Genomic DNA, 58962 nt, shown 5'->3' on the forward strand with positions numbered 1-58962 from the left:
TCCTTCAGAAGAACACGAGCCGTTGTTGGTAGCGAAACCGTTTGTAGCACTCGAGGAATCGTGCACATAGAAGTGCCACGGATGCTTCGCACTCGAAAAATTGTCTGTCTCAGATGGGGAGATACATGCTTCGTCGTGTACAGAAGCTCCCTAATGTTAACAGTCCTGCACTCAAATTCTGAAGCCGTCTACTACCATCAACAATCGCGATTCGCGAAGGCAGATGCAAATGGAATTAATAGAGTGGTTTTCGGGCCAGACGAGTAACGCCAGAAACCAGGCCCATGAAACTGCTGCATACGTCAAGATGGGCTGCAAATGGGCTCTGTGTGAGGCATATGACGCCTCTAGGAATAAGTTCACTTATGGTCCCTCTATTTGTCGTCCAGTCCGATTTTCGTCCCTTGACCACAAAACCGGGTACAACCCGTCCCCCAACATACGAAAACCGGACAAAAAAGGTCCCTCGGGGATTTTGATAGTGGTATTGGCTGACATGGCGCCTAAGTGGCTAATTTGACCCAGTTTTCATCTGACATGGCACTGACGTGATGCTTACGTGACAATTCGATCAAAAAAAAATAAAGTCTATGGGACCCACATGTCACTTTCACACACAAAATAATAAAAAAAATGGTGGGACCCACATGGGCCCCACATGTCATACTCACCCCTCATCTTCTTCCTTCTCCCTCTCCATCTCCCCTCTCTCCATCTCTCTCTCCATCTCTCTCCAACCTCCAGGTGCCATGGCCCACGGAGTCACGGGGAGGTCCGGCGGTGGCGGCCGGCGACGCGACAGCCGCCCGCCCCGACGAGCTCCACGTACTGCCCCCCCCCCCCCCCCCCCCCCCCCCCCCCCCCCCCCCCGCGATCGGCGTTGTTGTTGGGATGGAAGTTGCGCATGGCGGCCTTGTACACCGAAGTCAGCCTTCCACTTGAGGAGCACGCCGTCCTCGATGCCGAGCTCGCCGGTGGGCAGCTCGATGTGGAGGCGGTGCAGACCTCAGACGGCGAGTAGTGTGAGACGTCCACGGCGGCAGGAGTGGATGGCGTCGAAGTCGGCGCCGTCCATGCTCGCCAGCCTCATCGCCGGGATCCCCAGCTTCTCGTGGAGGTACGCCATGCCTCGCACCACGCCGACGGCGATCCTCATCCTCGCCGGCCAATCCAGCACCACCCTGTCCGGGCGCTGGTCACCTTAACCAACAAACAAACACATCGTAATTAGCAAACTATAATCGAGATTAGTAGTTGATTAAGAACTACTAGTATTTGCTGTCATTATTATTACCGTGGAGGACGTAGAGGAGGCTGCCACGTGGCATGAACTCGGAGACGATGAGCTTTTCTTCCCTGCGATAATGGTAGCCGACGGGGGAGAGGACGTTGGGGTGGCGGAGGTCGCCGAGCATCTGGATGTGCTCCTCGAACTCGACGCGGTTCATGTCGCGCATCCGCTTCACGCCGACGGTGACGCCGTTGAGCATGGCGGCCTTGTACGCCGACCCGAGCTCCCCACCCTCGCGCCCTTCCATCCCAACAGCAACGCCGATTGCGAGGGGGGGGGGGGGGGGGGGGGCGAGTAGGTGGAGCTCGTCAGGGCGGGCGGCCGCCACCGCCAGACCTCCCCGTGAACCCGTGGGCCACGGCGCTTGGAGGCTAGAGAGAGGAGGGGAGACAGATGGAGAGGGAGGAAGAAGATGAGGAGGGGGGGGGGGGGGAGTAGGTGGAGCTCGTCGGGGCGGGCGGCCGCCACTGCCGGACCTCCCCGTGACCCCGTGGGCCACGGCGCTTGGAGGCTGGAGAGAGGAGGGGAGACAGATGGAGAGGGAGGAAGAAGATGAGGAGGTGAGTATGACATGTGGGGCCCACGTGGGTCCCACAATTTTTTATTATTTTGTCTGTGAAGATGAAATGTGGGTCCCACATGCTTTATTATTTTTCCAGATCGAATTGTCACGTAAGCGCCACGTCAGTGCCATGTCAGATGAAGACCGGGTCAAATTAGCCACGTAGGCGCCACGTCAGCCAAAACTGCTATCAAAACCGCCGAGAGACCTCGTTTGCCAGGTTTTCGTAAGTTGGGGGACGGATCGTACCTGGTTTTGTGGTTAAGGGATGAAAATCGGACTGGACGACAAATAGAGGGACCCAAAGTGAATTTATTCCGACGCGTCTACTAGATGAGTGAAACCAATTTAAAAGCGCTCCATCGGCCAAAGAGGAGCCGAGATGGTGGTCTTGGACGCTATCTAGACTGCACACAAGCTTATGAGCCCATCCTCCACAACAAGCATGCTATGGTCATCGACCTTGAGGCCAACAACAGGGGAAGAAGCTGCCCGAGCAGAACGCTATTTTTGGGAGCGGCGGCTTGTGGCCAGATCATGCCATGTGGCCGTGAGCTAGCCAACGATGATGATGGCTAAGGGCGAGCCACTTCCATCTTGCCACAAACGAGACGACGACTCCCTCACCTCCTTCCTTTATGCCCCTCTCCCACCCATCTGTCCTCCTCTCCTTTGTTGCTGTGGCTCCCTTCGTGCTAGCCACCCACCACGTTGTTAGCCTTCCCTTCCTATGGATGGGCTGGCGAGCTCAAGCTCGTCAGGACAAATAGGCTCCCACTCGAGCGCCACCTTCGTGATCGCACAGTCTACGATTGATTCCAGTCTCGATACCCCTCAACCAAGATCCCTTCCGTTACTGTCAGTCACCGGCACACACTCCCTCATCGGCTCTGTCCCCCTATGGAAGTTGAAAGGGAGAACAGGGTGAGAGTGAGGGAGAGAGTGGGGTAGAGAGGAAAAGAGTAAAGACAGAGAGAGAGCTGACTAATATGTGGGCCTAATACTTTTTATTGTTTTTTCTAACTGGCATGTGGGACCTGTTAAGTTTTTTTTGTTGTTTTATTTTTCTTCTAAAGCCATGTAGTCATCACGTAGGATAAAACCACCATCTAAAATAGTCAAGGGACTCAAATTGCACTAAATTTAGAAGTTGAGGGTGCTATATATCTGATTACGGTTAAGGGCTGTGAAAAAACTCGATCTCTCTTGACGGGGTCTAAAGTGAACTTTTTTCCATTTTAATAACCTTTGCTTTGCCTCTCTGGGCTATGGCATCTGCTCCACTTCATCCAGGCCCACTTTAACTAAACGAGAAGAGGCCAAAGCTTAAAGCTGTACTTGCAGTATCACGAACAGTCATGAGCTATGATATCGTCCCGTATCATGGCGTCTGCCAAGTGCCAACCATGAACTGTCTGCCCTTTGGCACTACTGGGGGCTCAGCTTTCCATACGTGCCATCTGGCGGTGCCAAGTGCCCATCCACTGCCAAAGACCGTGACCCGGCGAAGTGGCGAACACCAAAAGCCACCGGATGATTACCCGCGCAGCTGTACGTCCACGCACGCGCACCGCGCACCATCCGCTAATTGCCGGTGATCAGCTCGCAGGCGGCGCGGCACGGCATGTGCGCGTGGTCGACTGCTCGGTTCACCGCAAAGCTAATCACGCACGCGTTAAGTTGCTGCGCCCAACTGAAGTCGCCGAGAGCGAGAGGTGACTGACGACGCGCGCGGGGCGCGAGAGATCGATCGAGGTGAAGCGTCGGGCGCGCGAGGTGCCGAGAGACAGTAGTCACCGGCCGATCGAGGTGAGGCGTCGGCGCGCGTCGGCAGCGCCTGCACGGGAAAACGAGCCGAAAACGGCACGGCGTACGTACGACGGTGCGCAGTCGTAGTACAGCGCAGCTGGCAGCCGACGGGAGGGGCGGTCATATGTCACGCGCTCGCGGCACTTGGTGAGTGGGACTGAAAAGCTCGCCGTTGTGTTATTCCGGAGGCCCATGCCTAATAGGTTGTTTTCTCCGGTGGAACGTAACTTTCTGCGTTGAACTTGTTCGTGGGTAGTTCTAATGGCGATCGATCGCCCTACCGATCTGGTAGCGATCGGTAGCCCCCCCTCCTCCCCCTCCCTCCCTTCACTTGGTTTCCTTTTTTGGCACCGCATTACTTTTCTATTTTAGTAAATTTATACGCCTAAAGTTTATACATCTCAAGTTTACACATCTAAAGTTTAGAGATCAAAAATTTATAAGTCAAAAGTTTATATATCCGATTCAAATTTGAATTTGAATTCAAATATTTTTTTATATATAGTATTTCTATACATCTAAAGTTTATACACCTAAAGTTTATAAGTCAAAAGTTTATATATCCGATTCAAATTTGAATTTGAATTCAAATTTTTTCATATATAGTATTTCTATACATCTAAAGTTTATACACATAAAGTTTATAGACCTAAAGTTTATATACCCGATTCAAATTTGAAGTCGGGTATATAAACTTTTGATTTATAAACTTTGGGTGTATAAACTTTAGATGTATAGAAATACTATAAAAAATATTTGAACTTGAATTGAAATTTGAATTGGATATATAAACTTTTGATTTATAAACTTTGGGTCTATAAACTTTAGGCGTATAAACTTTAGGTGTATAAATTTACTAAAATAGAAAAGTAATGCGGTGCCAAAAAAGGAAACATGGAGGGAGGGAGGGGGGAGGGGTGGTGATCGCTACCCCCTCGCGGTAGCGATCGATCGTGCATTAGTGTTTCCGCTTGTTCGTCCACAGCCTGAGGGGGAGAGGCAGCGATGGTCCGATGTGCACTCAATCGCATCTTTTCAAACCAATAAATATAAATGGATTATTCTGGCCGATTTTGCTCTTAGAGCAAGTTTAATAGTATAGCCCACTACTAGCTCCAATTCATCTATAGTCAATCTAATATCCAATTCATACAATAGTTGCTTACTATACTATTAGTATATGATCCTACCTGTCATACATACATCGCGTTTTGGAGTCCGTGCTGCAGCTGACTACAGATCTGTAGCCCGCTACTCTTCTCTCTCTTCCTTTATCTCTTTAAAATATGTTTATAGCTAGCTGGCTTATGGCCTGCTATTGTACCTGCTCTGCTCTTAGATAACCTCACAATGTACACGGCTATGCGTTGGATTTTACAACCTCATTTCACATTATAAAATATTTTGATACCTTCATTCCTCATTAGATTTGCTAACATCGGTACAAATTTGATAAATATATGAAGGATATACATGGATACATGCATAAATCTATTGAAATCAAAACATCTTATATTATGAAATAGAGAAAATACTATAATGTTTTTACGGTAAAATATCTGTGCAATCACGATGTACAGCGACGTGATCCACTCATCGTAGAGTTATCAGGACGTGTACCGGTTGTGTGCTCAATTATCGTCTTAAGGCTAATCATGTGCCATACTTCTGGAGTACAGTGCAATCCAGCATGCTCTGGTACCACCTCCACTAGGTCCTTTTGTATATCTTGGAATTTTTTGCATTCACAGCAAGACTTAGGCCGAGTTTAGTTTTAAACTTTTTTTCATCACATCAAAACTTTCATACACATATAAACTTTCAACTTTTCCGTCACATCGTTCTAATTTTAACAAAACTTCTAATTTTAGCGTTAACTAAACACACCCCTAGTTGTGGTCCAATATATTGCATCACATTTGCTTGGTCATCGAACGGAAGCTTGCAGTGTACACTGCATTGCCATATGGCCACGCATGCTCACATGGATTAGAGGAAGAACTGGCGGTCAACTTGATTCCCACATGTTATTATTCATCACCGTTCTGAATCGACAACGATTAATTACCTGTTCACGTCGATCACAGACGGGAAACGAAGATATTTTTTTGGTATTCAAAGCTGCAATGATCACTCTAAATTAATGGAACCATGTGAAGAATTTGGATCAAGGATTTAAGGTGATGCTGAATATTTATGTACTATAGATATGAGACGAAAGACTCGAAATTTTCCAGATAAATAAAAAGACCTGGGTCGCTGTCCATTTTGGAATATCTCTCTGAATAAGACTCCTAGCTTAGATCCAGATCGAGAATGGTTTCATCCACACGTATGTGCCTTATCAAAGCTTTCAAACGTGCTGCAATACAAAGGGTATCCTTCACATCCACTACAGTAGCACGCACCTGTATGATTTATTGATTTGGATTTATTTGACCCACGGCCAACCAGATCAGATAACTTGGAAGCTCTTAGTCCATGGTGAATACACAGTATCCACTACAGATTCGATTTTCCCATGCGATCAAAATCGAATTTTGTAAGCGGGTGGGTGGCTAGCCCGTGCCAAAGTGTCGTCTACGAAAATCAAATTTTTGTATGTGGATAGAGAAACCACATGTGAAAATTTTAATTTTCGCATGTGGGTGCTTAAGCCGTCCACGTGCGAAAAGGAAAAATCGCAAAAAAAATTCCAAAAATCGAAAACCTACTTCGAAACCCTGACCCTAGAATCCTCTTATCGTCGTCACCCTTGTCCTCTTGTCGCCGCCGTCGTTGTCCTCGTCCTCATCCTCCCGACCGTCACCGCTACCGTCGTCGCCATCCTCCTCGTCCTCCCATCATTGTCGCCGCCATTGTCATTGTCGTCCTTTTCCTCCTATCATCACCGTTGGCGGATCCGCACGGGCACGCGGGGGGGGGGGGGGGGGGAGCAGTGGCCGGATCCGCCCCTACCATCGTCGCCGCCGGTAGAATCCTTCTCGCCCTAGCCCGCTTATGTCGCCTTGCCCACCGCCGTTCTCACCCTCGCTCGAGCCCACCGCCACCACTGAAGCCCGAGAGCTCCGCTAAAGCCCAAGCCCGCCACTGTCGTGAGGGAGTGTGGATGGGAGAGAGTGGGGAGAGGAGTAAGAGAGTTGGAGAGGGAGGGTGAGGAGTGGTGAGAGAGAGGGAGTGTGAGGAGTGGACGAGAGAGGATTTAGTGGGAGAGGGAGAGGAGGGGAGGAAACAAGAGTGATGAAAAAAAGAGGAGTATTTTCGCATACGGTCCTGTTAATATAAAATATGCTTATTTTCGTATGCGGTTCTTGCACTGTGCACGGAGATCGATTTTTGCTGACGGGATCAGTTTTATGATCCGCCTGCAATATAAAGGGGTTCTTATCTAGAAAAATCAATTATGTAGTAGTGATCCTCTGCATATAAAACTCAATTCTTAGGATCAACCACTGTAAACTACAAACACATGATCTGGAACCTTGGGCATCGAGAAAATGTAAGTTTTTCATCTAGTTGATAGTGTAAAACAGAGTATGGCCATCAGATCGCCTGGTAACGAGGGACTAGCTGCACAACCTACTATACCCGCTATGCCAACACTCGCAAGAAATTTCACATCACCTCATCATCGATTGCATATACACAAGAAGAATTTAGACTTTAGTAGCAGCAAGCGTCAGAGTTGTTCAACTGCGCCAGCATGGTCGAAACTAAAGAGCCATCATATACTAATCATCATTCTTTACTCGTACACCAGATAATTAACACCGGTGACTTTTTTAAAGAGAATATTTAACAGGGATGACTTTTCCTCAAAGCAACATTTGGAAAATGTTATACTCCAGTATAAATAAGAAGTCGCAAGTAAAACAATCAAAGTAATCATCATCATCATCATCATCTTGGAAACGCTCCAAGAAAACAAATCAAATAGATAAGCTTAAAAAACTACAAATATTCGGACACTCTTTTTATGTGCGGTCTGGGAATTGGCGTAGCGCCGTCCTTGAATTGCACAGCCCCAAATGGCCAGATCCACGCATGTTTTGTTCATCGATTAAACACGACCAAGTGGAAGGACACCGACGACCTGGGCTCACACGGCGTGTGGACGCATGATCTCTAATTCCCCATCTCCCAATCGTGATGCACGCCACTACAGTACCACACCTACGCTGACACAAATCGACATATCTTAATTAGCGATTAGTCTTCTACCACTAGCACTAATATAAGAGCAAGCTAACTACTAACTCCAATACATCTATAGCCAATCTAATATCTTATTCATACAATAGTTACATACTACAGTATTAATATCTAGTCCCACCTATCATAAACACACTGCGTCTTGGAGTCCGTACTACAGCTGGCTATAAATCTGTAGCCCGCTGCTTTTCTCTCTCCTTATTTATCTCCTTAAAATATGTTTGCAGCTGACTTATAGCCTGCTATTGTACCTGCTCTAAGAGCTTCATCGTTTATTCATATTCTCTAGTAAGAGCAAGTTTAATAGTATAGCCAATTACTAGCTCCAAATCATCTATAGTCAATGTAATAGCTAATTCATACAATAATTACTTATTATACTATTAATATCTGGTCCTACCTGTCATACATACATTACGTCTTAGAGTCCGTGTTGCAGCTGTTCTTCTCTTTCTTTTTTTATCTCTTTAAAATATGTTTATAGCTGGCTTATAGCCTGCTATTGTACATGCTCTAAGTCCTTTTAACTTAGTAGGAAATAAAAATTAATTTATAAATAAAACTTTTATATATCGATTAGTTCGTAGCGACTTAAAAACTAAAGCTAAAAGGTTATGTTAAAAATATCTTAAAATTAACTTAAAAATCAAATTCTAAATTTTATGTTTAATTTTTTGTTTTGGCTTATTAGACTAACCGATCGGGCTCTAAGGGTTTTTTTAAGTGTAATGCCATCTCAAAAGGGGAAGATGAAATACCCGATCGAGCAATCGCGCCTAGTTGTCCAATCGGCCTGCTTCTCCCGGCATCCTGGCAACCAAACCTTTAATTTAACAACTCGATAGCAAACCGGCGGAGTAACGACGTTGCCCCCGTGTACCAAACGCGTGTGTGGATTAGAACAGATTCTTTTTTAAGACCTATTATTAAGAGGATAGGTTAAGCACATCCCTGTCCCCGTGTACCAAACACGTGAGGGTACGTTCTCTTGTGCTGAATAGCTAAATGATTTACGATAGTTATGGGCGTACATACAAATTAACTAAATATTAAATATTGTAAAGTTGAAAGTTAGATTTAGAACAAAATTATATGTGCATTAATGTATAGAAAGTTTTTTTAAAAGAAAATCGTGCCGTTAAGTATTCTAATTCCATTCTATTCGGGAAAAAAGAACACATCATGGGACGATGTTGGTGATTGGTGAAGGCTTGAGCGGCATACACACATGAAGCTGTGATACTTTTTATGTTCACCCTTTCATAATCGTACTAACCTCTATAAAAAAACACTTTATTTCACGCTATTCACTTGAGCAAAAACTATTTATTTATTTATTTTTAAGACAGAGGTAGTATCATTTATTACAGGTGCATATGTAGTACTTAGCCAATTTTACCCTGGTGCATCGTATATCAACAAAAATTGCCTCTTGAACTCTACTATTTTTATATGTAGTTGACGTTGATCCATTGAGATAATGCGGTGATGTATGATCGTTAAGGGAGAATTCGGAAAAAAGAACATCAGGGCAATGCCTTATATGGGGAGGAAAGCATGGTGAAAATTTGCTAAATATTGTGAAAAGATGAATGAGAGGGTCTACACAACCGTTATTCTCAAATACCATCCTTTTTATATTATGTAGTTGGCATTGAAGTAATATTCATCTTATCATCATCTATCAACTTTGAGCGCTCACATCATTTTTTAATTATTTCTTTAAAAAATGTGATATCTTTCTAAAATGATACCATATTATCAAAGTGCGTTATATTCTAAATATAAGCATGAAACCTTCGTTTATATAAGCCTATGATTAAATGTAACGCATACATTGCTAGCTATGTTATTTATATATTTAATTCGATAAACTTAGAGGCTACTCCTTGATCTAATTAGCACGCACTACTATATCTCACCTATGCATGATTTGAGATCTAATCCTTGATCTGTCCTTCCTACGACCTTCTTCTTTGGAATAAAATATTTCTAGAAAAAAAAAATTATCTGTCCTTCTCCTATGGCCTTCTTATTTGGAATAAAATATTTCTAGAGAATTTCACAAAGGAAATTCAATAGAAGTTCTGCCAAAGCCATATGGGTTTCAAAGGAGAGAGCCTTCCCGTCTCCTTTTTTTCCTTCCATCCAAAAAATTCCAAATGGAGTAGTAGTTCACATTTTTACACCGTCGTCTTCGCAAATTTAATACTACTATACGAAGGAGGAGGAAGCTCTCGCGCCGCGGTCGCTTTCCTTCCCCTAAATTAAATCCCGTGCGACGCGTAGAGACCTCCTCCTCCGCTTTCTCCTCCAAAGCCCAAGCTAATCCTCCTCCTCTTCCTCGTCGCCGGCGAGAGCTCTTCGTCTTCTCCAACTCGACCGGAAGCAAGCGCGCTTCCGATCCGCCATGGTGCTCTCCCACGGCGTGTCGGGCTCCGATGAGTCCGTCCACTCCACGTTCGCCTCCCGCTACGTCCGCACCTCCCTCCCCAGGCACGCACGCTCGCCTCTGTCTCGAGCGCCATTGGCGCCGATCGATTCGGTGATTGATTGGGAGTTCTAATTTTGGATCCGGGCGGGGCTTGCAGGTTCCGGATGCCGGAGCAGTCGATCCCCAAGGAGGCGGCGTACCAGATCATCAACGACGAGCTGATGCTGGACGGCAACCCGCGGCTGAACCTCGCGTCGTTCGTCACCACGTGGATGGAGCCCGAGTGCGACAAGCTCATCCAGGCCTCCGTCAACAAGAACTACGTCGACATGGACGAGTACCCCGTCACCACCGAGCTCCAGGTACTCCTCCCCCCCACCTTGCTTTTCCGCCGCCGCGGCCGCCACCCCCCTCCCTCCTCATCCCGTTCGTCGTTTCGCGTTCGTTATTACGCCGCAAATTCAGGGATCACTGCGGTTATTAATCCCTCTCGTTTTACCCTGAGATTTATCCCAAAATTTTGATCCAAACTTATTTTTGGTTTGATTTGATTTGGGTTTGGGTGGCGGCGTAGGGTAGCTGCTGGGTTTTGATCAGCTCGTTCCAATGGGTGCAACCGGCCAACCCAGTTTGTGGCCGTCCGTTTCGACAAGTAGTCGCGGTGGATTTCTAATCCTCCCACTTGGCCGCTGATCTGGTCTAGAGATTAGAAAACTAGCTACTTAGAAAAATGGAGTACAAACAGCTCGATTGTCCGCGTGTGCCAAGGGCCATCAGCCCATCACATACTCACATGCGCCTTCGCCCATTGGCTCTCTCTTGACTACAATAATATGGATCCTTGTTTACCTTCTCTCAGACTGTACGTTTCTGCTTTTCCGTTTTTAAAACGAAAGTTGCCAAGAACTCGGGGAATCGTAACTCATATGCAGCCATTTTTCGCCAGTATTTAGGCTGTGTTTCTTCCCATGAGTTTTCAACTCATGGAAACTCATCTCCCCGTTTGATACGGGTTTCAAAAAAGTTTATATAAGAAAATTGTTTTAAAAAATCATATTAATTAATTATTCAAGTTTTTTATTACTAATATTTAATTAATCACGTGTTAATTTACTCCTCCGTTAGAGGGGAGGGGTTCTCAACCCCTCCAAAAGAACATGTACACAGCCTTAGCATGGATAGGTCGAGATGTTAAAGAATCCCTTTGTAATGCTTTTTTTTTTACCAAGTTACATGAAAAATAAAATAACTTTAAATTTTAATAATCCTATAGAATTCCTGCATCCGGCACAACCAACATGTTCGTCATTAAGCAAACAGTTTCGTTTGCCTGTGTTTTATAAGGGTGAGCGATAAATTAAGCGATACACAGTAGACTTTTTGATTGCTTTGGAGTGTTTGTAACCGTAGTCGTAACGGCAAGAACAAGTAGGTCCCTTTGAAGCAACTATATATGACCCGATTGCCAGGGCCAAAAATGATGTGACAGAAATGAAAAACCCATTCCCAGCGTGTCTGTCACCTTGACGCGTACTCACTACTGACATAAAAACAACGATTAGTGTCTCTTTCAGTAGTTAATTAGGACAGAAATTGATTCACCGATTAAAGAAAAACAGTACTCGTACATGTTCGAGGATCCCTCGTTCCTAGGAGGAGAATCGAATTTGGTCGGTCCTGGACAAATGTCACGTGGTGACTCTTGGTTTCTGAGTGGATTGGAAACATAAAACATAAAACTCAGTTTCTAATTGGACTAATTAGATCTGACACTACCTTATATTTAGATTTGTAGTATTACTTGGTGTCTAATCATGTATTTGCTATATTTTGAGGTGAAATAAACACATTGCCAGTATTTTCATATGAGTTTTTGGTCATTTCAATCTGCTGACCTGTCAAGAAAAAAAATGTTTTTCTTCTAAATTTTATCCTTCAAAATGGAACATATTCTATGAATTTTCCGCCCTCCAAGTGAGAAGATAATAATTGTAGTAATTAAGCCAATGTCCGGTGATTACGTCTTATGTGTGGACAGATGCAAAATTTTCGCTGCCGACGTACTCTCTGTGTCCACCAATAATTCCTTGACAATATGTCCCCTGTCCTCTCATTTTCTTTGAGGCTAACGGGCGGGTGATCAACCCGCCCCTCCCTCTGTACTCCTCTCCCTTCTTTCCTATCATCGTAAAATAAAAAAACCCACAAAATTAGTAAAAAAATTAGAAAAAAAATCTAATACTTTTATACATGTGCATAAACTTTATACCATAAACTTTACACACATAAACTTTATGTATAGAAATATTTTATATATACAAATATTTGAATCCGAATTTAAATTTGAATTGGGTATATAAACTTTTGACTTATAAACATTCGCTCTACAAACTTTAGGTGGATAAACTTTAGATGTGTAAACTTTAGGTGTATAAACTTTTGACTTATAAACATTCGCTTTACAAACTTTAGGTGGATAAACTATAGATATGTAAACTTTAGTTGTATAAACTTATTAGAAGAGAAAAAGAAAAAAAAAACGATGGCTGGCAGCGATTGATCGCTCATTAGGAAAACCGTGGGATATTGTCTATTGTCAAGGCCTAGTGGGATTTGCCTTTCTCTGTCCACTAAGCAGCCCCGTAGAAGAAGGGTAACGGAACGAGGCGGTCGTCGGTTTTCTGACGGAATTCATGTGCTAACGACCAACCAAATGTCAAGCCATAACAAGCTGTGGAATGGGGATGGAAACAATGAGTTCAAGTTGTATTCTGGGTCCATAATAATTGTCCTTTTGCGATATTGTGTCACGTAGCTGCTCTTAGCCATGTGAGGGGTTAGGTCGTGATGTATTCTGAAAATGTTTCTTTTCATGGTAAACCAGAAGAAAGTCGAGAACTAATTTCGTTACATGGTGGGGGTACATGATAAAGCTGTTATCTTGCGCTCCAATAATATACACACGCACGTAAGAGCCACGTAAACCATTCATGTCCTTTTCCCCTGTTTATTTTAGTCACAGATTTTCCGAGGATGAAAAAAGAAACTGTACTAGTTTCAGTTTTGTTGATTCAAGATCACTGTTTAACTTTCAAGTAACCGAAATCTCTTCAAATTTCAATGGTGGGGTTATAAGTTAAAACGGTCTGAGAGAGTGTGCTGAAGGACGGAACAACCTGGCCAGTACTAATCACTTGGTCTGTAGTACTCCATCGGTTGGCATGAGCCCTCTAATAGATATTGCATCTGTTTTGTTATATGGTTCTATCGGATGACCGAGAGTTGATTATACCCCGTAACAGTTTATTACTACCTCCATTTCACAATGTAAGACTTTCTAGCATTACCCATATTCATTTAGATGTTAAATGAATCTAGACTTATGTATGTGTTTAGATTCATTAACATCTATATGTATGTCGGCAATGCTAGAAAGTCTTACATTGTGAAACGGAGGGAGTAGTAACTTAAAAATTAACTAGCTGGGTGGTCGGCGCAATTGCGCGGCTAGCACCCAAACAAAATCATATATATTTTTAGTATGATTTTACTTAAAATGTATTAAATAGCTATTTCATTGTCTTAAGACTTTGAAAGATCAAACCCTATCTCCTCGTGTTTCTAATTATATAGTTTTAAAAGTCACACCAATTTCTATCCTTTATGTCATCTCCTTCTTTATTTGCTTGCTCAATCTACCACTATTTCTATTTATTCTTCTTGGAATCTTTAAAAATTGGATTTTATAGTTTTTAAAGTTTATTGTCACGTTGGATTTCATTTTTATAATTTCTAGATGTCCCGTCAAATGTTGCCATTATACTCCTCTACGGCCCGTCCACTGTCTCTTCTCTTTATTGCCATTGAGATTTTAAAAATCGAACATAATTATCGTTTGGTTTCATTTTTACTTTCTAGAAGTCCCGCCAAACCGTCAGTGGCTTTGCCATTGTACTCCTCTACGGCTCGCCCGCTGCCTCCCTTCTTTATTGTGTTGAGATTTTAAAATCGAACATGATTATCATTGTTTTTTTTACTTTTCAGAAGTTTCGATCCTTTAAAAATTGGACTTGTAGTTTCATTTTTAATAATTTTAAAAAGTCCCATCAAACGATGCCACTATGCCCCTCTATAGCCCGTCCGCCGCCTACTCTTTATTGTCATTGTGATTCTAAAAATCGAACATCACGATATCGTGGGAATTCATTTTTTATTTTTCATTTGGTGTTTTATTAACAATTTTTATACGTCGTATCAACCGCCACCACTCTACTCATTTATAGGTCTGTTACTTAATTTGTCTCGTCATGTGTTTTAGATGGTCTTTTCTTTCAATAATCTTTATTTTTTATCAAAAAATTTAGTCCTAATTGAAATATTATTTTTCTTTTTCTAATTTCATAATTTTTTAAAAAATTTTAGTTAATACCGTATTGTGTTCTTTTAATGTTTTTATTTTTTATTTTCAATTTCAGTTGTTTCAAAATTGTATTCCTACTTGAACTCTCTTTTTTTTTTCTAATTTTGGATATTATTTTATTTTTATTCTAAATTTTAATTAATCTCGTACTGCGTTCTTATATGGATTTTTCTTTCAGTATTGCTTATTTCTAATTCCGAATTTCAGCAAATTTTAAATTGTATTCCTACTTGAACTCTTCTTTTATTTTCTTTTGCTAATTTCGGATTTATTTATTTTTATTCCAAATTTTAATAATCTCGTATTGGGTTCTTATATGGACTCTTCTTTTAATATTCTTTTTTTTTAATTCCGAATTTCAGTTATTTTTAAATTGTATTCCTACTTGGACTCTCATTTCCTTTTCTAATTTTGGTTTTTATTTTGAAATTTTATTAATCTCGTATTGGGTTCTTATATGAAAACTTCTTTCTATATTGCTTATTTTTAATTCCGAATTTCAGCTATTTTTAAATCGTATTTCTACTTGGGCTCTCCTTTCCTTTTCTAATTTTGGATTTTATTTTATTTTTATTTCAAATTTTGATTAATCTCGTATTGGCTTCTTATACGGAAACTTCTTTCAATATTTCTTATTTTTAATTCCAATTTCAGCTATTTTTAAATTGTACTTCTACTTGGACTCTTCTTTTTTTTTTCTTTATCTCCGATTAATGTGGGAATTTCTAGCTCCCACAGCGAACGTGATGCCTCCTTTCAAAGCTGTTTTAATAATATAACAGATAGATAGATAGATAGATTGTGGGTAAAATCTTTTATATATGTGTGTCTAGTGTCCTAAGCAATTTATAAGCCAATGATAACAAAATTACGTTGTGAAAATAAATCAACTTTAAAATTAAGTTAGGAAATTTAAATGTTGGAGCATTCGCGTATATTGTTTGTCCACAGCTTTTCTAATTTTCACTACTCACTACGGTATAATAATGGAAATTAAGAATCCAAAACGTGCATATTACTATCCATTTTTTGTTATAAGGTGCCTTGATTTTTTTCTAGTTAAATTTTGTTAGCGACTAGTGAAGTCAACTTGCACTATGTTGGAACATATCTTTTTTTTTAGCAATTATATATATAGATTTTTCTCTAGACGTGGTTGGGAGCGCATATACGTCAAATATCATTCCACATTTCTTCAAGAGTGATCAAACTTCACAAAGATTGACAACAGCAATTTTAAGTCATAAAATAAAACAGAATGAAAACAATATTGAACATGGTTATGACAACAGTAACATTTCCTCTTATATGGCATCATTATGCTAGTTTCATTAACATCTTCTCCACATTTAGTCAAACTGTCAGAGTATTTATGGCTCAAAATTTGAATTTGAGTGAGTGAATTACGTTGTAGCAAAATGTGTTTATTGATGTAAATTCGTAAACCATTGCTATAACTGCATAGCTGGTGCTTCTTCTCAACTTTCAACTGAATTTGCTGTGTGCAGAACCGATGTGTGAACATGATTGCACACCTCTTCAATGCTCCTCTAGGGGACTCTGAAACGGCCGTCGGAGTCGGCACTGTCGGCTCGTCTGAGGCCATCATGCTCGCCGGTTTGGCCTTCAAGAGGAGGTGGCAGAACAAGATGAAGGCAGCCGGCAAGCCATGCGACAAGCCTAACATTGTCACCGGCGCCAATGTCCAAGTAAGCAGATGGCCATCTCCATTACCACTCTTGTTAACGAGCACGCGTAATTAACCCACATTTGAAATGCAGGTTTGCTGGGAGAAGTTCGCGCGATACTTCGAGGTTGAGCTCAAGGAAGTGAAGCTGAGTGACGGCTACTACGTCATGGACCCAGCTAAGGCCGTGGATATGGTCGACGAGAACACCATCTGCGTCGCGGCGATCCTCGGGTCGACGCTGAACGGGGAGTTCGAGGACGTGAAGCTGCTCAACGATCTGCTCACCAAGAAGAACGCTGAAACAGGGTAACGAATCAAACAGTTCATTTCTTCCAATCCTCTGCACAAAGCCACAAAGTACTTATATGCCCCAATGCACATTGAAAACTGAAAAGTGTTTGCTGCATAGTAAAAAGCTAATGCAGAGTTGCTGCTGGATTGATTTGAATGTGCAGCTGGGACACGCCGATCCACGTGGACGCGGCGAGCGGCGGGTTCATCGCGCCGTTCCTGTACCCGGAGCTGGAGTGGGACTTCCGGCTGCCGCTGGTGAAGAGCATCAACGTGAGCGGGCACAAGTACGGCCTCGTCTACGCCGGGATCGGGTGGTGCATCTGGAGGAGCAAGGAGGATCTGCCTGAGGAGCTCATCTTCCACATCAACTACCTCGGCGCCGACCAGCCCACCTTCACCCTCAACTTCTCCAAGGGTAAAAATCTCCTCTCTTTGTTTTGACAGTTTTACGGTTTCTTGAATCTTGATGGCTATGTCAGTTCGGTTCATCTGGTTACATGCATGATGCACGCACACAATAACAGAATGGCACAATCTTTTTTCCAGGTTCCAGCCAGGTCATTGCACAGTATTACCAACTAATCCGCCTAGGCTTTGAGGTGAGAAAAATGCTATTTCTTAGTACTCTCTCCGTTTCAGGTTATAAGACGTTTTGCTTTTGGTCGAAGTCAAACTACTTTAAATTCAACTAAGTTTATAGACAAATAAAGTAATACTTATAATATCAAATTAGTTTCATTAAATCAATAATTGAATAAATTTTCATAATATATTTGTCTTGGTTAAAAATATCACCACTTTTTTCTATAAAATTAGTTAAACTAAGATTAATTTGACTTTGACCAAAGTCACAACATCTTATAACCTAAAACGGAGGGAGTAGCTTTTATCACTCTTACACAATCACAATTAACTTGTACTCCTATGTGATTAATACATATAATTTGATCACGTGATATTTGCAGGGGTACAAGAACATCATGGAGAACTGCCAGGAGAACGCGATGGTGCTGAAGCAGGGGCTGGAGAAGACGGGGCGGTTCAACATCGTGTCCAAGGACAACGGCGTGCCGCTGGTGGCCTTCTCCCTCAAGGACAGCGCCCGGCACAACGAGTTCGAGATCTCCGACTTCCTCCGCCGCTTCGGCTGGATCGTGCCGGCCTACACCATGCCCCCCGACGCGCAGCACGTCACCGTGCTCCGCGTCGTCATCCGCGAGGACTTCAGCCGCACGCTCGCCGAGCGCCTCGTGCTCGACGTCGAGAAGGTGCTGCACGAGCTCGACGCGCTCCCCGCCCGCGTCGTCGCCAACGGCGGCGACGCCGCCGCCGCGTCGGCGAGCGAGAGGGAGATGGAGAAGCAGCGCGAGGTGATCTCCCTCTGGAAGAGGGCCGTGCTGGCCAAGAAGAAGACCAACGGCGTCTGCTAAAGCAAGTCAGCTGCGCAGCGGGGATCGTATACTATTATTATGGTCCACTTCGTAATTGCGACTTCTTAATTTTTACCGTGTCGATCGGTTTACCGTCTCAAGTCTGCTCTCATCCGATTTTCGGATTGATGCTGCTCAATTATGTACCAAGTTAATTAATTCTTAGAGGACGGAATAGTTCCGACTCAATACGAAGCATTGCCTGTATAAGTCGAACACGGGATCATGCATTTTACGTTGGGTGTGTAGCAGTGAATTGATCAGTGATGCTCCATCTCTACTCTGAACGTGCTACCTCCATTCCAAAAAAGAAAAAAAAAACTTTTATGAACGAATTTGTGTATGAAAATTACCATCTCCGTCTCGTAATATAATAAATTTTGGTTTTAGATTGCGTAAAGTAAATCTCTTATATGATGATGATGATATGAAGGTAGTACACATTTTTCTGAGACTGGACGGTAGACTGTCTGGTACTGGGAGAGAAGACACCAACAACCAAGGGAGAACGAGACGTTCCTGGCACGGCGTGGGTTCGCATTTGGACTGGAATTCTGTCATCGTAAGGCCCATCAGTCATCAGTAGTCCATCTTAGGCCCCCTGTAATTTTTCTGATTCATTTTTAGAAACAAATGCACCGGATTTACTTGAAAAAAAAAAACTGACCAAGTACACTCGACCGTCCAAAACTGATAGGACGGCTCAGATTGCTCACTACACCATACATACAACTCCCTGCAACCAACGTTTGCGATGGTGTCAAAATCCTGGTGATGTTTCTTGATCATCTTCTTACGACAATTGCACAACCATGAAAAGAAAGAGTGTTCATTGAGCGGTAAGCATTGAGAATGCCCGCCGATAGCTCTAAGCGCAACCCACCACAGTTGCCGCGACTCCGGACGTGCGACCAAGAGATTATCAATCGTCTCTTCGCATTGATCCCAAAGAACACATCGATCCGGGTATGACAAACCACGACTCCGAAGGCGGTTCACTGTCTAACAACGGTTAAGGGCGACCAACCAAAGGAAGTAGCGACAACGAGGGGGCGCCAAAGATTGCAAAATTGGCTTGTGCTGGAGACGAGTTCTTCAAAAAAAAAAAAGAGAACACGATAAGCTGAGCGGGAAGAGTATTCTCCTGAGGTCTCCCACCGCCAAGATAGAGAGTCCGGTTCTTCGGAAAGCTGCACTGACCGAAGGCAATCCCAAAGCTTGAAATACTCCAGGATCGCTTGAATACCCAACACCGAACTGATGTCCCGGATCCATCTTCTGTCAGTCAATGCCTCGGCCACCGTGCGACGATTCCGAAGACGAGCAGGGATGGCTGCATAGACAGCCGGCGCCAGCGACTGAATTATTTTTTTAATCTTAATCTTTGCTAAATAATCTAGTTCAATAATTATATTGGGAAAATGAAGTAACTTATAAGAGTGGCAAATAGTTAAATTCCCCTATCATATGTTCCACTTGACATTTCGATTTTTTTAAAATCTGAGATTTCGAAATTGATTATATCACTATGGAGTATGGAGTATGGGCATTTCATATTTTCATTTCGGAAGGGAGATTTCGAAAAAAGAAAAACACTACAGTGGCTGCGCACCCGCCGCATCCGAGCCTCTGCACGCCGCATCCTCTCCGCCGATGAGGACACCGGCCCGGAGCCCCACCTGGCCACCACCACTCGCCACCTTCGCCGCCTCAACTGCCGGCCGTCCAGTCCTCGGGGATGCGGCAGTGCGTGTGGCGGCCCGGTGGCTGTGCTATGGCGGCCAAAATCGAAATCAACCGCCGGATTTCCTGCGCTCCACCGCACGGCGGCCTGACGGTGGCTGCTCATCCTTCGCGCCGAGCTATTCCGCCGCCGGTGAGTTCTCCATGAAGCTTTGCTGACCTCTATTCGGAATACGAATCCGTGCGATCCAGTCTGATTCAGAGTGGATTAGCGCGCAGACACGAGTTTCCCGGGAACAAGTCTGATTCAGAGTCGGATTTCTCTTTTCAGGGCAACAAATTCCGGTGGTGTCCGTGTCCGTTTCAGTTTGCGTTGGCTAACTTCAGGTATATGAAGGTATACCTTGTGCCTCTCACTTCATCAAATGTTCCAACTCTGCAAGTTTTCAAGCAGACGACGAATTTCACCTTTCAAGTGGGGATCGATCTGTTCCAATGGCGGCCTGTAGCATAGCCAGGATTATAAACTTAGGGGATCTAGCAAAATGTCCCAAAAATTTGTGCAGCCTACTCTTCAGAGTTGTGTCCAAGATCCTAGCCCTTTCTCCCAGTTTACTGAAGGAAGTGGAAAAAGATGATGGTGATCAGCCATCAATGACAGAGAGTGTCATGGCAAATTTACCAGAGCTGCATCAGGACATCTTAATGGAGATATTTGCCCTCCTGGAGATCCCTGACCTCGTGCGCGCAGGGTCGGTTTGTAACTCCTGGCGCTCCGCCTACAATGGACTGCGCAGCCTAGGTATCTATAAATTGTCCCAGACACCGTGCCTGCTCTACACCTCTGAATCTGCTGGCGATAGCGTCGTGTCTCTCTACAGTCTTGTCGAGAAGAGGGAGTACAAGATTACTCTACCAGAGCCACCCGTGCGTAGTAGGTTTCTGATCGGGTCCTCACTGGGCTGTCTGGTTACTGTTGATGACGTATCCGAGATGCACCTGGTCAATCCGATTACAGGGGAACAAATAGCTCTCCCTTCTGTTATCACAATCGAGCATGTGAATCCCATCTTCAATGAGTCCGGTGCTATCCACATGTATGAGTACTCATGGTACAGTGCATCGAAGGTTTATCATTCCGAGCCATCAATTTTCTCCCTTGACGAGCTACGAGAATACCTTCTTGTTAAGGCTTTTGTGTTTTCTGATACATCCACAGAAAATTACCTCGTGGTACTAATTCACAATCCGCGTTGGCAACTTTCGTTTGCAAGGGTTGGGGATGATAAGTGGACCTGGCTTCCACCACACACTCACTATGCTGACTGCATCTACAAGGATGGCATATTGTATGCAGTGAATAAAGTGGGAGAAATCCATGCATTCGATCTCAGTGGCCCTGTGGTCACAATGAAGACGATAATTGAAATGGTGCCAGGATATGCTTGTGATAAGATGTACATTGTGGAAGCTCCATGGCGTGATCTTCTTCAAGTTTGGAGGTCATATGAGTACATTGAGGGGGATTACGAGGCTGACTTGCATGATGCTGACCCTGCAATATCTGTGGTGAATACTGGGGAAATTAAAATATTTAGTGTTGACACTGTGGAAAAAAAGCGTGTGGAGATCAAAAACCTGGATGGTCACGTGCTATTTCTTGGGCATAACCAATCACTTTGTCTCAGCATGGAAGAATATCCAAATCTCAAGGAAAATTATACATATTTTACTGATGACAACGATCTTTCGTTATTTGGACGCAAGAATAATCGTCGTGATATTGGATTATTTGATTTGAAACATAACAGCAGGGAGGAACTTGTGTCTCCTCAGCTTTGGTCCAACTTTCCTGCTCCTGTATGGATTACACCTAGTTTCACAAAGTTGAACTTTGCCAAGAAGAAGCACCTTTAAGGCTAGTTTTTTGTTTATGGATATTATAGTAGTGTATGTTTCTTCTTGTTCTGTGCAATTTATATGTAAAATTATGATTATGTTTCTTCTTGTTCTGTGCAATTTATATGTAAAATTATGATTGGAGAACTAAAGTGTGAATGGGAAGGTTAAGTTGCTCCATATTTGTTTTGTACCAACCTTTATTATGTTTATTTAAAATTTTGCTATCTCAAGGTCTAAACAACAGGTCTTGTGTGATAGCCACTTCAGGGGAATTAGTGAAATATACAGGGCTAATGTGACCAATGTTAACTTGGAAAATGGCAAAGCTGTAAGTACTGAGTCTAAATTAACTTAACTCTGAGACTCTTGAATGCAAAATTGGCAGGATGACTGGGTAATTTGGAGAAGCCTTGTGGAAGCATATTTTAAGTATCCTGGAGGACATCTTGTACTTCATATTTTCACAACTACAGGGATAGAAGATTGAGAGGTATGAACCGTGCTCTATCTTCCATCTAATTTTATTTTGAAGCATGACTAATTATCCTTACAATGTTTGCAAGTATTATAAAGTGTTTCTGCTCTTTCTTAACATTTTCTTATTTATGTTTCTTCTTCCAATGATTTTGGAGTTCTCTTTTTCTAGTAAATTGAATATATTTGGGGCCATGGATGCCACAAAGTAAAAATATAGAGTTCTCAGATTGCACATGTAACGAATGTTTATTCATTTGTTCTGAGTTCTGACAATCTAAACTCACTACATTTCCCTGCAGGTATGACACAGAAGCCATGTACTTTGATGAGCATGTGAGAACCGCTAAATATTCACACATACATTCCAACAAAGGTCCTGCAAATATTTCGTCAGAAAAATGTAAATGGACTGTTTTATTTGTCATTTGATCAACTGGTCTCATAAATCTTAGGTTTTGCAGGACACATATCCTACTTTCAAGAAAATGTTTGAACACCTGCATCATGTGGTTCTGAACAAATTTAAAAACTATCTAGAACAATCATTAAGGAGCGGTGAGGGATTTGCAGCATCAGCTCGTTATTGTCCGCAATCATCAATGGCGAAATTCGATGCTGGATCAAGGTAAACAAACCACGGCCAAGATATATTGGGACTAAACTATTTTGCCATTTGTCAAACGTGACATGCATGCTGACCTGCTTTCTGCTGTTATTTTTTATCCTGCAAATCCAATTCTGCAAAAGCCAAATCTCCAAAGTCTTGTGCTCATTTGATAGTTTTATTGACAATGCATGTCTAAACCATACGTCGACTAGTATTATGAGCCTTTGCTTCTTGATCTTGTCTGCCAACCATACTGTGTATGTTTTTCAAATATTATATGCTTATCGATAGTTTATGCATTCAGATTTTAAGAAACACGGCAGTATTCATTATAATTAAATTCCTATCATTTTGAAGTAATGTGATTTGAAACTCATCATTCCTTAAATCTTTGGTCTACAATACATGGAATCAACTCTGCATTGTCATGCAGATTCTTTGGTTAAGCATGCAGTGTGGGACACTACAAAAGTTAGGAGTAAACTGGAGCACCATATAGAAGCTCATGGAACATCTGTTCGGGGTACAGAACTGGCTGAACTGAAGGCTAATTATGAGGTTATTTTTCATACTCAGTGCACTGTATATTATTGCAATACCAGCATGCTCCTAGAATTCCACATTTCATGAGCTCTTACAGTGTTTTTTTTTAAAAACCATCCTAATGCTTGGATCTTTTGTTGCTGCAATGTTCAGAAAAAACTCTTGGATGCGCTTGCTGGACCTATACAGTCAATCTTGGAAATTGGTGAAAATATACTCCTGGGCATGTATTAGAAGACTTTATAGGCATGTGACTAAAAATGCTATTTTGGCATTCTCAGCTTCCCTCTCCGAGTTTGAACTATCCATAAGATGGTCATGGAATTAAGATAACATGCAAGAAGTATAGTAGAAGAGAAAGCTACAGAAGAAGCTGGGAATGTTCTGATGCGCATGAAAGAAAGGTGGAATTTGGAGGAAAAGTTAGTCAAATCTCTCTTACATTTTCAATGATTATCTGATTATACTAGCCATTTTTGCAACATTTATCTTAACCGTGCCCATTTCATTGGACAGGTTTTCCACTCTGTTGAGCCGTGATAAGGACTCCATGCCTAGGACATGGAAAGGGAACGAAGATATACGTGCAATCACTAGAGAAGCATGTTTAGCGGTATATATTTTTTCTTTTAATCAATATTGCACCATTTATTGGGTATTTTGATCTATGGTGTAGAAACATGATGATCTGTTTATCATCTTCACACTGCAGGCTTTAAGACTTATGTCAGTAATGGCAGCTACACGTTTGGACGATAAACCAGATAAAATAGACCGGACTCTAACGACTGTTCTTTTAGATGGAGGACCACTTTCACGGAACAGGAGTACTGAATTCACATCCGATCCTCTTGCCTCAAGCACATGGGAAGAGATGCTGGCACTTAGATTTAGAAAATTGTGATTTTCAAGGAAATGTGATGAATAAGTCGTAACATTTTCGCACCTATACAAGCGTCAGAAAAAAAATGCACTGATCACACCAGTGCAGTGTAAATCCATCTGGAGGCAATTCAACGCAGAGACTGAGTATGCTGTTGCACAAGCAATTTCTATGCAGTTATATTCCTTGGCCATTTCTGCTCAAGTGCTTATCGAGTTGATTGCATAACACTGATCTATTTTGGTCAAATGGATAAGTAAAACATAATTGAATTTGTTGTTTTCTTATTATGAACCATGAAACCTGGCCTGCTGATTTCATAGGGTCCTCAATGCCCTTAAAAAAACTGAAGAAGTGATAAGCTTTTCATGAAATATATGTTCTTTTTTTTTCCATTATGTGGAACTCCATTTATGATATTTATATCTGATTGTTGGTGCTATGTGCTGAGCAAATTCTTCCAAATTTTCTTCCACCAGGAAGCACACAGACGTAGCGTGGCTGCCTCCTGCGTGGCTTGTTCTAATTCTTGCAATTTTAGGCTACAACGAATTTATGTTTCTTCTAAGGTAATCATCTCAATGAAGTAGCTTGCTTATCCTTGTGAAGGATAGGATTCTCTGTTGCATTAATGCATAAACTGAGAAATCCCAAACTTGACCGTTAACATATATAACTGTTAACCAGTTTTATGAACTCCTGGACACGAACCCTTTATATCTTCTGGGGCTCTTCGTCATCTTCGTTGTATCGTATGCTGCATGGTTGCAATATGACATCACAGCCTATTTTCGCCATGGCACGGTAAGATTCGACACATCTCGTTTCGCATAAATTGTATCCCAGTGCTTTGAACCAAAGTCGTTGTTGCTTAAAAGGTGTTAAGGCCGGATCACCTTAGCTTTGTTTCGTCAGTCAGAATTCTTCTCTTAAAAATAATGGATAGAAATTTGGCCTCTATATCCACAAGTGGATTAACGCAGCCAAACTCCTCTTAAATTTCTATCTAGTGCATTTCAGTTCAACTGAATTACTCAACGTGTGTTATTCGAACTAATCTCTGGGATGTTCTTTCATATGCAGCTGTCAGGTCTTCTGACAATTACATCTGGTTTTCTCCCCACAATAATGGACATCATAACAGCAGTCATCAACATTAGTCACAACCAGAAGAGCTCCATTAATTCTCCATTGTGAACCCATTGTTCCATGTTCCTCAGTTTAAACAACACATCCTGATTATTCTCCTGTTCTCTGGACGAAAGTCATTTTTCACAGAAAGGAGTTAAGGATGGGCTATCTTAGCTTGTTCATTTTATGATGACATAAGTTACTACAGTGATTGATCAACCGGCAACTAATTTTATGATGACAGAAGAGCATCTCACACGTGTTATTTGTTACTACAGTGATCATTGAAGAGCTGAAGCTTTAAGGAACAAGTGTACATATCTGAGTTGTAACAATCTAGGCGAATATAGAGATTAAGACTACAACTCGAATGTGCAAACATATGTATATGTATAGATGATTAATGCACAAAAATTGGTCAATCCGTATCTAATTTGCTAATGTGATTACTGCACAAACATATGTATGCAGAGAAATGACTAAGAGTTATCTCCTCGAGATCTCAGCTTTATATGCTGGTGAACAAACGATGAAAGGAAATGATGAAGTCGAATCTGAATTTCTTGAGAAATGATCACTCTTCCCACCAACCAGCTGGCAATGTGTGACAAAAGTAGTTGTGCAACTGAAGATCACGAGCCATAGTAACATAGATGCGGCAGTCCTCGGCCTCACATGGAACAAGAGGAAACTTGCTGTGCTTCATGTGGCAGTGAAGCAACATCTGCAAGTGCAAATTATAACAGTATAAGTTGTTGTTAAGAAACACACAAAACAATAGAAGAAAATATTGATTGTAAGAACAGAGCATCACTGAATAGAAGAAAATATTGATTGTAAGAACAGAGCATCGCTGAATAGAAGAAAATATTGACTGTATAACACAAAAGAAGAACAGAGCATCACTGAACAACTGCAAGTACAAATCACAACATTAATTAATTGTTGTTAAGAAACACACAGCATAATAAAACAAAGCATGCATTGCTGACTATACAACACAACAGAAGACCAAAGCATGGACTACTGACCTGGCTGCCTGAAACCCTGTTGCTCCCAGTGAAGTTTTGTTCTTGAAAGAAGCAGATGTGACAGATAGTTTTATGAACAATGGTACGAGATTCTCTACAGTAATGAATATACTGGTCTTCCACCTCAAATGGAACCTCCTCCCCGTTCACCACTCGATGTTGGCGCTGCGCCTGAGGTTGAGGTGGAGCTTGTGGTGGAGCTGGAGGGGTATGCTTCTTTTGAGGAAGGTGAATCCAGGCTTGGTTGCCTGTTCGATTCGTTGTGGCGCCCTTGCCTCCGGCCTTGCCATGGGCTAAGCCTGTTCGACCCGTTGTGGTGCCCTTGCCATGGGCTGGTGTAGGTGCCACCTCTGACGAACGCCGGGCGTGGCCACCACCGAAGAAACTCACCAGTCTCTCCACAGCTGTCGTGATCCAGCCCGAGTCAGCCGGTGGCGCGACCGTGGCCACCTCTGTCGACGGCGACGTCACGGCCGGCTGCGGTGCCTCCGGCGCGCACTCGCGGCGCTGGTCTGAGGCCGCGCGCTGCCGCCTCCTTCTACCCATAACTCCTCTCCGGTCGGCGAGTTGACGGCGGCGGTGGGCGGCGCTATTTCTTGTCTCGTCGCCCAGCGCACGCGTTCTTGGCTCGCCGACAACGGGAACACGGCTGGTGGTGGTGGCGACGGATTCTTGAAGCTGTGCAGAGGAGCTCCCGACGGTTCTTGGCGTGGAGGATTTCTTGGTGGCAGAGTCGGTGTCGTCTCTGGCGACGCAGGTGTTGCTCGCGGCGATGTGGCGGATTTCTTGGTGGCAGAGGCGGTGTCGTCCCTGGCGACGCAGGTGTTGCTCGCGGCGATGGTGGCGCACCGACCCACGTCCGCCGGCGTGTTCTTGTAACCCGACGCAACGGTTCTTCGCGCGGCGGAGCTCCCCGCGGCACGGGTGGTGTCGTCCCCGGCGAAGCTCCCGGCGGCGCAGGCGTCAGCCCACGGGGATGGTTGGCGCACGCGCACCCGCGTTCGCCGGTGGGTTCTTGGTGCAGGGGAGCTCCCGGCGACAGAGGCGGCGTCTTCTCCGATGGTTCTTGGCACCGCGGACCTCCGAGTTGGCGCGCGTGGACCCTCGGTCGCCGGTTCGGGAGTTCTTGGTGGAGGAAGGTGATGAAGGAAGAAGATGGAAGATGACGGCGAGGTTCTTGGTGGCGAGGAAGCGGGATGGGAGGAGTTCTTGGCGAGAAGGTGGCGGAGGAAGGCGATCGATTTTGACGGCGATTTCTTGGTGACCACAAGGGGGAATTCTCGGCGAGAAGAAGATGGAGGAGGAAGATGGAAGTCGAGGCCGAATTGTTGGTGGAGGAAGAAGATGAGGGCAATGTTTAAGAGTTGATGGAGCGGGAAGGCGAGAGAGCCAGGGAGGGGGAGATGGAGTGCTATTTATCGTCCCAATCCCGAAAGAATGGTCGGCTTCCCCGGCGCCGTCAGGTGTTCGATTGCAACCTCTGCAAACTCAAAGCTCCTTGGAGCATTCTGGTTGCTGGAACGCAATACTTATTCGCCCATTGTTCCATTTTTCTTCTTTTGAACTTGTCTAACATGCAACTGGACATCCGCAGCCATGTCATGTCTTCTTCCTTGTTGCCGGCGGCCATGCCCGTAGGCCGGAGCCAGTACAGGTAGTCCATCACCGTAGAGTTCATGTTGCCTCAGTGCCTCCTCGCCTGAGACGGAGGAAGGCGAGCGTGGCGCCGGCGCGCCGCCGGCTCCCGCGGTCACCAGCGGACGAGCGCCATGGCAGCTGACGGCGTCGCGCCGGTAACCTCCTCGCACCAAAAGCAGAACGGGCCGGCGTGGAGGTATCGGTGGGCTGTGGGCCGTTCGCTGCGAAATTTCTAGGCCCAATACGCAGCAGCCGCCGCACTAGTGCGGTGTTTAGTCCCACCTCGCTTACCAAACTAAAGTCTTGCAGGTTTATAAAATGGGATAATTGCTTATTTGACACCGTTTTAGACTCTAACTACCAATTTGATCCTACTTTTTAGAGTTTGCTAATTTGACCCTCATTTTCAAAAATGAAGCTCCCGTTTGACCCTGTTTCCACACCTCCATTAAGGTTAGAGTAAAAAAAAAATAAAGAAATGTGATTATTATTCGTAATGCCTAAATTACCCTCATATATCCTATCCATCCAAACCCTATCCACAACTCCGTGTCTCTTGTGCTTGTGGGCTTGCGGCGGCGTCAGGCGGTGCGACGGCGATGGCGTCGGGCGGTGCGGCGGCGACGGCGGCACTCTGAGGAAGCAGCGGTGGCGTGAAGCCGACCCCCGCCGGCGCCCGCTCGGCAAACCCGCGCGCGGCGCCCAGCCGTGAAGAGAAAGAGCAGCGGCGGCGGGAAGCGGAGAAAGGGGGCGGCGGCAGCGGCAGCTCGTGGAGGAAGGGAGCGGCGGCGGGGGGATCCGCGCCGGCGCCCGGGCCGTGAAGGGAAGGGGCAGCGGCGGCGAGAAGCGGAGGAAGGGGGCTGCGGCGGCGGCTCGCGGAGGAAGGGAGCGACGGCGACGCCTTCCTCGACTTGCTGCGACGGAAAAGCATCCTCCCGACGAGCGAGCTCTTCTACCGGCTGCGCGCTGCGGCGGCGGCGGAGTCGGCCAGCGGCCGGGGCGGCAGCGGGCATGCGCCGTTCTTGCAGGAGACCTTGGGCGACGACGGCTCGGGCGTCCGTTACCCGGACCGGTGCTCCCGGCGGCTGCCGCCACCGCCGCACGCCTCCGGCGGGACGATGGAGACAATGGGGCGTTTGAAGACGATGAGGAAGATGGGGGGCAAAATGGACTATTTACCCCTAACTTAACACCGTGAACTCACCTAAACGGAATAGGGTCAGAGAGGAGCTTCGTTTTTGAAAAGGAGGGTCAAATAAGCAAACTCTAAAAAGTAGGGTCAAATTGATAGTTAGAGTCCAAAACGGGGTCAAATAATCAAATGCCCCTTATAAAATTAAGCTGGTAGCCTCCACTCGATAAATAACTTGAGTGGAAATCAGTGAACACGTTTATGGCAATGGGATGTGACCGACTCGGAACGAAACATGACTCCTGTGCCCCCTTTCTCTCGTTCAGCCCAATAATGCCCTGTTTTATTCGGTCCACTATCTGTGCCAACCATATACTTTCGAGCAAATTAGTCACAAACAAAAACAGAATCTAGAACAAATGTGGATCCCCTTGCACTGCCCTCACCTGGCACAGTAATCATGCCAATATTTTTTTATGGAGCTTGCAATCAAGATAGTGGGAGGGAGGAAAATAAAACAGCAAGTATAATATTCATTTTTGTTCACTATTTTATCTCTATTTCAGTCACTTTTGAACAAATGCATAATAAGATGCTGGCCTCGTCATCAATGAAACGTGTGCACTGCATATTATCCAGACATCCAGTCCTAAGTATGCTTGTATTACATGATTTGAGAAATTAACATGTTTTTCCCAGATACGGGGATGCCATCAGAATTGCTAGCCCTTGTATATTAGTATAGATAACTGGGAAAACAACATTCATTGAACATCTGCTGGAAACATGCATGTTATTCAGGTTCTGTGGTTGAAGTAATAGTGTAGTAATGCATGATTCCAATCCCAGTCTTAGCCACACCAAGCACTATGATACTTTTCAGTTGTCACATACTCACATAATCATTTCATTATTTTGCAGCTGACAATGAAAATCTTGGATTGTTGAAGTCATATGTTTGGAGGATGATCCCTTGGTCAACGCCGTAGTAATATGCCCGTGCATCTTGTTCTTTAGATACAGATCTTAGCTAGGATTTGGGATGAAAGCAAAAAAGGATGCGTTCACATGTATAAGGGTCACAGAGGACCAATTAGAACAATCAGATTTATATCCCGGGGATTCATGTATTCTGGGCAGAAATTCTGTTTAACTCTGCAAATATTATTTTATACCATATTTTGAAATTAGATAGGATGTGGAACTTCCTGCTACTACTGGTGTTTCAAAAATCTGTATTGGCAATACAGTTGTTCTCATGGAATATATTTGCATCTATTCATATAATCTCTTGTTGTCCCGTAATTTACTGTACCTTTCTGGGATATATTGTGATGTAACTATAGCAGATGGTCACTGATTAATACACCTTCTAGGTCTGCACTTTGAATCGAATGTTTGGACACATGCATGGAGCATTAAATATGGACAAAAAAACCAATTGCAAAGTTTGCATGTAAATTACGAGACGAATCTTTTAAGCCTAATTGCGCCATGATTTGACAATATGGTGCTACAGTAAACATTTGCTAATGACAGATTAATTAGGCTTAATAAATTCGTCTCGCAGTTTACAGACGGAATCTGTAATGTTATTAGTCTACGTTTAATATTTCAAATATGTATCCGTATACTTTAAACAATTTTGGCCAAGAAACTAAATACACCATCGGTTGAACTTTTTTTGTCATGTGTGGAAACCCAGGGAGAATTTGTTTGTCTATAATTTATACACGCTTGTAACTTTTAATTGTGAATTGAGATTGTAAATATGACATGTATTATATTATGTTGATTAAATATGGCGCTCTGGAAAAAAAAACTACAGTTAGCTAAGATTGAGATTGTAATATTGATGTCAATTCAGATTGTCGATGGTCTTGAATTATAATTGAGGGAATATCATGTTATCATACTTTGCCTTCAATATATTTGATATATCATGTGAATTGAATTAAATTTAACTGGGCGGATTCTACAAAAAAATATTTCCAATTACATGAAATAAATTATATCGGTTAGCGGCACCAGCGCCGGCACTCGTGCGCCCATCAATCGGTCAATAAGGGAGGAAAAAAAATTCTTCGCTCCTGTCGAGTGCGCCAGCTCACCGTCGCCACCATCTACCCCTCACACCCGCACGTGCACCTCTCACGCTACCCCGCCACCACAGCCTCGCGCACGCCCACCATAGCCGCTTGCCCCACCCCACCGCCACCTCGCATTATATTACAATATATTATAAAGACAGTGCAAAAGTGAGCCATTTCGTTAAATCTAGAGGCCTACAAATTTTCATGTTAATTGGGAAAAAATTCTTCGCTCCTGTCGAGCGCCAGCCTGCTGCCGCCGTTGTCTACCCCTCGTATCAACTCAATTATGTTAAAAAAATATATACAAATTTGGCATTCAGCCATTCAATACTATTTCCTTTTTTTTAATATTGCAATATACAAATTAATACTCCCTTGTAAGTCGCTTTGAATTTTTTAAGTCAAACTTGTTAAACGTTTAATTAAGTTTACCGGTGCCTATTTGTGGATTTGGAATGCACATTGTTCTTTTAATAGTTAATTTAAGAAGGAACAAGTTTGCAGATAACTTTATTTTTTGAGTGCACTGTGACAAATAACTTGAGGTGGAAATTGATTTCCTGAGGGGTCATGTGACAATGTTCGTGCCGAGATGCCTCAAGTACGTGGCTGGGTGTTGTGTCCCTTGGATTTCATCTACATCCAAGAGTGGAAAGGTGATTGTTTTGTTTGGCTTGATGCAGATGCGAGTTTAAAGGATTTGAAAATTGGACAGATTAATGTCAGAGGTGAACAATGTTGCTATTTTTAAAGCTTTTTGACGTCTGATTCACAGCAAACAAACAATGTCACCTTGCTACAGTACCTAATCAAGTCTCGCTAAAGTACCTAATTACCTAAATCTTTTATGCGCCCGAAAGCTTGCACTATGCTTATGTAATGATAACAAGTTTTTTTCTTTGAAATTAATCTACAGACAATTATGATTTGTAGTTTATTTGGATTGCTAGATTATTTTTGTGTTTAACAAATTTTCACTCAATGATTATTTAATATCTTTTCACCTAATATAATTTGAAATTGTTATATAGCATTTTCCATTGCGACGCACGGGCACCTTACTAGTCAAAATAAAATATATTCCGAAGGCAATCTAGAGAAGGGTGTGTTCGCTACTGGAGGTTCCCAACGGGAATGGTGCGCGCAGAAAATGGAGCGGTCCATTAGCGCGTGATTAATTAAGTATTAGCTAACTTTTTTTTTCAAAAATGGATCAATATAATTTTTTAAGCAGCTTTCATATAAAAATATTTTAAAAAATACACACCGTTTAGCAGTTTGAAAAACGTGAGAAAGTTGGGAACCTACCGTGCCGATTGCGAACACACCCTTGGTGAGCCAAGAAATCCTTGCCCTGCAAGGAGAGCCGAATCGGCTCGCCTTCCTTCAATGGCAAGGTTGCTGCGTGCGCGGGAGAATTGAGGATGTGGCTGCACGGAAAAACAAGATCGTGCGGCAAACTACCTCGGCAAAGAAAATGGAGTACGGGTGTATGTACTTCACATCAAAATTGAAAGTTTGATTAAAATTAGAACGTGTGATGAAAAAGTTGGAAGTTTATGTATGAAGAAAAATTTTGATGTGATGGAAAAGTTGAAAGTTTAAAAAAAAAGTTAGGAACTAAACCAGGAAAATATATATTGCAAACCACATATATAGTGGAAACTTGGAAACTACCGTTGGATCGAGAAATGAACGTCCGAGATTCGTTCACGTCACCATAAGTTAAAATTTAACTCGTAGATTTACTCATGAGTTAAAATTTTACTGGGAGTTAAATTTTAACTCATAGTGACTTGGACGAATCTCGGACGTCTATTTCTCGATCTAACGGTAGTTTCCAAGTTTCCACTACATATTTTTCCAACTAAACCAGACCAACGGCAATGCTCATGTGGGCTAGTTGGGCTAGCTTTAGCACTAGCCTAGCCCAGCGAAGGAACCAAACGTACCCTATCAAGCATTCAAGCCGTGTTTAGAAGCCAAAATAATTGACCAAAAATGTCACATCCAATCTTTAGCCACATACATACATAGAGTATTAAATATGGTCGAAAAAACCCAATTACACAGTTTACGTGTAAATTGCGAGACGAATCTTTTGAGTCTAATTGCACCATGATTTGATAATGTGGTGCTACAGTAAACATTTGCTGATGACGGATTAATTAGGCTCAAAAGAATCATTTCGCAATTTACAGACGGAATCTATAATTTGTTTTGTTATTAGTCTACGTTTAATACTTTAAATGTGTGTCCGTATACTTCCAAATTTTTACACCCCTGAAACTAAATACACCCTTCCACTTGAGATTTTGAATTTTTTTTAATCTGAGATTTCGATTTTTTTAAAAAAAAATTCTGAGATTTCGAAATTTATTACTATCATTATGGAGTATGGACATTTCATCTGGGAAGGGAGATTTCGAAGAAAAACACTACCGTGGCTGCGCACCCGCCGCCGCCGCCGCCGAGCCGCTGCACGCCGCATCCTCTCCGCCGACGAGGACACCGGCCCGGAGCCCCACCTGGCCACCACCACTCGCCGCCTTCGCCGCCTCAACTGCCGGCCGTCCAGTCCTCGGGGATGCGGCAGTGCGTGTGGCGGCCCGGTGGCTGTGCTACCTACGGCGGCCAAAATCCAAATCAACCGCCGGATTTCCTGCTCTCCACCGCACGGCGGCCTGACGGCTTCTGCTCATCCTCCGCGCCGGGCTATTCCGCCGCCGGTGAGTTCTCCATGAACCTTTGCTGATCTCTATTCGGAATACGAATCCGTGCGATCCAGTCTGATTCAGAGTGGATTCGCGCGCAGCCATGAGTTTCCCGGGAACAAGTCTGATTCAGAGTCGGATTTCTCTTTTCAGGGCAACAAATTCCGGCGGTGTCCGTGTCCGTTTCAGTTTGCGTTGGCTAACTTCAGGTATATGAAGGTATACCTTGTGCCTCTCACTTCATCAAATGTTCCAACTCTGCAAGTTTTCAAGCAGACGACGAATTTCACCTTCCAAGTGGGGATCGATCTGTTCCAATGGCGGCCTGTAGCATAGCCAGGATTATAAACTTAGGGGATCTAGCAAAATGTCCCAAAAATTTGTGCAGCCTACTCTTCAGAGTTGTGTCCAAGATCCTAGCCCTTTCTCCCAGTTTACTGAAGGAAGTGGAAAAAGATGATGGTGATCAGCCATCAATGACAGAGAGTGTCATGGCAAATTTACCAGAGCTGCATCAGGACATCTTAATGGAGATATTTGCCCTCCTGGAGATCCCTGACCTCGTGCGCGCAGGGTCGGTTTGTAACTCCTGGCGCTCCGCCTACAATGGACTGCGCAGCCTAGGTATCTATAAATTGTCCCAGACACCGTGCCTGCTCTACACCTCTGAATCTGCTGGCGATAGCGTCGTGTCTCTCTACAGTCTTGTCGAGAAGAGGGAGTACAAGATTACTCTACCAGAGCCACCCGTGCGTAGTAGGTTTCTGATCGGGTCCTCACTGGGCTGTCTGGTTACTGTTGATGACGTATCCGAGATGCACCTGGTCAATCCGATTACAGGGGAACAAATAGCTCTCCCTTCTGTTATCACAATCGAGCATGTGAATCCCATCTTCAATGAGTCCGGTGCTATCCACATGTATGAGTACTCATGGTACAGTGCATCGAGGGTTTATCATTCTGAGCCATCAATTTTCTCCCTTGACGAGCTGCGAGAATACCTTCTTGATAAGGCTTTTGTGTTTTCTGATACATCCACAGAAAATTACCTCGTGGTACTAATTCACAATCCGCATTCGCAACTTTCGTTTGCAAGGGTTGGGGATGATAAGTGGACCTGGCTTCCACCACACACTCACTATGCTGACTGCATCTACAAGGATGACATATTGTATGCAGTGAATAAAGTGGGAGAAATCCATGCATTCGATCTCAGTGGCCCTGTGGTCACAATGAAGACGATAATTGAAATGGTGCCAGGATATGCTTGTGATAAGATGTACATTGTGCAAGCTCCATGGGGTGATCTTCTGCAAGTTTGGAGGTCATATGAGTACATTGAGGGGGATTACGAGGCTGACTTGCATGATGCTGACCCTGCAATATCTGTGGAGAATACTGGGGAAATTAAAATATTTGTTGTTGACACTGTGGAAAAAAAACGTGTGGAGATCGAAAACCTGGATGGTCACGTGCTATTTCTTGGGCATAACCAATCACTTTGTCTCAGCACAGAACAATATCCACATCTCAAGGAAAATTATACATATTTTACTGATGACAACGATCTTTCGTTATTTGGACACAAGAATAATCGTCGTGATATTGGATTATTTGATTTGGAACATAACAGCAGGGAGGAACTTGTGTCTCCTCAGCTTTGGTCCAACTTTCCTGCTCCTGTATGGATTACACCTAGTTTCACAAAGTTGAACTTCGCCTAGAAGAAGCACCTTTAAGGCTAGTTTTTTATTTATGGATATTAGAGTTGTGTATGTTTCTTCTTGTTCTGTGCAATTTATATGTAAAATTATGATTGGAGAACTAAAGTGTGAATGTGAAGGTTAAGTTGCTTCATATTTGTTTTGTACCAACCTTTATTATGTTTATTTAAATTTCTGCTATGTGAAGGTCTAAACAACAGGTATTGTGCGGTAGCCACTTGAGGGGAATTAGTGAAATATACAAGGCTAATGTGACCAATGTTATTTTGGAAAATGGCAAAGCTGTAAGTACTGAGTCTAAAATAACTTAACTCTGAGAGTCTTGAATGCAAAATTAGCAGGATGACCGGGCTAATTTTATTTTGAACTACGACTAATTACCCTTACAATGTTTGCAAGTATTATAAAGTGTTTATGTTCTTTCTTAACATGTCCATTAACCTCTTAGTTTTATTCTCTGCTATCTATGACTAATTATCCTGTCATGCAGCATGTCCATTAACAATGTATATTTTAATGGTAATCTGAAATAGTGGATAATGCTTTTTGTTCTTATTTATGTTTCTTCTTCCAATGATTTTGGACTTTTCTTTTTCTAGTAAATTGAATATATTTGGGGTCATGGATTCCACAAAGTAAAAATATAGAGTTCTCAGATTGCACATGTAACAAATATTTATTCATTTTTGTTCTGAGTTTTGACAATCTAAACTTACTGCATTTTCCTGCAGGTATGATACAGAAGCCATGTACTTTGATGAGGATGTGAGAACCGCTAAACGTCAGCAGTTAGAATGTGAAATCCTAATGAGTCACTCATTTCCATGTTACTAATTCAAGTTATGACTAAGAGAAAGTAGTTTAACCAGCTGATGGTGTTTGGTTATTACGAAAATATGTTTGTTTTTTCTTAATATTCTTGCTTGTTCATGACATTTCAAATAATGGATTGCTAATATTCACACATACATTCCGACAAAGGTGCTGCAAAAATTTCAGGCACTCTAGGATAATTGCAGTGATAATTGCATATGGCTATTATAATATAGACATTTGTCTCTTCCTAATTAGAGAGGATGATATCTGTCAGAAAAATGTAAATGGACTGTTTTATTTGTCCTTATTTGATCAACTGGTCTCATAAATCTTGGGTTTTGCAGCACACATGTCCTGCTTTCAAGAAAATGTTAGAACACCTGCATCATGTGGTTCTCAACAAATTCAAAAGCGATCTAGACCAATCATTAAGGAGCGGCGGGGGATTTGCAGCATCAGCTCGTTATTGTGCGCAGTCATCAATGGCGAAATTAAATGCTAGATCAAGGTAAACAAACCACGGCCAAGATATATTGGGATTAAAATATTTTGCAATTTGTTAAACGTGACATGCATTCTGACCTGCTTTCTGCTGCTATTTTTTGTCCTGCAAATCCGATTCTGCACAAGCCAAATCTCCAAAGTTTGGTGCTCATTTGATAGTTTTATTGACGATGAATGTCTAAACCGTATGTCGACTAGTATTATGGGCCTTTGCTTCTTGATCTTGTTTTAAGCCTCTTGTGCTTGCTCCTGCCAACCATACTGTGTATGTTTTTCAAATATTATATGCTTGTCGATAGTTTGTGCATTCAGATTATACTAGAAACACAACAGTATTCATTATAAGTAAATTCCTAGCAGTTTGAAGTAATGTGATTTGAAACTCATCATTCCTTAAATCTTTGGTCTACAATACATGACATCAACTCTCTGCATTGTCATGCAGATTCTTTGGTTAAGCATGCAGTGTGGGACACTACAGAAGTTAGGGGCAAACTGGAGCACCATATAGAAGCTCATGCAACATCTGTTCGGGGTACAAAACTGGCTGAACTGAAGGCTAATTATGAGGTTATTTTTCATACTCATGCACAGTATATTATTGCAATTTCAGCATGCTCCTAGAATTCCTCATTTCATGAGCTCTTACAGTTGTTTTTTTAAAAACCATCCTCATGCTTGGATCTTTTGTTGCCGCAATGTTCAGAAAAAAACTCTTGGATGCGCTTGCTGGACCTGTATAGTCAACCTGGAAACTGGTGAAAAAAAACTCTTGGGCATGTATTAGAAGACTTTATAGGCATGCAACTGAAAATGCTATTTTGGCATTCTCAGCTTCCCTCTCCGAGTTTGAACTAGACCAGATAACTATCCATAAGATGGTCAAGGAATTAAGAGAACATGCAAGAAGTATAGTAGAAGAGAAAGCTAGAAAAGGAGCTGGGAATGTTCTGATGCGTATGAACGAAAGGTGGAATTTAGAGGGAAAAAATAGTCAAATCTCTCTTACATTTTCAATGATTTTCAGATTATACTAGCCATTTTTGCAATATTTATCTTATCCGTACCCATTTCATTGGACTGTAGATTTTCCACTGTTGAGCCGTGATAAGGACTCCATGCCTAGGACATGGAAAGGGAATGAAGACATAAGTGCAATCACTAGAGAAGCACGTTTAGCGGTATATCTTTTTTTTTCTTTTAATCAATATTGCACCATTTATTGGGTATCTGATCTATGGTGTAGAAACATGATCTGTTTATCATCTTTACACTGCAGGCTTTAAGACTTATGTCGGTAATGGCAGCTAACCGTTTGGACAATAAACCAGATAAAATAGACCGGACTCTAACGACTGCTCTTTTAGATGGAAGACCGCTTTCACAGAAGAGGAGTATTGAATTCGCATCTGATCCTATTGTCTCAAGCACATGGGAAGAGGTGCTGGCACTTAGATTTAGAAAATTGTGATTTTCAAGGAAATGTGATGAATAAGTCGTAACATTTTCACATCTATACAGGTGTTAGAAAAATACACTGATCACACCAGTGCAGTGTAAATCCATCTGGAGGAACGCAGAGACTGAGTATGCTGTTGCAGAAGCAATTTCTATGCAGGTATATTCCTTGGCCATTTCTGCTCAAGTGCTTATCCAATTGATTGCATAACACTGATCTATTTTGGTCAAATGGATAGGTAAAACATAATTGAATTTGTTGTTTTCTTATTATGAACCATGAAACCTGACCTGGTGATTTCAGAGGGTCCTCAATGCTCTTAAAAAAAACTGAACTTGATAAGCTTTTTCATGAAATATGTTCTTTTTGTCCATTATGTGGAAGTCCATTTATGATATTTCCATCTGATTGTTGGTGCTATGTGCTGACCAAATTCTTCCAAATTTTCTTCCAGCAGGAAGCACACAAACATAGCAATAATTGGCTGCCACTGCGTGGACTATTCTACTTCTTGCAATTTTAGGTTACAACGAATTTATGTTTCTTCTAAGGTAATCATCTCAATGAAGTAGCTTGCTTATCCTTGTAAAGGATAGGATTCTCTGTTGCATTAATGCATAAACTGAGAAATCCCAAACTTGACACTTAACGTATATAACTGCTAACCATTTTTATGAACTCCTGGACACGAACCCTTTGTATCTTCTGGGGCTCTTCGTTGTCTTCGTGGTATCCTATGCTGCATGGTTGCAATATAACATCACAGCCTATTTTCGCCATGGTACAATAAGATTATACACATCTCGTTTCACATAAATTGTATCCCAGTGCATTGAACCAAAGTCGCTGTTGCTTAAGAGGAGTTAAGGCTGGATCACCTTAGCTTGTTTCATCATGCAGAATTCTTCTCTTAAATTTCTTTTTTTAAATAATGGATAGAAATTTGGCCTCTATATCCACAAGTGGATTAACGCAGCCAAACTCCTCTTAAATTTCTATCTAGTGCATTTCAGTTCAACTGAATTACTCAACGTGTGTTATTCGAACTAATCTCTGGGATGTTCTTTCATATGCAGCTGTCAGGTCTTCTGACAATTACATCTGGTTTTCTCCCCACAATAATGGACATCATAACAGCAGTCATCAACATTAGTCACAACCAGAAGAGCTCCATTAATTCTCCATTGTGAACCCATTGTTCCATGTTCCTCAGTTTAAACAACACATCCTGATTATTCTCCTGTTCTCTGGACGAAAGTCATTTTTCACAGAAAGGAGTTAAGGATGGGCTATCTTAGCTTGTTCATTTTATGATGACATAAGTTACTACAGTGATTGATCAACCGGCAACTAATTTTATGATGACAGAAGAGCATCTCACACGTGTTATTTGTTACTACAGTGATCATTGAAGAGCTGAAGCTTTAAGGAACAAGTGTACATATCTGAGTTGTAACAATCTAGGCGAATATAGAGATTAAGACTACAACTCGAATGTGCAAACATATGTATATGTATAGATGATTAATGCACAAAAATTGGTCAATCCGTATCTAATTTGCTAATGTGATTACTGCACAAACATATGTATGCAGAGAAATGACTAAGAGTTATCTCCTCGAGATCTCAGCTTTATATGCTGGTGAACAAACGATGAAAGGAAATGATGAAGTCGAATCTGAATTTCTTGAGAAATGATCACTCTTCCCACCAACCAGCTGGCAATGTGTGACAAAAGTAGTTGTGCAACTGAAGATCACGAGCCATAGTAACATAGATGCGGCAGTCCTCGGCCTCACATGGAACAAGAGGAAACTTGCTGTGCTTCATGTGGCAGTGAAGCAACATCTGCAAGTGCAAATTATAACAGTATAAGTTGTTGTTAAGAAACACACAAAACAATAGAAGAAAATATTGATTGTAAGAACAGAGCATCACTGAATAGAAGAAAATATTGATTGTAAGAACAGAGCATCGCTGAATAGAAGAAAATATTGACTGTATAACACAAAAGAAGAACAGAGCATCACTGAACAACTGCAAGTACAAATCACAACATTAATTAATTGTTGTTAAGAAACACACAGCATAATAAAACAAAGCATGCATTGCTGACTATACAACACAACAGAAGACCAAAGCATGGACTACTGACCTGGCTGCCTGAAACCCTGTTGCTCCCAGTGAAGTTTTGTTCTTGAAAGAAGCAGATGTGACAGATAGTTTTATGAACAATGGTACGAGATTCTCTACAGTAATGAATATACTGGTCTTCCACCTCAAATGGAACCTCCTCCCCGTTCACCACTCGATGTTGGCGCTGCGCCTGAGGTTGAGGTGGAGCTTGTGGTGGAGCTGGAGGGGTATGCTTCTTTTGAGGAAGGTGAATCCAGTATGGGCTGTGGGCCGAGTGGACCGCACGTATGGGCTGTGGGCCGTTCGCTGCCAAATTCAAGGCCCAATACGGAGCAGCCACTGCGCTAGTGCGGTGTTTAGTCCCACCTCGCTTGCCAAACAATAGTCTTACTGGTTTATAAACTTAATCTTCGAGAAATAACTTGACTGGATTTATAAATCGAAGTTTGGAGAGTGCTTGTTCTCGCACCCACTTCTAACAGCATGAGCAGCTCCATAGCTCCATTGTATGTATAAACCGACATCTATTTTAGAGCCAAACTCTTTTTTTATCTATTTTAGAGCCGAACTCTTTTTTTTTAAGAAAAAGCCTATTTACGATCTCTTTTTTTTAAGAAAAAGCCTATTTACGAGCCGAACTCTTTTTTTTCAAGAAAAAGCCTATTTACGAGCGACTTTAGAACTCTTTTTTTTTAAAAAAAAACTATTTACGATCGTAAAAAAACTATTTACAGCCGAACTCTTTTTTTTAAGAAAAAATGTATAAACATTTTAGAGCTGAACTCTTTTTTTTTAAGAAAAAGCCTATTTACGATCGACTTTAGAACTCTTTTTTTTAAAAAAAAAAACTATTTACGATCGTAAAAAAACTATTTACAGCCGAACTCTTTTTTTTTAAGAAAAAGCCTATTTACGATCGACTTTATAACTCTTTTTTTTAAAAAAAAAATATTTATGATCGTAAAAAAACTATTTACGATCGACTTTAGAACTTTTTTTTTAAACAAAACTATTTACGATCGACTTTACCACTGCAACTATTGGAATCTTTTTTTTTAAGAAAAAGCCTATTTACGATCGACTTTAGAACTCTTTTTTTTAAAAAAAAAAAACTATTTACGATCATAAAAAACTATTTACGATCGACTTTACCACTGCAACTATCGGAATCTTTGATTCGTACTTTAGAGTCGAACTCTTTTTTAAAAAAATAAACTATTTACGATCGACTTTACCACTGCAACTATCGAAATCTTTGATTCGTTCGTCTCCCGTGGCAGGCATGAGTCGAACGGACAATGTGGATGCCCTAACGAAACAACAGCTGTCGAACTCTTTTTTTTTAAAAAAAAAACTATTTACGGTCGATTTTACCGTTGCAACTATCGAAATCTTTTCGAAATCTTTGATTCGTTCGTCTCCCGTGACAGGCATGAGTCGAACAGACAATGTGATGCCCTAACGAAACAATAGCTCCAGTGTCTCCTTTCTGCACACTTTAATTACTTTATTTTTTGTTACGTCCAGTTTGTATAATTATATTTTTTTTACAATTACAATGTTACGCCTATAATTAATTTTTTATAATGTTACGTCCAGTTTGTTTAATTAATATAGACCACCTATAATTATTTGTCATCCGTTCAGACCAATTAATTGTAGACGTAAACTTTTTTTTTCACACTAATAAAAAATATATATCACTGGGCAAATCATATTTTCGCTTACTGCCATCAAATGAAGGCCGATGAAAATAAAGTATTTTCATAAGTGGGATCAGTCGTTTGCGAAAATATATTATTTCGGTGACGGGTATCTAAAGGGCATCGTCAGTGAGAATCAATCTTTCTAGGCCTTTCTATCTATCTGCACGCTTTTTATTATTTTCTCTACAAAGTTACATTAGATTGTTTGGTATTAATATAGACCACTTATAATTATTTGTCATCCGTTCGGACCAATTAATTTTTTAAAAAATGTTACGTCCAGTTTGTTTAATTAATATAGGCCACTTCTAATTATTTGTCATACAGTGGACCACTTAAATTGTAGGCGCCAACTTTTTTTTTTCACACTACTTAAAAAAAAGCATATCACTGGGCCAAATCATATTTTCGCTGACACCTAGCCCTACTGCCATCAAATGAAGGCCAATGAAAATGAAAATAGAGTATTTTCATAAGTGGGATCAGTCGTTGGCGAAAATATATTATTTCACTGACGGATATCTAAAGGGCATCGTTAGTGAGAATCAATCTTTCTAGGTAGGACGCTCAAGCCACTCACCACGAAAAATACATTTTTTTCAGAATTCTTTTTTTTAAAATTTTTTAAATGTACATAATTTAAATAACAACTATGCACATGTTTTGATAATTCTTTAAATGTACATAATTCTTTATCAAATAACAACGGTATATTTTTCACTCAGATCTAAATTCCTTACTTTCTTTTAACTTTTTGAGAATTCTTGTTTTTACAGGTTGGGGAGTGTAACGTCAAACATCTTCACTTGTTTCTCTTCCAATCGCCCAGGTGTTTGACACTGGCAATGTCATTCATTTCTCTCCTTCTCTACCAAGAGGTTAAAAAAATGGGTCCGATAGAAGCATCAGATAACCATACGTGAAGAGAGAACTGTACCATTTCGCAACTGCACCAACGAATAATTAAAAAAAAGCACAGAATAAAGTAAGCAAGGAGTTGATCCCATTATTAAAAATCATGTTATTATCTATTTAAACAAATTCCGAAACTCTAAACTACCTGTTATAAAAAAATAGAATTCCTAATAACAGACCAAAATGCCTTATTTTTTTTATTATTTTAGATTGTTTTTACAGGCTGAGTGTAACATCAAACCTCTTCACTTGTTCCTATTCTCATCGCCTAGTTGTTGCCACTGGCAGTGTCCCTTCACTCCTTTTTTACCATGTCTAAATATCTCCTCCTTTCTCTTTTCCTAGAAAAGAGCCCGTATGTTACACCGGAGAGAAAGAAACATATAAAATACAGGGAACAAAAGGCATGAAAATTGAGAAGAGAGGGCATGGTTAGTACTGGTAGAAAGGCTATGTGAGATGGTGGTGTGGAAAGAGGGGGGTAGGCGTCTAACGGAAGAAGGAATTTAGCTGTAATCGGTGGACAGGAGGATCCTAGTGAAGTGAATCTCATGGTCTTATGTTGATCTGGAATTAGAGAAAGTTTAGGGCTTGTTTGGGTGCCCGAATGAAATCTGGCTAGCACGCGCTGTCAGTGGGACTAGCTCCGATAGACGTGGGAAACCGCGATCCGGGTTGAAGTAAGTCCTTGATGGGATGGGAGCAGACCAGCGGTGAGAGACGTGTGTTGATTTTAGGATGTAAGATTTGATGATTTTGAGTCGTTGGATTTGACGATGAGATCTGTATAAGATCGTAATTAGTGAACTATAGGGTAGATAATTATTTTTATCACTCCCCATCAATTCCTAATTAATGCCCCACCTTTTTAGATAAAAGTTTATTATGTAAAATGTTAAACACAACATTCTAGTACAAGGTTGGCTTTTTTTAAGAGGGAATACCTTTAACCTGAAACACATTAATAACACGCATCACCTGTTTGTAGGATGGTTGGAATTGCAGCTGTGATCTGTGCTCTTTGCAAAGCCAGAAACGCAGCATATGTTTCCGAAATAAAAGAATCATGGACCCAGCTGAGCTAATACATGTTGTGTGCTATTGAAACGATACTTGGTCCGTCTTGCACATAATGGAGGAAAGGCGAAGAATGTTGCAACTGGGAGCGGTGCTGCTAAGCAGAGTGGCAGAAGAAGTATACAACTCGGCATATAGATGGAGGTTGAACTCAAGGCGTCTGATGTGAAGATGAAGTACCTGGGATCGTTTTTACTACCGTTTCAGCACCACCAGTTATGTGGGGGAGATGTAGGAAGGGCGGAGCCAGCCAAAAAGGACGTTGGGGTCAACTGTGAAATAGTATTTACAAAGGCTGTGTTTAGATTAGCCCAAAGTTTGAATTTTGGTTGAAATTAAAGATGATGTGACTGAAAAGTTATGTGTGTACGACAGGTTGATGTGATGGAAAAAATTAGAAGTTTAGATCCAAACTTTAGATCTAAACACAGCCAAAATACCAATAAAAAAACCATGAAAACCGCTTGGTTTTGTCAATTCGCTAGTTTTAGAATGTTTTTCATTACAGAGTTGATGAAAAAAAATCATCGATAGTTTATTAGTTTTAATTATTTTTTTTTACGAAGTTACGTGAGAATCATCGATTTTTACTAGCTAGCAAACCGTATGAATCGGACACGGGCCAAATTTTACCAAGAAAAGATAACATAAACCCTATAAATCCCTACATCTTAACACTCACACTCACATGTACTCTCTCCATCTAAGAAAATATAAAAGATTTTGGTTGGATGAGATATGTGCTAGCATTGAATCTGGACAGAGGAGGGAGGGAGTAGCATCTAATAATGTATATATAAAATATTGAGAAGAAAGTATGGCTCCGTTATAAGTTTGCTTCCTGCCAATTTAGTAGAAACGGAAAAGTTAAAACATATGGAGTACTACTGAAGAAGATATTCATATAAGCTGTGAACAACAAATATTGGTTTCTAATTTCGTTACTTGAAGTTGTGCTGAAAGAAACATCAGACCTTACAAGCTGCGTATACTTTTAGTAAATCGTAATAAAATCGCCTTTTTATCTGTTGGCTTGTGGGCCTTGTGTAGTTCACGTGGGCAATCATACCAATGATGGGCTTGCAAACCAGCCAGCTAATCACAGAGATTTTAATCAGTGGCTGTGCTCATACAAGAAAACCAGATGGGTTGAGGTCAGATCAACAATTTTACCGGGTTCACATTCAACTACATCCTATTTATCAAGTGGAATTTAGCTCCGGTCGTCGGTGTCCTAGGACCCAGATCCAACAACGGTAGCTCCGCCCATTAGGATCCCTGCTTGTTTTGATATGATTGTCTTGTGTCGTACCCATGGGAACTGATGGTGCTTTTGTTTATGTGGAAATGTTGTCGGAAAGATGTAACAGACTTGGTAATTTTACATTTCCTTAATGAAATGGGAGAGCTTAGCTCTCTTAAAAAAAACTTGTGTCTTGCTAGCATCAAATGTTCCAACTCTGCAAGTATTGAAGCAAACCATGAATTTCACCTTCCATGAGGGGATCGATCTATACTCCTATGGCGGCCTGTAGCATAGCCAGGATTATGAACTTTGGGGGAACTAGCAAAATGTTCCAAAAAAAGTATGCAACCTGCTCTTAAGAATTGTGTCCATATCCTAGCACTTTCTCCCAGTTTACTGAAGGAAGTGGAAAAAGATGATGGAGATCAGCCATCAATGACAGAGAGTGTTGTGACAAATTTACGAGAGCTGCCTCAGGACATCTTAATGGACCCAAGATTGCCTGAATTAAGATTGGACCCAATGCCAAGCCAAGCGGGCTTCATCATTTTTCTACAAATAAGTCTACTTTGTATCCCTTGTTTTTATATCGGAATTAAATTGCATCATAAACTGTAAGATAAGGGTTAAAAAAAATTTATTGTGGTTTTGAGAGATATTTAAACTACGAAAGTGGACATGTCTTATACCTTTTGCTGCCGCGTCCGTCGTGTCTGCGGTGACCCATGAACGTGCCCCAGTACTTGAATTAGAAATCCTTCGGGGCACACAGGTGATGTTTGAATGTTCTGAAGATGAAGATTAAGTGTTTCACGCAAAACGTGGTTGTAATAATATGTGATTAATTAAGTTTTAATTATTCTAAACTTAAAAAATAGATTAATATGATATTTTAGAGCAACTTTTATATAGAAAGTTTTCACACGAAACGCACCGTTTAGTAGTTTAAAAAATGTGCCACAAGTATCCAAAATTTAATCCAATTTTAGTTGGAGAAAAGAACAGGGCCATATAAATCCCAGATTTTCACAGCAATCAATTGTATATGACTTTCAACAAACTCCATTATTTGTCTTGACCTTGTGTTTAATTTGATGATGTTTACCTTTTCTTCCTGCTGATTTTTTTTCTTTATCTTCTCCCAATTTTCCTCTTCTTCCCTAGTTTTAGAACATTGTTTCGTCATCTTTTTCTTGCTCCAAAGGAGTACGGCAAGAATATAACAAAATGAGTACGGAGAGACAAGGAGCTAGGTGACCCGGTACGGCGTTACCTCGAGCCGAGCAAGCGGCTGCTGAACTCAACAAAGCAATAGAAAAAAAATACAGGATTCTAAAAGAAAATTAAGTATAAAATGAAGAGTTGTAAAAAAAACACAAGAATGATCGTTGATCAGACAGCAGGACAAACACAAAAATCGGATCAAAGAGATAGTCTCGAAGGAATTTTTTTAAGAGGTTGAACCTCTTACTAAATTTTCTCAAAACTTACATTTAATGAGCCATTCCATTGAAATTTTATAGGATTTGAAAAATCCCAATTTTTTGAATCAAAGGATTACATAGAAAATTTTCCTATATGATTCAATCCTATAAAATTTCTCAGTAAAATTCTTTGATTCAAATGGCCCACAGTATACAGCGCTTCCAGATTTTTTTTTTCACGAGAGAACCTGTCTACACAGGAGCAATAAACTTTGACAGCTTCATGATGCAAAGACTGCGAAACGAGATGCGTCATCATACTTTGGACTAAGCTCCACGTCTCACCTTTCCTGTACATAGAAACGGTCGAAACATATCGTTATTACCTGCATTTACTGTCCATTTGTCCTCGTCAACACTGACACTTGTCACCTGTACACTCCCAATCAAAAGCGCACTACTCCCCGTAGAACATACTACTACATCACTTTGCCCCCGCTGCCTTTGCCGGTTACACCGACAGCGCCGGTAGTCCGGTACACACTACACAAAGCAGTCGTTAGGGCCAAACCATCTGAATTCTCTGATAATCCAATGGGCCGGCCAATCCGAGGTCGCCATGCTTGTTGGCTCTAGATCGATCGATCGATCGATGGATCGACCGCGACGGCAGCGAAAGATGAGACGACACGAGACGAGACTTGCCGATCACAACTCCGCCGATGGTCGCTGTCACGCACGCAAGCACCGGATTGCCGGAACATACGAGCCGATCGAGAAGCGGTCGAAGCGGATCGGAGTTACAGTAGCTAGCCCCACCCGTAGCCGGTGTATCATCCCGTTCTCCTTTAATTTTCCGATTTGTTTGTTATCCGAGGGATGCGATGCGAGCCTGCACTTGCGCGCGCGGCACGCGTCGCCGTCTTAGATTTTCTCCCCAACTGATGGGCGATGGCTACGGTATTCGCCCCATGTGGCGGGCGCGCCACAGGAGGGTCTCGCTCTCGCTTCCGTTCTACGTAACGGCCCGCGCGCGCGGTGGACCGGTGCATGCGCGCGCGGGGGTGGGGTGCGGCGCAGGGAGTGGTGTGGTGGTGCGCCGGGACGTCATCAGGCGTCCACCATCATCGCCCACGTCCACTAGGGCGGATTGGCTCCGGGTTTCGGATCCCAATCGCGCGCGGTGGTAGCTGGCTCTCCGACTCCACTCTATACATGCACTCCGCCCCTGCCGGTGAATTTGTTCTTTTGATTATTTGTTAGCCGAATGTTTCTTCTAGACCTGGAGATTTAACTGATCGCCCCCACTCTTTACTACAGATATGTTTAAATTACTTTGCATATAACTTATAACTAGCATAGTGACCCGCGCAGATTGCGCGGCTAGCATGACTATATTTTCTCTCATATAATATCATATATGTTTTCTCAAAATATATTAAAATGACAATATAATTTTAAATTTTGTACTAACTTTATGAAACTATTGATATGTAATATTTATATTATATTTTTTATATATGTGTTAGTTATTAACTATTTTTAATATCAAATTTTAGTTATTTCTAAATTATATTCCTATATGGACTCTAGACTCATCTTTCAATATTTCTTATTTTTTAATTCTGAATTTTCATTATCTATAAATTGTATTTCTATATAGACTCTAGGCTCTTCTTCTAATATTATTTATTTTTAATTCTAAATTTTTATTATTTCTATTTGTATTTCTATGCGGACTCTAAACTTATCTTTCAATATTCTTTAATTTTTAATTTCGAATTTTAGTTACTTCCTATATTGACTTTAGACTCTTCTTCCGATTTTTTTAATTTTGAATTTTAGTTATTTGTAAATTGTATTTTTTATACGGACTCTAAACTCTACTTTTAATTTTATTATGCATATTCCAAATTTTAGTTAGTTTTAAATTCCTATATGAACTCTATACTCTACTTCTAGTATTCCTTATTTTTAATTCCGAATTTCTATTATTTCTTAATTGTATTTCTATATGGACTCTATACTTTTCTTCTAATATTCTTTATTTTTTTAATTCTGAATTTCAGTTATTTTTAAATTGTATTTCTATATGGACTCTGGTCTCCTCTTCCAATTTTTCTTATTTTTTAATTCTGAATTTAAATTATTTCTAAATTGTATTTCTATATGGACTCTGTTTTTCTTTTTCTCCGGTTAATATGAGAATTTCTATGCCGTGAAAGCGAACGTGGAGGTTTCTTTTTCTATTATTTTAATAAGTTAATAGATTTTATTTGGATGTGTGATAGGATGAGCTCACATTTTGTGGGTATGAGTGGAGCGTGCATGTGTGCTTTCGACTTGTATTAAAAAATTGAGGAAAATGATGTTTCCTAAGAAATTAATATGGGTTTGTAATTAGAAGTGTACCTTTTGGGTTCGGGTTTTCTATGATAAACTATTGAGAACCTGGAAAACAATATAAAGGCTACCTACATAAAGAATGTATTTTTTTACATATGAGATATGCGCACGTGTATATATTATATATTTATATATAGCGGTCAATTTAGAAAGCACACATATTAGTCAGAGGCAAAATCCGCAAGGGAGGAGGCATGAGGGTTATTTGGGCTATGGAATATCCACAAATCCACAAGTATGTTTTTTTTAAGTAGAAGAAAAGAAAAGGTGTTCTTCCACATTTCCATTCTACAAAAGTCGTTACAAGAGGGGATAGTTAATTTCCTCTTGTCTATAGGTGTTGCTTTCTGCAAGATATCAGTTAGTTTTCAGTGATCACCTTTACTTAATTGACTTCTGCTAACAACTCACCGGCACTTAGAAGCTAACTAGCTGGGCCAAATTATACACACTAGCATGATGCCCTTATATTTTGCTATTTAACCATGGCCATGCTTTCTTTAATTCTTCATTATTTGCGAGTGGTGACGACGACCATTAATTAGGAAATTGGATGCTTATCAACTACTTCAGGGAGCGTTTCAGTAACCGAAAAATCAATATACACATTTGGGAGGGGCATGGCGCCTCATGTCAGTTATCAGTTGGATCAGAGGGGACATCAACTTTTTCCACTTGCCAAGTGACAGCGATCGAGTGGCTGGATTAGAGGGCAAGGAAATGTAAACGTCTTCACGGTCCTAATTAAGCACCACATTGCTAGAGGTGTTAGATCCCATCAGGCTAGGTACAGTATGATCATCCTAAGCATGCATGTGTATATATATCTCTTTCTGCCGGGTGCAGATACCAGTAATTTTTCTCACACCTACTGGCAATTTGATTAAAGCAATTGGGATTATATAATACCAAAGGTTAAATAATACACGGCACTTTGGAGTTTCTGATTATTTTTTTTTAAAAAAAGATGAATTTCAGCATATAACCATAACGAATCAATCAAAGTTTTTATTTGTAGGTTGCAAAAGTTGTAACTTGCAAAAAATTTCTTTATTATTACTATAAAATGTATTACCTAGCAACTAGCCTTGAATTGAAATAGCGCAAATCACACGTAACCGGTACCAATATTGTGTTCTAGAAATCTCACAAAGCCCTATCGTAAAAAAGGAAACCTCACAAGACTGATAACTAATGAAAGTGAATTGATATGTATTTATTTAAATGGAGGGTTTTAATTAATTTGATTTCTTCTTTTGACGCCCCACCTTGAGTTGAGGTAGTTAGGAACGAAAAGGAGTGAAAGGTGTACAACATATATGTACTATACACACAAATCAGCTAGCTAGCTAGCCTGATATGCCCCAATCGATGTACTCCCAAAAGCTAACAAGATTCCTGCAGACCCTATTCATTTTCACATCTAATTGGGCAATTGGCTCTCATGCTTACCACCAAAGTTAACTTGTGAAGAAGCGAAAGCTAGCCGCAAAAGCGTCACATGTACAGGTGCATATATACTTAACCGCATTTTGCATGCTTGCATACTCCACACATATGTGTGCAGTGGTTAGGTTATCAAGTTAGGTACTTGCACCCCCATAATTTGTGGAAGAATTTAATAGTACACTTCCTCCGCCAAATTTTGTAGACGATAAGGGCAAGAATTTTTCAAAATTCAAGATTCTAAAGTTTGCTAGAGCTCAGCAATTAGCAAACTAAATAAGATGGAAGTGGATTTTTATCTCTCAAGGTGTCCCCTCGTTTTGTGCACTCGTTTTGTGCATATAGCATACATGTCTAGTTTATTTTCACTGTACTGTCATAGTGATATATTTCCTCCGTTCAAACGAAACATACTGTTTTCGGTATCGACATGGTTTTTAATATGCAAATTTTGAACACTAAATTTCTGCTGTTAAACATTTTAAAATTAAAACCCAATAAAACTATAATATGGCATATGGACATAGTTTTCGATGTGCTAAACTACGTATGATTTTCATGCATCTAATCTAAATATTTAAAAATGTATTATATCAATTTTCAAATTGATTATTGAAACTTTGAAACATGTAGATATTTTTTGAGAAAATAACATGCGCATGCCCAAAATAATACGTTTTTTTGTGACCAGAGAGATCGAGTAAATTGTAAGAAATTAAATCTAAGTTTAATGTAAAAGACAGTGCCAAGTCAAATCGCACCTCGTCGAAATGAAGTTGGCTTCGCCTGATCGATCGCTTTTCTGGTATGGTTGAAAACTTGAAAAATATCTTACAGTTCCAGCAAGAAACTGACAGGCGTACGTATAGCCGATCAGATGATACGTCTAATTAACTAGCTTATAATTAAGCCGTTACCAAAATTTATTTCTTTTAAATTTAACTTTGAAGCTGATTTTGTTGTTTTATCATAGTTAATTTCTTTTTTCACATTAATTTTTAAATCACTAAAAACATGTATATAAAATGTTTTACCCACAAATACAATCAATATTATGTCAACCGATGATGGTAGTTCGTCTGATTCAAATTAATCCAAACTTTTGAATGCAGAATACCGATTAATTATTTACTTCCTTCGTCTTAAAATACGTAACTTTAGTACTAAGTTGCTTTATTATTTTGGATGAACATAGTAGTTAATTAATTGATGGGAATGGAACTCAAGGTTCCTAGCTAATTAAACGTCGTTGATGTCAGCTTGATGCACGTACGTGTGTATACTCCTCGTTAAATTCGTCAGGAGCTGAGTTTCTACTATAGTAGTAGTAGTAGTTTCCCATGCTAGACACCCAATTAAATGCTGACAGATTACCGTTAATTCTCGCATAGAGAAAAAAAATATACTTTCGGATAAGCAAGTATAATAGTAGACTATAAGCCAGCTAAATGCTGAAGTGGAGAAGAGAAGAGAGGAGAGAGAGGAGAAGCGGACTGTAAACTTACAGCCGGCTTGAACACAAGAACCAAGAAACTCTGTGAGAGAGACAAGTGGGCCCTATATTAATTATAAAGAGCTAACTATTATATAAATAGGCTGAGAGAAGACTATAAAGAACCTTATAGCCAACAGGTCGGCTGTATTATTAGCCTTGCTCTAAGTTGTACTAGAAAACGTTACATTTAGTATTAGATTCTTATATTTTGGGACAGATATAGTAGTAGTTTCCCGTCCTAGACACACTGTTAAATGCTCTCTCTGACCAGGCCAATCCAAATTAAGGGTGAGAAGTGCAATCAAAGCGAAAGTCCTAACAAGCGATCGATCGGTCCCTCTCCCCCCATATGATTTCTTTTTTGGCACCGCATTACTTTCCTATTTTAGTAAATTTATACACCTAAAGTTTGTGCACCTCAAGTTTACACATCTAAAATTTATACACCTAAAGTTTAGAGACCCAAAGTTTATATATCCGATTCATATTTGAATTTGAATTCAAATATTTTTATATATAGTATTTCTATACATATAAAGTTTATACACCTAAAGTTTATAGACCCAAAGTTTAGAGACCCAAAGTTTATAAGTCAAAAGTTTATATATCCGATTCAAATTTGAATTTGTATTCAAATACTTTTATATATAGTATTTCTATACATCTAAAGTTTATACACCTAAAGTTTATAGAGACAAAGTTTATAAGTCAAAAGTTTATATATCCGATTCAAATTTGAATTTGAATTCAAATATTTTTATATATAGTATTTCTATACATCTAAAGTTTATACACCTAGAATTTATAGACCCAAAGTTTATAAGTCAAAAGTTTATATACCCGATTCAAATTTGAATTTAAATTCAAATATTTTTTTTATATATAGTATTTCTATACATAAATTTCTCTAACTTTGTTTTTTTAAAAAAATCCCAATCAAAGATTATTTGTGTGCTACTATCAAGATTCAGTAAAACTATTGTGTCACACGCACACACGAGGTGTTAGTAATTTCGTAAAGGGAGATATAACGTCGCTGGCGCATGGATCAATTCAGCAAGCTCTCTTAACCTTTCGTGACTTTGTTATCACGGTGAGATCACGTTCAAAGATGGTAGGCTGGAAAACCGGCCGTGCCGGCCGGTCCCTGCTGCAGGAAGAGGGCTGAACTCCAGTTTGATTAGGTCGCCTGGCCACCATTCGAGCGTGACACCTCTTGTAGTGTACCTGAAGATTCGTTAGTTATCGCCAGGTTTTATGGTACACATGTCACTTTTGCACCGTTAGTTCTCTTGTTTCTGCGAATAGGTCTACTTGTCCAAGTCCTCTGTTTTTTTTTTCAAATGCCTGGAAAACACTATCGTCCAAAAGATATCCGGTATGCGACAAAAGAGAATTTATATTGACCTTCAAGAAGATATATATATATATATATATATATATATATATATATATATATATATATATATATATATATATATATATATATATATATTTACCATCTTTTCTATTCTAGATCAGTTGTTAATACTACATATACCAGTAGTTTCTAAATTGCGTAGATGCGTGGATGTACAATGGTCAAAAGGATATAGCATTTGTTCGTGTAGGGTGAACTTTTCTAAGAACCCGTGCGTAGAAGCTCCACGCACAGACACTTTGCCTCTTATCATCTGTTGATTGTCTTATTAGCTATAGACAAATTTAATTTTTAAACTCAATTTATTTGCAGTTGATTTTGGAGTTATTTCATCATAATCTATTTTTCCGTATTGGTTTTTAAACCACCAATAACACATAAGTAATGTTTTACATGTTACTTTCTTTTTCTTTTTTAGCTGATCAAAGTTTATTTCATGATGCAGAAAACTACAATATTAGTACACGTAGCTTGATTCAAAACCAGGTACTGTTTATGATAACAAATTAATAAGATCACATAGGTAGGATAGGTAGGAAAACTATGTGCGCCTATTTGAAGAGATCAAACATTTCTACGTACAGAAATCATCGCATTATGTGTACAGGCTGACAACTCAATTCCAAACATTCACATAACATAAAATGTATAAAAAGAATACATCCATGTGGACACAACATGAAAAAATTGAAATGGAAGCTCAATGTGTAAAATAATTCCATCTAGCTGCAACCACAGAGATGAATAGCATGATATATATAAATACCAACAAGTCAATATATATCTCCAATTTTTAAAGCATAGGCGATGATCGGTTGCTTGGAATCAAAGGATTTTATCTGCAATACGGAACAGGGTTAGGCCAACAACGGTTGAAGCTGACATGCAGATAGTACACTCTTGTGATGTATGTTGCCTCCAATAGAAGCACAGCGGACGCACTCGCTAGCTAGCTAGCTCCTGAGAGAGGAGCTCCCTCTCTCTCTTGTTGACCACAAAAGCAATCTAACGCGCAGGAAAGGAAACGAATTAATTTTTGAAGGATAGTATATTATAGTTAATTAACCTCTGATAGGTAGTTGCTGTTACCCATGATATGCACTCGCTATCACGGGAATGTTGACTCTGTTATAGGTGCTAAGGCCCAATCGACTTAATATATACTCCCTCCGTACTTGTAAAGGAAGTCGTTTTAGACAACGACATGGTCTCCAAAACACAACTTTGACTTCTTGTTTATATAAAAAATATTTATTGAAAAGTGATATATGTATGCTTCTATGAAAGTATATTTTTCAAGACAAATCTATTCATATAATTTTTACATTTTTAAATTCAACAACTTGAGAGTTATTTATGATTTATATTTTCAAGGTTTGACTTAAACATTGTCCTAAACAACTTCTTTTATTAGTATGGAGGGAGTATATCAGTGTGAGAGTTACACATTAAGAAAATTAATTGTGTGGTTATTAATTCAAACTAACATTCTCGCACTCCGTATATTTATTCTTGATAGGGAGCATATATACAACACAAAATGTACTCTTTAACTGCTCCTCCTATTAAAAAAAACATATTGTTTGGACATCGATACGGTTTGTACTAGCTATCCAACAAATATTATACGATACTAGTGCCTCCGATCCGTTTGTTTTCAAACGTATGATCGATGTCGTTAATTTTTATATATACTGTTTGGCTGTCTATTAAAAGGTAACTTGTTTTATCATTAACGAGTGCCAATGTACTCCCCTCCTAAAAGATTATCATGACAGTTAGTCAAAGTCATATTAAATATAAGAGGTTAAAATACTACTATGTACTTCATTAATTTTTAATATGGAGAGAAAACAATTAGCATGAGGAAATTAATACTATTGTTTGATGATTAAAACAGGAAGAAGCGTATAAAGTAGTATTAAAGGTTCCGTTGAACAAACCTCTAAAACCACGATCTTTGTAGGATAACATTTTTACGCTAAAAAACAACGGTCTTTTATGGATTCAGGGAGTAGTATCTATTATATTATTAAGACAGCTTGAAAAGAAGGCACCACGTTTGATGTAGAGGCTAGAAAATCCCACGTTAATCGGAGAAAAAGAAAAATATTTAAACCGTTAGATCGTAGTAGATCTAGATTATAACGGTTGAGATTGATCGTATATATATAAGTCCTATTCAGGCTTTAGAAATTATAAAAATCATGTTTGGACTCCTATTCAGAGTCGGATTCCCAGCCGGACAAAGTAGAAAGGTTCTTTTGAGCTTCTGGCCTATCAACCGGACACATTATTGGTTTTCTTCGAACATATAATTAGTAATCATCGATGCCAGATAATTATACTCCTTAATTACAACAAGCTCTTAATGATTAGCACTTGCTAACTTTAAAAATTATAAGTTATATGAGTTCTCTTTTGCTTTCAAGTTTCTAAACTTAAATACTACCAAGCACCTTTTAGATATTCAAACAAATAAGAACTAAGATGTACACGTCAATTTAAATTTCTGCAGACATCCTCCCTACATTTTTATATGAGCATCATTAAAAAGTTCATTATTAAGATAATTTTAAAATGAGATATCACGTTTGCCCTACAGGTCCAGAAATTTTCACGAAAATCAGAGAGAAATAAAAAGTCTACACCATTAGATCATAATAGATCTAGACTATAAGAGTTGAGATTTAATCTAAATAGGTGCAAAAGCTTGACTATGTTTTCATGAAAAAGCGCGAAAATAACATTTGACATGTGCTCAATAGCCTCTGAAATCAAAATCAGATTACCAAACTTAATTTACTGACAGGAGACGATCACGTCCTATCCGAATAGCTAAATTAGAAATTGTATATATGCACAATTGACACGTCCTGTACAAAATCATGTGCAGGAAGGCAAACCAGCTGGGCAGTCAAACTCCTTCAACCATAAGTTTTGCACGAAACCGTTGACAGTTTGGCAGGAATTTTAGAAAATAAAAAAGAATACAAATAATAATTATGATCGATTTTTAAAATGTCGATGACAATAAATAGATGAGGCCACGGACGGACCGAAGAGGAGTACATTGACAACGTTTGACAACACTTCTAAAAATTATAGAAACGAAACTCAACAAGACAATGAACTCTAAGAACTACAAGGTCTAATTTTTAAAGTTCTAAAGGGAATGTGGTAGATCGAGAAATCAAATAAAGGGGTGACAAAGGAGTAAGGGTAGCGACTGAAAAATATAAAATTAGAAACACGAGAATGATATTTTTAAATAAAATCAGAGCACTGTACGGGATTAACTAAAATTCTAAATTAAAAATAAACTAAATCCTAAAATTAGAAAAATAAAAAATAAGAGTTCATCTGGAATACATTTTATAAATAAATAAAATTCATCATAAAAATGAAGACTATTGAAAAATATAATCCCAATAACGATTAAGAGGAGGGACGATGGGCACACCGTTAAGCAACACGGTTATGGCGGTTGGCGGGACTTATAGAAAGTAAAAATAAATAAACACCAATGATAATTATGTTCGATTTTCAAAATCTCAATGACAAAAAGGATGGGAGGCAGCGGGCAGGCCGTAGAGGAGTATAGTGGTGAAGCCGCTAATAGTTTGGCGGGACTTTCAGAAAGTAAAAAGAACACAAACAATAATTATGTTCGATTTTTAAAATCCCAAGGATAATAAAGAGATGAGATAGTAAACGGGCCATAGAGGAGTACATTGCCGATATTTGATGGAACTTCTAAAAATTATGAGAACGAAAGTCAATGAGACAATGAACTGTAAAAACTACAAGGTCTAATTTCTAAAATTCTAAAGAGAATGAATAGGAGTAGCGGTAGATCAAGCAAACAAATAAAGAGGTGATAAAGAAATAAGGTGTACCAACTGACGTAACTTTTAAAAAACTATAAAATTTAAAACACGGGAATGATAATTTTAAATAAAATCATATGGAAAAAATAGATAATTTTATATAGGTGCTAGCTGCGCAATTGCGCGGGCCACCCAACTAGTTTTTATATATTTACACTAAATTTCCTAACTAGCCGAATGCATGGTCAAATGTCATGTAAAAAAATCAATAATATTGTGGAGTACATTTCAAAAGAGAGAGAGTAACAGCATTATTGTATTATATGAAGGTACTTTCATGATAAATAATTTAGACATGGTTTAATTTTTCACATATCCAATTCAACAATTTGAAAACGCGTACAATATTAAAGTTTCTAAGGTTAGTTTGGGATATAAGAAAACAACATACATATTTTTGTGACGAGAGGGAGTACTACAATTTACAGAAAGGTGCATGCAGCAATATTTGGTCTCCTTAATTTCCATGCCCTTTAGTCTTTATCCAATATTCCATTAAAACAATAAATTGGGTGCAAAACTAGTGCTATATATTCAAGTCAACAGAATATTGGTAGGGCAGGTTTTAGCAGCAATCCTAAAACGGTCCTAAATGCAACCATTAGTTAAGTTAATCAGCACTGTGTAATTTGCACAATACGTTTGACGGTTCGTGTTTACTGAGCAAGTATTATATTAGGAACTGAAGATAAAAACAGATTCCGCCATAGCTAAAATAATCCAACTATCTTCGATTGATCGGCATCAAGTAGCACATATACACGTGGCCAGAGCTAGCAACTATTTCCACTTACTCCCTCCCTTTCGAAATGTTTGACGCTGTTAACTTTTTAGCACATGTTTAACCGTTCGTCTTATTCAAAAAATTTAAGTAATTATTAATTCTTTTTCTATCATTTGATTCATTGTTAAATATATTTTTATGTAGGCATATAATTTTACATATTTCACAAAAGTTTTTGAATAAGACGAACGGTTAAACATGTGCTAAAAAGTTAACGGTGTCAAACATTTAGAAACGGAGGGAGTATAAACTGCTATACATAGGGAAAAAAAGCACTCAAAACAGCAAGACATATAGGGAAGTAGCGGTATGTAGTTACAACTCAACCTACCTAACTGAGCTTAATTTAATCAATTAATTATTAAACCGGAGACAGACACGATTAGAGAATAAATTACGGGATTGACCAGGTAGGTCGAGGCGCCCAACCAGCACAGGAAAACCCGTAACAACTAACTCGCTGTGGCTCTCCTCGTCCCCTACAAGCTGAAAATTAGCTAGGGTTGAGCAAGATTATGAGTAAATTAGGCTATCTGAA

At 40.4% G+C, this 58962-nt stretch overlaps 4 protein-coding genes across 6 annotated transcripts; 3 read left to right on the forward strand and 1 right to left on the reverse strand.

Moving 5' to 3' along the window:
• Window positions 1-867: 867 nt before the first annotated feature.
• Window positions 868-1572, reverse strand: LOC127768223 (pollen receptor-like kinase 3). The gene is made up of 2 exons (XM_052293757.1): window positions 1295-1572; window positions 868-1200 (listed from the first exon to the last, which is right to left on the reverse strand). The coding sequence occupies exons 1-2, from the start codon at window positions 1536-1538 to the stop codon at window positions 1007-1009; spliced, it is 438 nt and encodes a 145-aa protein (XP_052149717.1). The 5' UTR covers window positions 1539-1572; the 3' UTR covers window positions 868-1006.
• An 8532-nt stretch (window positions 1573-10104) lies between these two features.
• LOC127766948 (glutamate decarboxylase 1) lies at window positions 10105-18352 on the forward strand. Its single transcript, XM_052292128.1, has 7 exons — window positions 10105-10370; window positions 10466-10670; window positions 16237-16437; window positions 16510-16724; window positions 16874-17127; window positions 17259-17311; window positions 17678-18352. The coding sequence occupies exons 1-7, from the start codon at window positions 10285-10287 to the stop codon at window positions 18140-18142; spliced, it is 1479 nt and encodes a 492-aa protein (XP_052148088.1). The 5' UTR covers window positions 10105-10284; the 3' UTR covers window positions 18143-18352.
• A 1359-nt stretch (window positions 18353-19711) lies between these two features.
• On the forward strand, window positions 19712-23369 carry LOC127766813 (probable F-box protein At4g22165). Of its 2 annotated transcripts, XM_052291966.1 has the most exons (5): window positions 19712-20018; window positions 20157-22217; window positions 22504-22577; window positions 22666-22829; window positions 23245-23369. In XM_052291966.1, exon 2 carries the CDS (start codon window positions 20321-20323, stop codon window positions 21740-21742), a length of 1422 nt encoding a protein of 473 aa, XP_052147926.1. In that variant the 5' UTR covers window positions 19712-20018; window positions 20157-20320; the 3' UTR covers window positions 21743-22217; window positions 22504-22577; window positions 22666-22829; window positions 23245-23369. The 2 variants fall into 2 exon arrangements, with proteins under 2 accessions (XP_052147926.1, XP_052147927.1); XM_052291967.1 differs by having other exon boundaries at window positions 22666-23369.
• Window positions 23370-33677: 10308 nt separating this feature from the next.
• On the forward strand, window positions 33678-40411 carry LOC127766815 (uncharacterized). Of its 2 annotated transcripts, XR_008016293.1 has the most exons (9): window positions 33678-33991; window positions 34130-37024; window positions 37466-37590; window positions 37727-37990; window positions 38107-38201; window positions 38300-38461; window positions 38542-38638; window positions 38937-39030; window positions 39556-40411. XR_008016293.1 is itself a non-coding variant. In XM_052291968.1 (2 exons), the coding sequence occupies exon 2, from the start codon at window positions 34294-34296 to the stop codon at window positions 35698-35700; it is 1407 nt and encodes a 468-aa protein (XP_052147928.1). In that variant the 5' UTR covers window positions 33678-33991; window positions 34130-34293; the 3' UTR covers window positions 35701-37459. The 2 variants fall into 2 exon arrangements, 1 of the variants encoding a protein (XP_052147928.1); XM_052291968.1 differs by lacking the exons at window positions 37466-37590; window positions 37727-37990; window positions 38107-38201; ... (2 more) ...; window positions 38937-39030; window positions 39556-40411 and having other exon boundaries at window positions 34130-37459.
• The last annotated feature ends 18551 nt before the right edge of the window (window positions 40412-58962 follow it).

The sequence above is a fragment of the Oryza glaberrima genome, chromosome 3, assembly GCF_000147395.1.
Source record: "Oryza glaberrima chromosome 3, OglaRS2, whole genome shotgun sequence".
In the NCBI taxonomy this organism is placed as follows: domain Eukaryota; kingdom Viridiplantae; phylum Streptophyta; class Magnoliopsida; order Poales; family Poaceae; genus Oryza; species Oryza glaberrima.

Coding starts and splice junctions, on each gene's coding strand:
- LOC127766948 (XM_052292128.1), top strand. CDS start 10,285: ATGGTGCTCTCCCACGGCGTGTCGGGCTCCGATGAGTCCGTCCACTCC. Junction 16,438..16,509: donor TCACCGGCGCCAATGTCCAA/GTAAGCAGATGG, acceptor TTTGAAATGCAG/GTTTGCTGGGAGAAGTTCGC. Junction 17,312..17,677: donor TAATCCGCCTAGGCTTTGAG/GTGAGAAAAATG, acceptor TGATATTTGCAG/GGGTACAAGAACATCATGGA.
- LOC127766813 (XM_052291967.1), top strand. CDS start 20,321: ATGGCGGCCTGTAGCATAGCCAGGATTATAAACTTAGGGGATCTAGCA.
- LOC127766815 (XM_052291968.1), top strand. CDS start 34,294: ATGGCGGCCTGTAGCATAGCCAGGATTATAAACTTAGGGGATCTAGCA.
- LOC127768223 (XM_052293757.1), bottom strand. CDS start 1,538: ATGGAAGGGCGCGAGGGTGGGGAGCTCGGGTCGGCGTACAAGGCCGCC. Junction 1,201..1,294: donor CCTCCTCTACGTCCTCCACG/GTAATAATAATG, acceptor TTGTTGGTTAAG/GTGACCAGCGCCCGGACAGG.